At 31.4% G+C, this 68,408-nt stretch overlaps 11 protein-coding genes and 2 pseudogenes across 12 annotated transcripts in view; 12 read left to right on the top strand and 1 right to left on the bottom strand.

The window, feature by feature from the left end:
* The window catches only part of LOC145748800 (uncharacterized), a 21,849-nt gene extending 12,987 nt beyond the window's left edge, over window positions 1-8,862 (top strand). The window contains exons 21-42 of the mRNA XM_082564986.1: window positions 100-207; window positions 553-607; window positions 968-1,078; window positions 1,345-1,473; window positions 1,568-1,876; window positions 2,269-2,514; window positions 2,821-2,859; window positions 3,082-3,186; window positions 3,817-4,199; window positions 4,534-4,666; window positions 5,075-5,186; window positions 5,389-5,536; window positions 5,719-5,842; window positions 5,913-6,032; window positions 6,111-6,144; window positions 6,210-6,258; window positions 6,390-6,562; window positions 6,910-7,066; window positions 7,624-7,975; window positions 8,041-8,123; window positions 8,197-8,359; window positions 8,465-8,862. Of these exons, the coding sequence (XP_082421112.1) occupies window positions 100-207; window positions 553-607; window positions 968-1,078; window positions 1,345-1,473; window positions 1,568-1,876; window positions 2,269-2,514; window positions 2,821-2,859; window positions 3,082-3,186; window positions 3,817-4,199; window positions 4,534-4,666; window positions 5,075-5,186; window positions 5,389-5,536; window positions 5,719-5,842; window positions 5,913-6,032; window positions 6,111-6,144; window positions 6,210-6,258; window positions 6,390-6,562; window positions 6,910-7,066; window positions 7,624-7,975; window positions 8,041-8,123; window positions 8,197-8,359; window positions 8,465-8,583 (3,252 nt within the window). The 3' untranslated portion in view covers window positions 8,584-8,862. The remainder of the gene's footprint in view (window positions 1-99; window positions 208-552; window positions 608-967; window positions 1,079-1,344; window positions 1,474-1,567; window positions 1,877-2,268; window positions 2,515-2,820; window positions 2,860-3,081; window positions 3,187-3,816; window positions 4,200-4,533; window positions 4,667-5,074; window positions 5,187-5,388; window positions 5,537-5,718; window positions 5,843-5,912; window positions 6,033-6,110; window positions 6,145-6,209; window positions 6,259-6,389; window positions 6,563-6,909; window positions 7,067-7,623; window positions 7,976-8,040; window positions 8,124-8,196; window positions 8,360-8,464) is intronic.
* Window positions 8,863-12,033: 3,171 nt separating this feature from the next.
* Window positions 12,034-19,579, top strand: LOC145743333 (uncharacterized). Its single transcript, XM_082561272.1, has 8 exons — window positions 12,034-12,204; window positions 14,171-14,307; window positions 16,056-16,231; window positions 16,596-16,737; window positions 16,859-17,106; window positions 17,263-18,389; window positions 18,501-18,977; window positions 19,125-19,579. Exons 1-8 carry the CDS (start codon window positions 12,041-12,043, stop codon window positions 19,492-19,494), a joined length of 2,841 nt encoding a protein of 946 aa, XP_082417398.1. The 5' UTR covers window positions 12,034-12,040; the 3' UTR covers window positions 19,495-19,579.
* A 4,059-nt stretch (window positions 19,580-23,638) lies between these two features.
* Window positions 23,639-27,346, top strand: LOC145743341 (uncharacterized). The gene is made up of 4 exons (XM_082561283.1): window positions 23,639-25,164; window positions 25,437-25,576; window positions 26,172-26,322; window positions 26,511-27,346. Exons 1-4 carry the CDS (start codon window positions 24,588-24,590, stop codon window positions 26,696-26,698), a joined length of 1,056 nt encoding a protein of 351 aa, XP_082417409.1. The 5' UTR covers window positions 23,639-24,587; the 3' UTR covers window positions 26,699-27,346.
* Window positions 27,347-27,791: 445 nt separating this feature from the next.
* On the top strand, window positions 27,792-38,374 carry LOC145752512 (general transcription factor 3C polypeptide 3-like). Its single transcript, XM_082568814.1, has 23 exons — window positions 27,792-28,079; window positions 28,649-28,823; window positions 28,899-28,987; window positions 29,388-29,509; window positions 29,665-29,734; window positions 29,815-29,948; window positions 30,310-30,427; window positions 30,970-31,161; window positions 31,591-31,750; window positions 32,035-32,182; window positions 32,575-32,638; window positions 32,764-32,913; window positions 33,337-33,483; window positions 33,768-33,892; window positions 34,108-34,214; window positions 34,408-34,489; window positions 34,686-34,731; window positions 35,021-35,145; window positions 35,390-35,568; window positions 36,074-36,188; window positions 36,491-36,592; window positions 36,991-37,119; window positions 37,514-38,374. The coding sequence occupies exons 1-23, from the start codon at window positions 27,845-27,847 to the stop codon at window positions 38,201-38,203; spliced, it is 3,504 nt and encodes a 1,167-aa protein (XP_082424940.1). The 5' UTR covers window positions 27,792-27,844; the 3' UTR covers window positions 38,204-38,374.
* LOC145752522 (uncharacterized) lies at window positions 38,286-41,264 on the bottom strand. Its single transcript, XM_082568824.1, has 6 exons — window positions 41,104-41,264; window positions 40,429-40,937; window positions 39,766-39,903; window positions 39,501-39,694; window positions 38,855-39,084; window positions 38,286-38,715 (listed from the first exon to the last, which is right to left on the bottom strand). The coding sequence occupies exons 1-6, from the start codon at window positions 41,161-41,163 to the stop codon at window positions 38,458-38,460; spliced, it is 1,389 nt and encodes a 462-aa protein (XP_082424950.1). The 5' UTR covers window positions 41,164-41,264; the 3' UTR covers window positions 38,286-38,457.
* Window positions 41,265-42,804: 1,540 nt separating this feature from the next.
* Window positions 42,805-47,569, top strand: LOC145761703 (tether containing UBX domain for GLUT4-like). Of its 2 annotated transcripts, none has more exons than XM_082574601.1 (11): window positions 42,805-42,930; window positions 43,265-43,320; window positions 43,489-43,704; window positions 44,331-44,447; window positions 44,543-44,798; window positions 44,898-45,381; window positions 45,559-45,640; window positions 46,020-46,143; window positions 46,453-46,534; window positions 46,676-46,728; window positions 47,344-47,569. In XM_082574601.1, the coding sequence occupies exons 1-11, from the start codon at window positions 42,850-42,852 to the stop codon at window positions 47,434-47,436; spliced, it is 1,644 nt and encodes a 547-aa protein (XP_082430727.1). In that variant the 5' UTR covers window positions 42,805-42,849; the 3' UTR covers window positions 47,437-47,569. The 2 variants fall into 2 exon arrangements, with proteins under 2 accessions (XP_082430727.1, XP_082430726.1); XM_082574600.1 differs by having other exon boundaries at window positions 44,543-44,810.
* A 110-nt stretch (window positions 47,570-47,679) lies between these two features.
* LOC145763539 (uncharacterized) lies at window positions 47,680-48,984 on the top strand. Its single transcript, XM_082575009.1, has 2 exons — window positions 47,680-47,809; window positions 48,186-48,984. The coding sequence occupies exons 1-2, from the start codon at window positions 47,723-47,725 to the stop codon at window positions 48,675-48,677; spliced, it is 579 nt and encodes a 192-aa protein (XP_082431135.1). The 5' UTR covers window positions 47,680-47,722; the 3' UTR covers window positions 48,678-48,984.
* Window positions 48,985-55,532: 6,548 nt separating this feature from the next.
* LOC145752057 (thymidine kinase, cytosolic-like) lies at window positions 55,533-56,279 on the top strand. Its single transcript, XM_082568255.1, has one exon. It carries the CDS (start codon window positions 55,545-55,547, stop codon window positions 56,133-56,135), a length of 591 nt encoding a protein of 196 aa, XP_082424381.1. The 5' UTR covers window positions 55,533-55,544; the 3' UTR covers window positions 56,136-56,279.
* Window positions 56,280-56,727: 448 nt separating this feature from the next.
* LOC145763770 (thymidine kinase, cytosolic pseudogene) lies at window positions 56,728-57,330 on the top strand (annotated as a pseudogene).
* A 1,246-nt stretch (window positions 57,331-58,576) lies between these two features.
* LOC145745980 (thymidine kinase, cytosolic pseudogene) lies at window positions 58,577-59,717 on the top strand (annotated as a pseudogene).
* An 86-nt stretch (window positions 59,718-59,803) lies between these two features.
* Window positions 59,804-61,367, top strand: LOC145745992 (uncharacterized). Its single transcript, XM_082564173.1, has 2 exons — window positions 59,804-60,283; window positions 60,964-61,367. The coding sequence occupies exons 1-2, from the start codon at window positions 59,819-59,821 to the stop codon at window positions 61,180-61,182; spliced, it is 684 nt and encodes a 227-aa protein (XP_082420299.1). The 5' UTR covers window positions 59,804-59,818; the 3' UTR covers window positions 61,183-61,367.
* Window positions 61,368-62,148: 781 nt separating this feature from the next.
* LOC145764015 (ER membrane protein complex subunit 2-like) lies at window positions 62,149-63,486 on the top strand. Its single transcript, XM_082575577.1, has one exon. It carries the CDS (start codon window positions 62,190-62,192, stop codon window positions 63,096-63,098), a length of 909 nt encoding a protein of 302 aa, XP_082431703.1. The 5' UTR covers window positions 62,149-62,189; the 3' UTR covers window positions 63,099-63,486.
* Window positions 63,487-63,496: 10 nt separating this feature from the next.
* Window positions 63,497-67,776, top strand: LOC145764013 (uncharacterized). Its single transcript, XM_082575575.1, has 13 exons — window positions 63,497-63,651; window positions 63,757-63,790; window positions 63,881-63,948; window positions 64,009-64,187; window positions 64,696-64,909; window positions 65,097-65,230; window positions 65,629-65,819; window positions 66,291-66,397; window positions 66,533-66,562; window positions 66,636-66,765; window positions 66,839-66,964; window positions 67,048-67,164; window positions 67,523-67,776. Exons 1-13 carry the CDS (start codon window positions 63,615-63,617, stop codon window positions 67,638-67,640), a joined length of 1,485 nt encoding a protein of 494 aa, XP_082431701.1. The 5' UTR covers window positions 63,497-63,614; the 3' UTR covers window positions 67,641-67,776.
* The last annotated feature ends 632 nt before the right edge of the window (window positions 67,777-68,408 follow it).

Here is a 68,408-nt window from a genome sequence, read left to right as displayed (position 1 = left end):
TAATTAAAGCTCTTACACATAAATATATTTTTTCATTTAATAAACTTTAGGGTTTGTTTATTTTATTGTAATAATAAACTATTTAAATCTTTATTTTAGATTCGCCAATTTCTTAAAGATAATTCCTCCAAACAAGTGTCGACCCAAATATTTGCGGATTATTTTAAACAGGAGTTTGAAAAAGTTGCTACTTCATCTACTATCAAGGTAATTTGATAAAGTTTAAAAAATATTTATTTAATTGTAAAATAAATTAATTATTGCAAAAATTATTAAAGCTTAAATTTTGCAAAAAGAAAACCTTTAAAAATGTTGATAAAGTAGCAAAAGTTAAAGTTATATTTAAGAGTTATTTATATAATAGTAAAATGAAATAAAAGTCTCAAAGTTTTGCAAAAAAAATTTATTTAAAAAAGTTTGGAAAAAACCATGTTATGAATGGGAATCAAACCAAGGACCTCATGTCCTAGAAAGAAAAAATGTTAAAATTTTGTTTTACCAAACTCAACTACAATTAAAAAATTAATAATGATATTGTTTCATGTTTTTAAGATGTGTTTTGCTCTGACAAAGATGTACAATCCAGTTGCTGAGACCAACATTAAAGGTAAATCAAGAATGAAACATTAATTCACTTTTAATCATTCTAAAACTTTAAGTTTAACAATTTCTTTCACTTCATTTCATGTTGTTAGCTTGGTTATATTTATAATTGGTAACTAACCACAAAATAACGTATCTTTATTGGTTAAATGTTAAGTTTTTGTTGTTCTAAATAACTGCCATTAAATTGTTGTTTTTTTTAATTTGTTTATCAATAAAAACACAATAATGTGAAAACATTTGCGTTTCATTGATAGATTAGAGTTAAGTTTGAAGTAGTTTCTTTAATTATTTAGTTTTGTAAACTTTTATAACCTAATTTTTTTTTTCTTTTTTTAATGCAGTTTTTTTTTTTAATATTTAGCTCCTGAGAAGAGAAACAAACGTAAAATGTTAAAACCAGTCGCTTACATTGAGGATAAACAAGAAAATAAAATAAACGAGGAAATTACAGAAACTAAATCAAGCGAAAATGGTAAAAATAAAATCTTCTAAAACGCCAAATTGTGTAAAGTTTATTTAAAAAGAAATATTTAAAATGTTTTAATTAAAACTAATTTGATATAGTAAAACTTACAAAGTTTATTTTAACAAAGTTTTAAGAAATAAAAAAAATTTACAAATTCATATCTTTATAAATATGTTTTTAATTTTATTTTTAAAACAAATTTAATAGTTCAACAATATATAGGGGAATAATTTTTTAAAAATTTATCAATTTAATTTTCTTTTGTTAAATAGAAACTAAAATTCAACAAGTTACCAATAAAGAAACAGATTCATCAAAAGATAAAAAAAAATCAGAGAAAAATGAAACAAAAGCTGAAACTTTAATTGAGGATAAAGTCAAAGAAGAAAATATTTTGTCGGGTAAAAATAATTTTTAAATGAATAAAAGTGTTCACTCAAAAAATGTTTTTTTTTTAATTTTGTTTTTCGAATTTTTTTTTTTTTTTAATTTTAGAAACTGCGTCATCAAGTCCTGAACTAAAATCCAGTGATTCCCCTGCAAAAAGCACCAGTGTTTCTCCTGCAAAAAGCACCAGTGTTTCCCCTGCGAAAAGCACTAGTGATTCCCCATCAGTAAGCACCAGTGTTTCCCCATCTGTCAGCACCAGTGTTTCCCCATCTGTCAGCACCAGTGTTTCCCCAACAAAAAGCACCAGTGTTTCTCCAATAAATAAGAAAGGATACAAGAAAGGGGAAACAGTGTTGGCTAAATGGTCGGATTGTCGATTATATTCGGCGACAATTTTAAAGAAACTCGGACAAGGTATTTTGCGAAAATCATTTCATTTTAAAATCCTTAAAAATTATTTTTATTTTTAATTTACTTTAAAATCGGCAGCATGGTGTAGTGGTCAGAACACTTGTTACACCACACATGGGGTCGTGGGTTCAATCCCCACTGATCTCATGTTGTAGCGTCCTTGAGTAAGGGGCTATAAACGGTATGAACTCCTGCTGAGCCAGCACATAATCAGCAGCATATTTATCGGGCAATTATAATCTATATTATCCCAAACTTCCACAGGCAACTTGATACTGGGTCGAGGTAACTAATGTTATATTTAGGTAGCGCATTTAATCCTACCACATCGAGGATAAATTTATATACAAAAAAAATTTTTTTTTAAATTAAAATTTAAAAAAAATATTTCTCAGATAAATACAAAGTTCGATATTATGACGGTCTTATTAAAACGTTGAAGGACGACTTTCTTCGACCTTGGGGGTCAGTTCCATTGTTACCACAGAAACCCAAGGTTGAGTTGTCATCTAAGGTCATGACCCCCACGGCCTCACCTCGCCGGAGGTCACTGGAGGTCAAGCCAAGGTCACGTAGAATTTCAGAATTATCGATTGAAAGAGAAAGAAGGGTTTCCGAGAACTTTGAAAGTTTGAAAACTGGTATTTTGTTTTTTTAAAAAACTTTATTCTAAATTAATGTAAACTGTTACAGTTTTTGTTATTTATGTACTCTGTTTTTTTTATATTTAAATCTATGTATATTAAAATAAGGGTTTATTTTAAAAATGTAAATATAAACCTATGCAACTATTGAACAGAAGTTATGATTAAAGTATAAATAAAAAGGTTTTCAACATTGGTCATATCTAGTTATAACTTTTATTATGGTTTAAGCTGTATGTTTCTACATAAGATTTAATAAAATTATTGGTAAAAATACTTAAAAAATATTAAATTTCTTTTTAGCCGGGGAAAAAGTTTCAGCTAAGCCAAAGAAAACTTCAAGTAAGTTAAAAACTTTAATTTCAACAAAAACAATTTGATCAAATGTTGTTTAAAAAAAGAAAAGTTGTTTTAAAATTGTTTTTTATTAACTAAAAAATGAATTATTATACAAAATTAGTTTAAAGTTATATCTAAGACTTTGTTTAACTTTGCTTTTTGTTTTTTTTTACTGTTTTTTAGCTTCTTCTAAAATTTCTTTAAGTTATATTTTATTGTGTTCAGCTTCAGATGAACCCCTTGTTAATTATGAACTGGGTGAACAAGTTTTATGTAAGTGGACCGACAGAAAATATTATCCTGCCACCATTTTGAAGAAGATTAATGAAGGTAAAACTTTAGTCCACCTTTTTTTGTATATTTTTATCCTCGATGTGGGAAAGTTGAATGCACGACTTAAACATAGAGTCCCATCAATTACTCTGACCCAGTATCGAGTTGCCTGTGACAGTTTGGGATATTATAGATTATAATTGCCCGATAATTATGCTGATGATTAAGTGCTGGCTCAGCAGGAGTTCATGCCGTTTATAACGCCTTACTCAAGGGCGCTACAGCATGAGATCAGTGGGGATTGAACCCACGACCACATGTGCGGTGTAGCAAGTGTTCTTACCACTACACCACGCTGCCGGTTAACTTATATTTTCTGATAAGTTACTTGTTTTTATCTAGATTTAAATCAATTAATTTATAATTTAATTAATATTAAAGCTTAATGAACGATTCACAAATGTCTAACTCTAAAACTTTTTCTCAAGTAATAAAGTTTATAAAAAATGCTGTTTGTGGTGCATGAGTGAATATTTGTTGCAACCGTTTTAAAATAACAAATAATTAAAAATTTAGTTTAAACGGTTCAATAAATAACTATTTTTAGTTGAATAAAACTTTTTCAAATGTATTTAATTAGAAAACAAAATAATTTCAATTAATTATTTAATTAAATTGTTTTTTTAGAAACTTACAAAGTGAAATATTACGACAATCGGAAGAAAGTTGTTCGTTACACTTGGCTACAATCTTGGAAACCGAGTATTCACTCTGTCGATAAAATTAAAACTAATATTGCTCAACCACTGAGAGGAGATAATCAGGGAAACACTGGGGAATTTTCTGGCAACACTGGAAAGTTATCTGGAAGCCCTGATGCTGTAAAATTATCTGGAAACACTGAAATTCTGAAATTAGGTGGAAACACTGAAAGTTTAAAATTAGGTGGAAACACTGAAAGTGTAAAATTATTTGGAAGCACTGAAAGTATAAAATTATCTGGCAACACTGAAAATTTAAAATTGTTGAATCCAGTTGTTTCAATTCAACCTATCAACTTAAATGAAAAGGTATAAATCTATATTTAATGAATATATGTATATATATATGTATATGTTAGTTAATTTATAGGCCTATAAAACAAATAAAACTGCTGTTTATAGTGTGCTGGTAAATTATCACGAACAAATATTAATTGAGAGTTGAGACCATATTACAACAATTAAAATATGGATCATTTAGTGCGGGCCATTAACTGATTTTTACAATATAAGAAATACACTATGATATTAATACTAGTTTTAATTCTTAATGTATATCGGGAAAAAATGTTATTCAATGGTTTAAAACCTTATTATTTTTTGTACAAGTTGGTTTTGGATTAACTTTTAATTAATAATTTAGGCAAATTCTACGACATATACACAAGCAAGTGAGGAGACAAGTGAAGGGAAACTGAAGAAGGGAGATTCAGTGCTGGCAAGATGGACGGATTGTAGGAGTTATCCGGCAACAATACTCAAGTGTCTCGATGCTGGTGAGTTTGTTATTAAATATATTTGTCTTGAGTGTATTGTTTGTAGGGAAGTCATTCGGTATAATATTGAAATAATGGATTATATAAGTTTTTTGTAGTTAAATGTTCTTCCCATGGACTGCATTTTAACCATTTGTTTTTTAACCACAACCATTTGCAATCAGCCTAGTCTACCATTTAAAAGTTATTGTATCCTGTGGGTTTGAATTCCATTCTTGCCAAATGTTTTTTGAGTAATGCATTACTGGGTTAAATTCCTACTGCTTCCATGTTATAAGAACATATTGAAAAGTGTTAACAGTAATTAATCTTGCTTAGACAAAAAAAAATCAGTGGATTTATGAAATGACCACAAAAAACTGCTGCAATTAAAATTATTTACACAAGAAAATTAAATTTAATTTACAGACCAATATATTGTCCAATATTATGATGGAATGACGAGGAAGTTGAAAGAAGAAATGATCAAGAAATGGGATCCAACTTCCGCTCCTCAAGTTGGAAAATCAAACAAGAAAAGGTGGATTTAAATAATTTAAATATTTGTTGGATAAAGTTAAAAAAGAAAATTAAAGTTTGTAGTGACTAAAAGGCAATTATAATCTATAATATCCCAAACTGCAAAAGTTGACTCGAGACTGGTTTTGGGTAACTAATGTTACTTTATCAAAATATGAGTGTAATATTCAAAATAGTTTTCTTAACCGGTTATATTTTTTTAGTGTTTCCGCACAAGAAGCTACCAGCAAGGAAACCACACTGAAGTCAGCTGGAGGGAAACCCTGTTTCTCAGGGTTGAAAGTCTCACAAAATTACAAAGAATTTTACTCAAAGTTGAGCAAACCTGATCCAAGTCTCAACAAGTTTAAGGTTTTAATTTAGTTTGTCATTTTTTTTACTACTTAATTTTATTATTTATTATTTAAGTTGTTATCAATTTGCCAAAAACTTAAAAAGAGTTAAAGTTAAGTTTTAAAAAAAATGTTTTTTTGATATTTTTTTACAATGCTTGCTTGTTAATTTTTATTAATGAAATAATCTTGAATTTTTAGTGTAAAGTAGCGGGATGTGGGAAGATCTTCAGAAGAAAAATTGTCCTTCAACAACATCATAAACACTGCCACCAACAACAACCAATCAAAACTCTTCAAACAAGAAAGATTTCCGTCGAAAAAAGTAAAAAAAAAAAATTTGTTTTAAAAAATAAATTAACTGAAACCAAAAATTAAAAAAAATTTTTTTCTAGCAACCACTAAACGAAAACTTTCCACTGAATCAGCCCAGGGAATTCCCCGTTCCAAAGGGGGGAAACCCCCTCTTGATTTTTACAGGATGCATGCTGACCTTTCACAGGGGTCAAATAAAGGTCAGAATATAAAAAAAAAATTAAGTTTTGCAATTAAAAAAAGTTTTATAATTTGTTAATTTTGTTTTTGATTTTTAGAAATACCAGAAACCAGTCAAGAGCCAAGTGTTAGGTAAGTTATATAAATATTAATTAATTTCTAATAATTACTGTTTTAATAATTATAATTATTCGTAGAAAGCGGAAAAGAAGTTCAACTGAAAGTTTCAAGGAGGAAATATTAAAGGTTTTAAACTAATTAGTTTTAAAATTTACTAAAATATAAATATATAAGTTTAAAACACTTCTATTGAGTTAAACAGAAATAAAACTAATGATTTTAAACAAGTAATTAAAATAAAACCAATATTTTCACAGACAAACGACAAACTGATCAAATGTGTTTGTGGAAGCACTGACCATTTTTCCAACTTAATACAGTGTCTATCTTGTAATTATTGGCAACACTGCAACTGTGAGGGAATTTCCCATAGTGAGAACAATGAGGATTATGTTTGTAAACTATGTGTCTCACCACCCGGTGTCAGAAAGTGAGTTAAACTTTTATGTTTGTCCTCAATTGAAAGGTCGACTTTACGACTTAAACATAAAGTAACATTTGTTACTCCGATCCAGTTGCCTGTGGCAGTTTGGGATATTATAGAGACTCTCGAGTTGCCTGTGGCAGTTTGGGATATTATAGAGACTATAATTACCCGATAATTATACTGCTGATTAAGTGCTGGGTCAGCAGGAGTTCATACCGTTTATAGTGCCTTACTTAAGGGCTGTACAGCAAAGAAGCAGTGGTAATCGAACCCAGATCCTCTTGTAGTAAAGTGTTCTAACCACTACGCTGCCAATAATATTTTTTAAATCTCAAATTTGACTCCAATAGATCAGGGATATATTTGTACAACAACGACTTCCTCAAGGATGGAAAACTTCCAAGTTTAAGCAACCCAGTACTTTCTACTGACAACAGTGTGGAAGAGAACATCAAAGAAATGAGAGAGAATAAGAAAAAGGCAGCTGATATGCAAAACTTGATGAAGGTTCGTTAAAAACTTTAATTCTCTAAAAATAATTTCAATTCTTTTTTGCATTTTGATATTTAAATAAATAACTTGTCTGTTGATTATTTTATAAAATTATCCCTTTTTTAAATATTTTAACAGGTTTTTTTTAAGTGCTTTTTTTTATAAACTAGTTGATAATAGTCCACCCTACAGTCGGTATTTTATTTGTCATAATAAGGTTGCAACTTACAACTAATATATGTCAGTGATAACTAACCCATGCACCACAAGCGGCAGTTTTAATTTTGTTAGCATATAAATTGAACACATATTGTCCACGAAGCATTCTTATATATAACTATCCGGTAGTGTGGTTAAGTGGTCATGGCGTCGAACTACAAGCCAAAAAGTTTCAGGTTCGATCCGCACCAATGCCAAATTATTCGCCCTTAAGCTCGGCGTTCACAGATAGCTTAGACACGTCCGAACTGCACACCCTTACCCAATAAAAATATTTAAATAAATATCTCCATAAGGGGCTATGGAAAAAAATAAGATAAGAATATATTTCTAATTACTTAATTTTTTTATAGACAAGTCATCAGCTGATTGGGGAACTCACAAAACTAAAAGATTCACTTCATGGAATTAAAAGGAAGATCGGAATAGTTCCACTTAATAATATTCCACTTCTGCAATCTTTCAAGGAAACTAACCTTAACGGGGAGGGAAAATATCATGAGGAAAATGGTGGAATTTTAGGTGAAAATGGTGGAATTATTGGTGAAAATGGTAGAAAAGATAACAAAAATGGTGGAAAAGATAAAGAAAATGGCGGAGTAAAAAAAGAAAATGAGCATAACACGGAAAATAATGAAAAGATTAAAAAAATTGAAAATGTGAAACCAAAAAATGAAAATAATGAAGAAAAAATGGAAATTAATGGTGAGTTAATTAACTTGATAATTAAAACAAATTACCAACTTTTAATTTTTTCTTTTATTGCGAAGATGACGGTGATGAGAAGACTCCTAGTGGCAAACAAAATGAAAGTGTTTCCACCGCTAGTGGGAGCTTGTGGGTTCCGATTCAAGTACTTATTATTTTCCAAGTATTTTTAAACTTAAAATAAAAGGATTTTTCTATAAAAGAAAATGTTGTTCTAGATTAAGAAAACATATACACCAGCTGTGACGTCAACAAAGCCAACTAGTGACGTCATAAAGGATGAGGAATTGTTACGTTGTCGAAGTAGTTTGTTGACTCATATTCATGACGTGCAAGATTGTTTGTCGGATCGACTCAAAAAATTGGAAAAATACGTCACAGGTATGACGTCATAATTTGATTAAAAATACGTCATCAATATCACGTCATAATTTGATGTGTATATGACGTCACGCAAGTTTTACTTATGACGTCATAATTTTACAGTGACAGAGGAAGCGTACGAGCGATGTACCGGGGAATCCCCCGAGTGTGGAGGATTGAACGAGGTCCAGAACGAGATTGACGTCATTCATGACGTACTTGTCGCTGCACGGGATCAGTGACGTCATCATGCTTGTTTAATATCACTTGTAATAAATGACTTGTTAAGGTTTTGTGATGTCACAGTTGGTATAACTATGATAGCATGACGTCATCAGATTTATAGCCATCTGTTTTTAATTGTTGTAAATATGTTTGTTTTGTTCTTTGGATTTCATTTCAATAATTCGGGGTTATTATTGGGACAATTATTTGGGGGTCATCCAAATCGTTCGGGGGTAAAAGTTTGGGGGTTAAAATTTGATCACTAGAGGGATTTAATGTTATTGGGGGTTAGTTGTGGGATGTTTTGTAAAATCGACTAAATTATTGTTGTTGTGACGTAACAATGAATTCTAATAAAGTTGTGACGTAAAAATTATGAAGTGACGTAACAACAGTATAACAGTGACGTAATAATGTAATGTAGTTGTAAACTTTTAACTGCTTTGTAGTTGTTCCTGTTCTTTTAATAAACCATTTGTTTTCATTTATGAAGTCATAATTAAAGCTCAGCCAGCGATTTAAGCTCCAACACAAACATTAAATATTTTATCTCAAAATCCATTTTTCGATACATTTTTGTTATGATAGTGACGTGACAAACGTAAAATATATTAACAATAGATCTCTCGTGACGTCACATATTCCTTTGTTAAGAAACAAACACCGACATTCGGATTAAAGACCTCGTCTAAGAAACCCTTTAACGACGAATTTGGTTGAAATTCTTTTGTTTAAGGGCAGATAAAAACGTTTTTTGTGGTTAAAGAGTTAAATCGTTTTTTTTTGTTTAATTATTATCTAAATTCAAGTTTAAATAAATCATTTTTTGTTGAAAAATCGTAAATTTCGTTTAAATATAAAAATATTAATAAACTCCTTGCTAAAAATTTTATGACAGATTATTGAAAAATGATTTATTTTTAACGAAATTTAAAATTTTTGTTGAATTTTTTGGTTCGTTGAAATTAAAAGAAAAGTTGGTTTAGGTTATTGAATATGACGTAACAATCAAAATATCATGACAATAGAATAACAATGAAACATGATTTACAATTGAAATTTCTCTAAAAATATGATTTTTGGGTTTTAGGTGAAAAAGAGTTTTGCAAGAATCTTTGAGTTTTTAGAAGGTTAGAAAGGGTAGAACGCGTTAAAATGTTAAACACACTTAACAGTTCATTAAATCTTAATCTTAATTAGAAGGTTAATGAAAGAATATATAAATTATTTAACAGTGACTTATTAAAATCTGATTATTACTTTATTTAAATTCAGTGTCAGTTTAAAAAATAAATAAATCATAAAATAAATAAATTACCGAATTTCAGGGTTTAAAACATGTCATAATTATTAATTTATTGAAAATTATTTTATGTTGGCATGATTACTCCTAATTAGTTGAATTTTTAAGTCAAATAAACTTTAAAAACTACTTGTGGTAATAGTATTAAAATAAACATAATATATAACTTTTAAATTTAAATATTTCAGAATCTATATTTATAGAAAACACAAACGCTTCTAATATATTCTTTTAAATTTTCTGGGTTAAAAAGTTTGGCGAAATATTTTAAAAGGTTTTTGTTGGTTTTGGGCCCAAATTGGACGGATTTGCGGTTTTATTTAAACCAACTTATTAGGTTTAAAAAAAAAAATCTTTGGTTCAAAATATTCAAAATATGATTTAATTTTATTAATTATTTTCTTATTTATTGCTGTTAGTTAACAAAAAAATTATGTTTAATTTTTTATTTATTGATTGTGATGTAATAATTTTGATTAATGACGTTAACAAGACAGTTTCTTAGTGGGGGTTGATTAAAAATATTTTTTGCAACTAAAATTTTGATTAATAAAATAAATTTTATTTTTAACAGTTTTTTTAATTAAATGAAAAAAGTTTTTTTTTTATATTTAGCATTTTTATTAATTTTCTATAGGTATTTTATAAATAAATTTATGAAAAAAATAGAATCTAGTATAACAGTAAAAAAAAATTATTTTTTTTTGTTTTAAGATTAATTAAATAATTAAATTCGTTTAAAAATTTGACACATTTTTGTTATTGATTATTTGTTTAGTTTTTAACTAACACATTTTTATCAATAATGTTAATTCAATTAATCTATTTAGGTAATTGAATCCTTTAAATTAATAAATTAATTATTGAATTAAAATATGGGATTTTAACATAATAAGAAAAAAAATAGAAAAGGAAAAAAATTGGATTAATTTTTAATAAATTAATAAAAATATTTATATTTATTACGTAATAATTAAAAAAATTAAAAAAAAATTGTAAATAATTTTTTAGTATTTTCTAAAACTTGAATATTGAGAGAGTGCGCTTAAAAAAGGAAAAACATAAAACGAGAGAGAGAGAGAAGAGAAAATAGCAAGTTAAGGCGTGGGTTTTGGGCCAATTTTGTTTTTTTTTCGGGAATTTTAAAAAGGTTAGTTGGAATTTTAAGTAGTAAAGAAACGCAAGGTTTTTATGTTAAGCTTAGTGAGATTTACTAGTAACAAAGTAAATTTTAAAATCGCCTTTTTAATAGTAAAAGTAGACAAAGATGTGACTATTAATAATTAATATTACTTTGCAATGTCAAAAAAATAACATTTTTTTTAACCTTAGTATTTCGGTAGACCAAAGATTATTATAAAAATAGCAAAAATTTTAATAAAAATAGAAAAAATTTAACATTAAATCAACAATATAAGGCTTTGTAAATTTTTTTTTAGTTTTTTTAAATTTAAGCTCAATAAAAATAAAATAAAAATAGAATAAACGACGATTTTATTTTATGATATTAATATTTAAATGGAAATAAAACCAAACAATAAACGTAACAATATTTTTATCGATTTTTTACCAGTATTAAAATCGCTTCAATAGATCATTTTGAACTAAAACAAACAACAAGTAATAATTTATATAAAAACGTCATCAAGATAATAACGTGCTTGCTAATATATTACGTCATTATTACGTATTTTAAGTTGGGGTTAGTTTTAATTGAACCGGCAGAGGTTGTAGAACACTTTCTACTCTACATGAGGTCGTGGGTTCAGTCTTCACTGCTCTTATGCTGTTAAGAAAGGCTCTATATACGGAGTAAACTCCTGCTGAGTCAGCACTTAATCAGCAAAATAACTACCGAGCAATTATAATCTATAATATCCCAAACTGCCACAGGCAACTTAAGACTGGGTCAGGGTTAACTGATGTTACTCTATGCTTAGGTCGTAAAGTTGACCTTCCCACATCGAGGATAAAGATATATACAAAAAAAAGTTATTGTGACGTCACTAAGCCAGACGCGCAAACAATTGTTATCTATGATGACGTAGAGCAGTTACCTTTTCTAAAGTGACGTCATTTCTTTGATGACGTATAAAACCTAACAATTTTTTTTTCTTTTAGATTGCGTAACTTTAACTTTTTGTGTGTGACGTCAGAGAAACGATGACGTAATGGGGAAGGTACTAAGCGAAAAGAAGAGCAACATCCGGACCTTGTTGTTGATCTTCGTGGGGGGAGTGTACATCGCGGTTGGAGCAGCCGTGTTTAGTTTGATAGAAAAGAGGGAGGAGGTCACGAGAAGGGAACAGCTGCTGGAAGATGAAATTCATTTTAAGTAAAAAAATTTGATATTTGTAAAAAAATATTTTTTAAAACTTCTCGCTCTGATTTAGATTTAAAAAATAAGGAAATACAACGCTTTTAAAATTGCAGAAATGCATTTAGTAAAGTTTTTTTAACTACATTTTAATAATTTTTTAGATTTTGTTTGGCTAATTTCGATTTTGTTAAGAAAAAATAAGATTTTTAAAAAATAAGATTTTGTTTGGCAAATTTTGGAACCGTTTATGCGAGCTTTCTGTGTGTTAAGGTTTTTAAATAAGATATCTTTTAAATAGGGCTACTTCTAAATTAAGTTTAGTTGATTAATTCTTAAAGTTTTATTTACAAAACTTAAAATTATTTTATTTATTGTTTTTATAAAGTAAAACTCAGTTTAATGTCGAAATTTTTATTTTTTATTCAATTTTTTTATTTTAAATTTTTGTAAATGTCACAAATGTTTATTAAACGTTTTGTTTTTCGCTTTTCTTTGTTCTAATTGATGACGTCACTAAAAAACAATGTCACAAAACAAACCTTAATCCATGACATCACAATCAAACATAACAAATACTTACTTGTGACGTCATAGAGCATTGTGTGCAACAGAAAGGGAATTGTTCGGTTTCAAAAACGTTCAATCAATTCTAATCGAATTTGATTCGTTTTTTTTTAAAACGATTTCTTCAGATTTTTACGTTAATTTCGAAGCTTCATTAAAACTAGAACGAATAGGATTGATGACGTCACAAATACTTATTGTTTTAATAACCAGGTCGTTGGTACGTTAGTCTATTGTGTTAAATTGCACCCTTTGACTGCGAAACACGTAACAAATACGCCAGCGTCGCGGTCTAAGGGTTAAAAACCTAAAGTAATTATAAAATATGAAATTAATTAGAATTTTAGGAATTTAATTAGGTTTTAAAAATTAAAAAAAATGGTTAAAAGAAAAGAATATAAAAGATTTAAAATAGTTTTTAGACAAATTGACCTTTTTTTATGATATAGACCGTTTTAAGAAATCGTTTTTATTAAGTTAATAAAATCAATAAAAAAAACTCATTTAAAAAAAATTTTAATTTAAAAAAAAATTTTAAAGTTTTATTTTTGGATGAAATATTAACGAGATGACGTCACTTGTATTTATGTAATTTTGTGCAGTGGAGCGTAAGAATCAAAAAAGTTTATTTTTGCGCCAAAATTAATAATTAAAAATCACATTAACATGATCGATGGAGTATTTATTGACTTTTACACCTACCGCAGGGCAATTTAAAATATAAAATTTATCAAAAAAAATCAAAAAAAATTAAACATTTTTTATTAAATATTATTATTATAAACCAATTTTTTTCTGTAATTTTATTCTATATATTAAATTTTAAAGCAAGTATTAAGAAGAACGGGATATATTAATCAAAAACATTTTTTCTAATATTTTTGTCAATATATTTACAAATAAATTTGATTAATTTTTTATTTTAAAAACAACATTTTTTTTATTGGTTGAATTTATTTTTTCTCTTTACATTTTGTTTTTAAATTTGTAGTTAATATTTTTGTAATAATTAAATTAATTTTTACTGAAAATTTTCCTTTTAATTTTTTTTGCAGAATAAATTGTAATATATTTTATTATTTTTTTTTTTTATTTTGGTTTTTCGCGCATTGATAAAAGTAAATAATAAATACGATATACAATTAATATTACAACAATGCGACGGAAAAAATAACAAAATCTATTTAATGATTTAAAAGATGCCAAAAGTATTAATGTTTACATAAAGATTTTAAGTATGTTATGGCATGGTCAACAAACCCAAAATCTTAATTAAAAAAGACAAAAAAATGTAATTTTAGATAAATGCAATACTTTTAATTATATAAAAATACAATTTTAAATAAAATCAAAAATTTATTTAAAAATTTAATTTTATGTCATTTTTTTTCCTTTAATAATTTTTTTATTTTTCCAGACACATGTACAACATCAGTGATGAAGTGTTCCGGAATTTGACAACTTTGGTTATGGAGCTCGAACCCCATAAATCGGGGGTCCAGTGGGGTTTTGTTGGGGCACTTTACTTTGCTATAACCGTCGTTACAACAATCGGTCAGTTTTTATATTTTTTAATTTTAGTTTTTTATCTTTGGTATAGCTTGTAATAAAATACAAAACTTTTTGGTACAAGAAATACTAATTTGGTATAATAATATTTTTTTGTGGTATTTTGCACATAAGACTGTGGGTTCGATCCCCACTGCTCTCACGCTGTAGCGCCCTTGAGTAAGGTGTTATAAACGGTATGAACTCCTTCTGAGCCAACACTTGATCAGTAGATTATAATTACAGGACATTTATAATCAATAACATCCTAAACTGCTAAAGTCAACTTGACACTATGTTAGAGTAACTGATATTTCTTTATGTTTAGGTCGCGAAGTCGACCTTTCCACTTTGAGAATATATAAATAGAATGAAATTAGTTTAAATAAAAAAGGAAAAAAACTTTTTTATTGATTTTTTGGTGACTTTCGCTCGTTTGCCAAATAATGATTTATTTTTAGGTTTAGTTTAATTAAAGTGATTTCTCAATCTTATTAAAATTCCGTTTTATTTGGGGTCAAAATAGACGAAAAGTTTATATTTGGCAACTCTTAAATTATTTATATTTGGAAGCACTTTGATTTATCCTCAATCATTTATTTCAATTTATTTTTCGTTTTCAGAATGTTTTGGTTAAAAATTAAATTCCTATTTTTTCATTAAATTTATTTGGTGGGAACTCGCGACATTTTCTTTGTATTACATCACAGTCGCCTCATTCATTATTCATTAACGGCTTTTATCACATCATAAAGACCTTTGTTTCGTCACAATCACATTTTATAGTAAATTTTTTTCCAAGTTTTTTATTACGTAAATAACATTTTAAACGTTTCCAAATTGTGTTTTAATATTACTTTTTTTTAAATAATTAAACATACAAAAATGTTTAGTTTTTTAGATAAAAAAATCTTATTTTAATATTAATTTTTAAATCACACCGGCAGCCTGGTGCAGTAGTCAGAACACTTGCTACACCACACATGAGGTCCGGGGTTCAATCTCCATTGATCTCATGCTGTAGCACCCTTGAGTAAGGCGCTATAAACAGTATGAACTCCTGCTGAGCCAATACTTAATCAGCAGCTTAATTACTGGGCAATTATAATCAATAATATCCCAAACTGCCACAGGCAACTCGAGACTGGGTCGGGGTAATTGATGTTACTCTATGTTTAGGTCAAGCATTCGACTTTCCCACATCGAGGATAAAATATACACAAAAAAAAAATTTAAAACCTAGTTGAATATTTTATTTTTTTGGATAAAATCAATTTTTTACTAAGGGTTAGTTAATTTAAAAATCAAATTTTTTTTGATTGGTTCATTTGTTCTACCACATGCTTTTAACAACAACCATCTGTATAATTCGTTTTGTTCTATTTTAGGTTAAACATTGTTATATTTTTAGCAAAATTTCTTTTTTTAGGAGCAAAACAAATAAAAATAATATTTTTTAAATTATTTTTTTGGGCTATTCGTTAATTTTACTTCTAAATAATTAATGTTTTTATTTTTTATTTTAACACAATTTTTATACTTAATTTATTCTATAAATAATTAAAAGAGAATGTCCCATTGTGTTATGACAATGACATTGTTTCATTGTTTGTTTGATGGCAGAGATCAATAACAGAAAAAAATCTTTTTTTTTTAATTTAAAACTTTTTAAAAACATTAAAAAAAAAATTATTAAAATTTTTTTTTTAATTTTTTTGAATTACTAACTATGTTTTTTTTATGACGTCATAAAGGTTACGGACACTCGGTCCCGCGGACAGCATCGGGCAAGATCTTCTGTATGTTCTACGCAATGGTGGGGATTCCCCTGTACCTGGTGTTGGTTCAAGCAATGGGTGAGAGGATAAATCATGCTGCGAAATATTTCCTCAAGGTCATCGGTCATAAACTCGGCTTCAAGTTTAAAGAGGTAAGTGTGACTTCATTATTTGTTGTGTGACGTCATTTTTCGGTGTCTGACGTTATTTATCTGTTGGTGACGTTTTCTAAGTGTGACGTAAATTTTGGTGTGTGGTGTCATTTTTTGTTGTGTGACGTCATTTTTCGGTGTTTGACGTCATTTTTCTGTTGGTGACGCTTTCTTAGTGTGACGTCATTTTTGGTGTGTGATCTTATTATTTGTGACGTTGTTTTAATTTGTGACGTCATTTTAATTTGTGTAATTATTTTGATGTGTGTCCTATTTTAGTGTGTTACATTATATAAGGTGTGTGTTCATATTTAAGTAAGTGTGTGACACAATAAACATTTTCAAACAATCATTCTTCCTCTAGGTGTCGCACAAGTGCTTGATCCCGTTTGGAATTCTGAGTTGTTGTCTTACTATTATAGTTGGTGCCTCCTCATTTGCATATTTCGAACAATGGAAATATCTCGATGCTGTTTATTATTGCGTCATGACCCTCTCTACGATCGGTACGTTGTGACGTCATAACATCTTATTTTGTTACAACTTAGCATTAGTTGAAACACTTAATTAAGTAACCTAAGTAATATAATTGACTAGTGACGTCACTAACATTTTATTATGACGTAGGCTTCGGTGACTACGTGGCGCTACAAACGAACAACGCGCTGGAGACTGACCATCAGTACGTTGCATTCAGTCTTGTCTACATTATGATCGGTTTGGCCGTTATAGGGGCGTTCCTCAACCTTGTTATACTGAGGATGATGGTAACGTTACCGGACACCCCTGAGGGCTCCCAGAACGGTGAGGATAAAGCGTCGAGTGATTATTCCAGGGAGTCGTGGCCCAACGAGGGGACATCGTCGCCAAAATGGGTCAGTTTGGGTTGTTTTGTATTTTTCTGACGTTACAATTTCACAATATTTTGATGACGTAATAATTTTTTATTATTCTAATAACGTCGATAATTTTATTATTTTAATGACGTCATTATTTTAGAATTTATTTTTAAATTTATTTTTATCATAAAGAAAACATTTCTCCGCTGGGGGGAGGAAAAGAGTTGTCCTTCTGACGACGATTTAAGTGAAACCAGTCAACCGTCGCCAAAATATTACCTACCCAAACGTCGTCGTTCTTCTTTGAAACGACGCCATATTTGCCATAATGACGTCACAATGAACGGGCATTGTTGTGGTGAACAACACTTTATGACGCATTCCTGTTGTTTCAAGCCTAACAATAATATGACGTCATGTGGTCACCATGCAAACAATCTTAAACTCGAAAGTGACGTTATACCAAAATCGAGCAATCAGATCAAAGCACCGGTGATTGAAGTTAACCAGTGCGGGGAAGCGCCTAAAGCCACGTTGTCTATTCCATTGTCTACGTCACTATTAGCAAACCCGTGGGACTCGCATCGGTTGCGGTATTTGTCCGGGGACTCGGGGTACTCGGGGGGGTTAGGGGCGAGTCGAAGTCGACTTTCTAACTCGCCCGTGTGGTCAAATGGTTACCCTATCGCCGAGTCGATGACGTCGTCAGGAGATGTGACGTCACCGCATGCTGAAACGGTTGTGACGTCACCACAATGTGTAGTGAAAATGACGTTACCTCATGTCGAAAACGTCGGATCTACGCAAGATGTTTTTTATGTGACGTCACCACAATCCAATGAAATAGACAAAGAAACTTCGAATTTCATACCTCTGACGTCACAACAAAATAATGAGTTTATGACGTCACCAAAACTTGATTATAGAAATCATTCCAATATATTAACAAAATCAGTTTTCAGCAAATCGACTTATGACGTTACTGCAACGTCACCGATCACGAAGCGTCGAACGCGATCCACGTCACCACTCGCTCTTCAAAGAGGAGACGGCCCTCTAGTGGTGTTTAAAAAAGACACCGCGCAAGGAGGCTCGGTTACCATGGTGAGGGAGAAAAACATCGATGACGTAACCACATTTCATGATGTCACAAAACCGGAAGTGACGAAGGAGGCTCGAAAAACGCGACCACGAAGTCCCCTCATACGTCAGAGGGTTTATCCCCCGTTTCGACCCTGCATCCCTGTGACGTCATCGGAAGAGAAAAGTTTGTCGCATCAGGATAGCGCCGAAACTGCGGTCACTGCGTTAACTCTCAGGTATTGTGACGTTATAATCAATGTTGTTATTTAATAATTAATTAATAGCTTTATGCTTGTTTGTATATTATAGTTGTTTTAGAACTGAATATTTTTATTATTACGTCATAGTTGTAGCGACGGTGAAGTGGATGACATCACAAACAAGAAACAATTGTTTTCACCAGAAATGACGAACAATCCCGAAACTTCGTTCTCTTTAGACAAAAATGTTCTCGAATTCGATTTTAATCGAAAAATTCTAGAACTTTATTCTCGAAGTGAGGAAGTGACGTCACAGAACAATAAAGAAGTTCGAGATAGTTTAGACATCCCGGGTTCACGCGATTCGCGACTTCGATCTTGCTCGGAACCAACTTTCGACACACGTGACCTATGTCGTCATAGGTTGACGTCATCCGACGATTCAAATGATGACGTAATCGGCAGAAACATACGTCATTGTTGCGACAACAACAATTCGTTAGGTAAGACTCGTAAGCGAAAAAGATTAAAATCTGTTCGATCGAGGATGTCGGGATTAAAATCGAGTTTTCATCAACCGCGAGGTGGGGGCAAAGAGCAAGCTATGAGTCCGTTGAATCCGAGGTAAATATTTTGTTTTTTTTTAATTTTTTTTAGACTTTAATTAAAAAAATAATAATTAGTATTCAATTTACTGCCGATGACGTAACGTAGTGTACCAATGTGACGTCACAAACACAGCAAAATATAAACTTTATAATTTTTTGTTAGAAATTGGATAAATCTTTCCTGGTTTTCTTTGTTTCAATCGAAGCGTATGACGTCATCCGACGGGGCCAAGGTCAAATTTTCACCCATCACCCCTCGAGCATCGGTCCAATACAATTCGTCGAGTGACGAAGGTGTGACGTCACGACCTATGACGCGTCATAAATCAGCAAAACCCGATCGAGCTGCTAAAGGTTGTTCGTATCCAAACCAACAAACTACTTCGCGCGATATGACGTCATCTCATGACGTCACGTGTTGTTGTCGTACGTTAAATCATGACGTCATGAACCATGCTCACGCGGCGCCACCGGTTGTGAAACCTTGTGTTTGCCACAATTGCAAAAGGCAAAAAATAAGGTCGACAATTTAAAAGATTATGACGTCATTATAGAGAGCTACGACGTCACTTCTACAGACAGGGATACTCTTGTCGTAAAAGTCGTTTCGAGAAGTGTTTGAGGAAAAGTTTTGCAAAAGTTTTTATCTTATTTGCACTAAATTGTGGTTTTTATTAAATTTTTTATTTTTTTGTCGTTTTGTATTTTTGTTTTGTCTTTTATTTATTTCGATTAAAATAAAAAAATAATAAAAAGTTCCTTCACACCTCTTTACTGTGACGTCACAGTTAATATATTGTTACGTACACGCGACTTCATTGTTCAATCGAGTAATGGAATCGAACAAAGGAAATTTGGAATCCGAAGCGCGAAGTTCTTTTGTGTTTAAGTTGTAACATTCCGCGAACATGAAATTCATCCGCTGACCATTTCGAGGAACATTAGGCAGTGGCGCGGGGTAAAATAACAAACGACATTTGTGACGTCATGAGATAAATTGTTACGTCATGATATTGTTTGTGACGTCATGATACTATTTGTGACGTCATGTTATAAAAGAGTTTTTATAGATGCATATTTAAGCCTAGCAATTAGTTAATTAATTAGATTTTGTTAATTCCCCTTGACGAGAAAATTTTTTTTTCGACGATGTATGAGGTCACGTGATCAGGTGTTGGGTTTCATTCAGAAAGTTGTTTTATTGAAGTATTTAAATGAACCGTAAAGTGTTAAGGATTTAAAATAATTAAGTTGTTAATATATTTAATATTATTCAAGTTAGGGTTGGTAGTTTAAAGGTTCTTGTTACTTTAAGGATAAGACAATCGAGTTAGTGACGTCATAGTCGTTTTTGTTCGTGGAAAAGTTACGTCATTTATTTCTTAAATTTTTTCTGAATTTGATAATTTTTACCTTGTGTTAAATAGGTTTTAATAAAATATTTAAATCGATCGATAATGTGACAATTTATCGTCACATTATGTGTATTGTGACGTCATTAATTGCTAAAATAACAAACTGTTCCGCTTCGAATATTTGAAATTTTGACTCAAAATCTATAATTTAAACCTAACCCTTAAAACACATAAGATGATAATTTCATTAATATGTTAAATAAGTTGATTTAATTTTCGTCGTGAAAGGGTTAAATGGGTGATAATGCGTTAAATTGAAATTAAGGGCCAACCACCTGGCTTAAACATATAATCTTATTTCTCAAGTTTTTAAACTTTTTTTTAAGTCTTATTATTCCTAAAATCAAAGCTTCAATCCTAGTGTTAAGTATAGACTAATAAAAAGTCTTAAAAATTGAAATAATTTGATTTATAAGATTTTATTAATTTTCTAATATTTGCCTTGACTAAAAGCACTTAAGATTGTTAACAATGGTTGTTTATTTCGTCATAGAAAGCCTCTTCAGTACAACAATGAACATTGTGACATAGAAAGCGATAAAATCATTTTATTTGTCGTGTCTTGAGTCAGAATATTTGAGTTGAAACGGAAGTTAAAAGTTTGCCAAAATTTGTTAGAATTAGAAACAAAAATTTTAACGTGAATTTAATTAGGAAAGTTGTTAATTAAAAACGTTTTTAAAATTAAAAATTCCAAATTATTTCATAAAATTAAATTTTAATTCAAATTTATCAGTAAAAAAGTGGTTTAACACAATTATGAGCGAACAATGATTTGCAAACAATCCCCATTGTTCAACATTGTTTGGTTAACCTGACTATGACGTCATAAGTGGTAGTTTATGGTAGGTGAGGGTAGAATTAAGCCTAAGTTGTGAAAACAGATTAAAGTTTAATTCTTGATATATTGAGCTTAATAGTTAAGTTTAAATATTATATATTATTAAGTTAAGTTTAAAAGCTGAATATTGTTTACTCTGGGGTTAAGGTTAAGATTTAAATAAACAAAAGTTTTTGTTAAAATCTTGAACAATTGATTTCAGGATTTATTAAAAAAAATTAGATCCGCCTTCGCGCGATTTTAAATCGATTCAAGCGTTCGTTTAGGTTAGAATAACAATTAGCTGTTTATGACGTAATATTTAGTTGAACATTTAGTTGTTTATGACGTAATAATCAGAAAAGCATTTAGTTTTTATGCCGTAATATCAAGTTGAACATTTAGTTGTTTATGACGTAATATAGGGTTAAACTTTTATATTTTTGTGACGTTATAATTAGTTGTTAAATTAATTAACTTCAAACAAGTTTAAAACAACAAACGATTGATTGTTGACGTAACAATCCTAATAACGATCACTGTAAATTCTATTATTACGTCACAATATAATATTTTGTTCCCATGGTAGGCTGTTTTAGAGGTCAAATCAGTTGACCTGGACGCATTATGACGTCACAGAAACGCCACTTTGGCACACTATAATGAATTCCATTAGTGAGTTTATGACGTCACAATAGTAAGTCGATGATGTTTCGATAAATTTTGTTTAAAACATGGATTTGAGATAAGAGTTCCGGTCGAGTAATCTAAAAATATTTAAAGTTCACCAAAATGTTAAAAAAGTTGAAATTCAAGTTTAAGTTTATTTGTTTTAGGTTTGATTTTTTGCAAGTTAATTATAGGTTGTTGTTTTTTTGTATATATCTTCAACCTCGATGTGGGAAAGTCGAATGCGCAACTTAAACATAGAGTAACATCAGTTATTAGTTACTCATTAGTTACTCCGACCTAGTCTTGAGTTGCCTGTGGCAGTTTGGAATATTGTAGATTATCATTCCCCAATACGTTAATTGCTGATTAAGTGCTGGCTCAGCAGGAGTTTATACCGTTTATAGCACCTTACTTAAGGGCGCTACAGCAGGAGAGCACTGGGGATTAAACCCATGACCTCATGTGTGGTGTAACAAGTGTTTTTACCACTACACCACGCTGTCGGTTTTTATGATATTAAAAGTCTAAAAAATAGGTAAAATGTTAGAAAGAAATATGGGAATAAAATGTTGAAAAATAATTTGCATTTTGTAAATGTTTTGTCTGGTTTTAACTCCATGAAAAATAATTTAATTATCAGCTTTTTATAATTTGCAAGTTGCCCAAAAATGTTTTACTAAAATTTGATTTTTAAAAGTTATTTTCAAAGTAAAAAATTATCGTATTTTAATTGTTTAAAACAGTTACAATGTTTAAAAATAATTTGTTTTTTTGTTTATTTGCATTTTGTTAATGTTTTAACTCTTAAAAAAATAGTTTTTATAATTTAGAAAATAATTTTTTTTATAATTTGCAAACTTAACTAAAAAAATTTGATGAAAAATTTGATTTTTAAAAACTTATTTTTAAAGCAATGAAGTGAAAACTTTTGCTAAAAACCGGAATTTAAAAACAATTTTTTGCAAGTTTGGTATTTTCAGGTAAGGAGAAACCGAAATATTTTGCTTAAAAATATTTTGTTCAATTTAGTTTGTTATTATAAGACTGCAAAAATAGAAGATCTGTTATTAGATAAGAATAAGCATTTAGGGATATATTTAGTTCAATAAAACGATAAATTGAATGTTTAAATTGTTGTAAATGTCAGTTAAATTAGTTTTTAATTTTAGAAATATGTTAAAATTGATAATTATAAATTTATTTAATTTTTAAAATGTTAATTTTTATGTTAAATTTTATCTGACATAAATTTCATGTTTTTATAATCACGATTTAACATAACAATCACCTTTTTGTGACGTCATAATATTTTGATACAGAATTAAAAATTTTAATCGATTTTGTGATTTACAAAATATAAGAAACGAAAATATTGACATACCTTGTTTAAAAGAGCGTGACGTCACATGACAATGGGTAATTGTGATCAGGTAGCGCGGAATAATATTAGTTTAGGCGGAGGAATATATAGAAAAGCGTTAAGCCCATTTATAATGTAATAATAGCCATTGATTAAAATTAGAATGAATAAAAACAAGATATTTATATTGATGACGTCACTTATTATGGTTAGTTTAATTCTGTAGGTGGTAAAAACTAGAATAATTTGTTGTTGTTGTTTTGGTTTGACAAACTTAACAATTTAAAAATATTTTGTTTGTATTTTTGCCTAATTAAAGAAGCTTTTTGCAAATTTATTATTTTTTTAATTGTTTTCTTAATTATTTCAGTATAAATTACGAAACTATGTTATTGTAAGTTTGAAAAACCTAATTTAAATTCAATTTTCGATTAAAGTCAACTTAAAAAATTAGGTTTTTAAGTTATTTATAAAAAAGTTAATTTGTTAACTCTGTTATTACAATAACAAACTTACACGATTAAACTATGTTCATATGACGTCACAGATAAGCTTTCAACCGGCAGTTGTGACATCACAGAGCCATTGTCGTGGAGATAATGGTGAGAGTGGTTAAGTGTTTTCACTTTAAAAGTTAATTAGGAAAGGTTTAAGTTTAATAGGTTTTAAGGTGTTTTAATTAAGAATAATTTTAATTATTTATCAAAGTGTTATAATAGAGAGTTTTGCAATTTATAAGTAATGTTTATAGCAGGTTAGTATGGTTGACACTGGATCATAAAATGGCTTTAGAACCCTCTAAAAAATGTCTGTGGTACTTACAATTTAATTTTCAAAAATACTGGAAAATAATTAACATTAAAAACAAGGTTACCATATTTTTTGGTGAGGTAGAAAGTACCAAGTAGCGTAGTGAATGTATACAAGCTAGTACTTTCTACGTCATCACAAACAGGGCTTCCCTTTTCTTTTTTACTAGAAAGAAATTTAAATATTTATAAAGTTAGAAAGTTTTAACTTAACAAAATTTCAAAATATTCATAACAATTACTCAAATACACAACCTATTGTGACGTCACAATATCAAGTGACGTTTAAGTGGAAATTATGTTATAAAGGACTATTTTCAAGTGCGAAGTAATATTCAAGTTCCAGATTTTTCCACTTTTTCTATAATACCACCTTTATGACGTCAAAAAGTGAAAGCGAACTCGAAAAGTAACAAACCGTGTCGAAAAACAATTGTTACGTCATAATCCTTTCACGCGATCTCGTCGAATATTTAAAAAATATTTGTTAAAATATTTTTAAATTATAATTATTTTTTTAATCAAGGTTTTAGATTTTTGTTACGTAACAATGACGTCACTAAGTAGAAACAAAGGACCACGTGGTTTAATGGCACGTGCTCTACTATCACCTCAGGGGGAAACCCCACTAAAGTTCTCGGGAAGATTCGAACCCAGGACTCCGAGTATCGAAGAAATATCAGAAACCGATTTAACGAGCGAGGATAGAGTGACGTCATCAAACCTTAAAGTGACGTCACAAACCTTAGACTTTATGGCGTCGACCAACCTGAACTCGATGACGTCATCAACACAGAACGCGTTGACAACTTTAAACATAAACTCCATGACGTCATCAATTATATTAAACAACCCGAGCATTGTGGTAAATGACGTCACAATCGAATCACCGCGAAAGAGCGATCTGAAGACGATTAAGGAAGAGGAATCGAGAAGTTTCTTCGACTCCACTCAACAACTTCGAAGCGGGTTCTTCCGGACGATAAAACGACAATATCCGGCACTCGGTGACGTCACGAGTGGATTTGGTGACGTCACGCATGGTGGTGACGTAAGCACGGATAGTGGAAGAGGAGAAAGCGACGAAAGTTTGCATCAGGATAACGACTCTGTGTTCGAAAGTCCAGGTACGTGTGTGTGACGTCATCAAGGCGTAATTAATTTGTGACGTCATAAATACTTGATTAATTTGACGTCAGAAATTTTTATTACGTCACAAAATTGCTAAAACTATTTAAAATATAATAAACGTGACGTCATAATCATGTGACGGTATAAACACGTGGAAATGTTACGTCATGAACACGTGGTTAATTTTTGACGTCAGACATTCTTATTACGTCACAAAATGGCTTAAATTGTTTTAAAATATTTTTGACTTTTATTACACTATCTACAGAACACAAGTCGACACTGGATGGCGATGAAGAGCTTCCATTTATGACGAGCATGGCGAAGAGGAGGTTGAGGGAGTTGAGGAAAGTTGATCCAAATAAAGTCGATGTCGCTACCGGGTTGCAATGGATAAGACTTGAACTTGTGAGTTTGTGGAGTCAAAATGTAATCACTTTGTAGTGGTTTGAACACTTGGCCTCACTACACGAGTTATTGGGTTCGATTCCCACTTTCTCCATTATTAAGTAGAAATGGGATATATGTTTGATCTCTACTGCACATGAGGCCTAAGTTCGATTCCCACTGCTCTTATGCTAAACGGCCCTTGAGTAAGGCGCTTCACTATAATAAATTATATTTCAAACTGTCCAAGACTAATTCAGGGTTACAAAACCGGCAACCTAATGTAGTTAAAACACTTAGCTTTCTTATACAAGTTCTAGGTTCAATTCCCACTGATCTCATGTTGTAGCGCACTTGAGTAAGGCACTATATACGGTATGAACTCCTACTGAGCCGGCACTTAATCAGCAGCATAATTATCGGGCAATTGTAATCTATAATATCTCAAACTATCAAAGTCAACTTGAAACTGGGTCAGGGTAACTGATGTTACTCTATGTTTAGGTCGCGCATTCGACTTTCCCACATCGAGGATAAAGATGTATATAAAAAACAATTTTATTTTAATATTTTTATCGATTTAAATTATGACGTAACAATAATGTTATTGTTCCAGCACGAGATGAGGGAGCAAGACAAATCGTTGTTCCTCCAGTTAATCAAACTTCATTCGACGATCAAGGATGTGAGAGCGGAGTTTAATTGTTCCGAGATGGAATCGAACGATTGTTCTTATGACGACATAAACGATGCGGCCTCACTTTGGTGTAAGTTTTAGGGTTGTTGTTTTAAAATTAAATCGTTCTAGAATGTGATTATAGTGACCACTTGTTATGACGTCACAATCCACCCGGATGTTTTCGCTACATCGTTGTTAATTGTGACGTAGTTGATTCTACCGAATTGCCGTAAAACTATTTCAAGTTTTTAATGATTTATTATTGTGACGTCACAGGGCCACGATACAGCACCGCGACTTCGGTTCCCGAATTTTCGTCGTCAGACGGAGCTCAGCTGTTATCGCGTTACAGGCGTCCCGGATTACGGAGGGGGTTTTCCCTCAACTACCCACGAACCCCGACCAACTACGAACAAGTTGGGTCTTGTCGATCACTTAGTGGGAGACCAACGACGGCTTGCTAGTTGTGTGGATATCTGGGGGAGGGGGCTCTTAGGGTCAAACATAATATTCAGGGGTCTGCATTACTCAAAGATTACAATTAGTTTTCCTTAGCATGTTATGTGGGTTTTCCTGGATTAGAATAATAATTTCTTAAATTTGATCGATGTTAAAACTGGTTTGGATAACTTTAAATTTGTTTTAGAGCAGTTTTTAATTTGTTAAAACCTTTAGTTCAATTTTTATTGTTTATATGTTTTGTTATTATAGTATGTAAGTATTGTGTAAATGTTACTTACTGCTGGAAAACGTACAATTTTTTTATATCAAGAGTCAGTTATCATCCTCAGGGCAACTAAGTATAAACAGACAATGTCAACTGGAAACTGGGTCAGGGAATGAAAGGTTACCTGATGGTCAGGCTGTAAAGTCGGCCATCTACTTTTAAAATAAACTTTTAAACACAATTAATTAATTTTTTAGTTTTTTGAAAATACTTTGTTGTTTGTAAGCTCACCTGTCTTCGTCTCAGGTCGAAATTAATTTGATTTTGTGCCTTTAGTTATTTATTTAGTTTTTAACGTTGTTTCATCACTTATATTTACTGTGTTTGAAAACTAGTTCTTATTTTGTGCAATTTTTTGACAAAAATACAATTTTGTACCACTTTATGTTAGTTTATTTGCTTAAAATGCAACAAGAAGTTACATTTATGTTTTTTATGATTGATCAAAAATAACATCAACTTCTACCAGTCGTTAGTTGGCGTTACAGACTTTTTAGGGAATCCCCCTTTGCGATATAAGTTACACATGCTGTTTCATGAAAATGTTAAATGCCTGAAAAAATAAAGTTTTCGAACTAATTTACTGTCAGAATCAACTTTTAAAGGTTTAAAGTTTTGCCTAGGTGCAATTGTGGATCTTATGTAGAAGCATATTACATTAAACAAGAGATTGTTACTTCATTTAGTCAATCTGGTCAATAGATGCAAATATTTTGTAAAATTAAACAAACTGACAAACGTTACCCTAACTTTCTAAATAGGAGGATTGTCTTTATAATTAAATCCTTAAATATTAGCTAACAGTTGTGTTTTTATTCCTGTAGTTCTACATGATATGGTTTTAATTAGTTAAAATCAAAAATTGAAAGCAAAATTGGATAAAATGTGGCAAAACAACAACCAGGAAGCAAGTGACGTCACGCCGATGAGTGACGTCACGCCAATGAGTGACGTCACGTCCATGAGTGATGTCACAAGTATGTCGAATGTCACTTACACTTCACAAATGCTATCAATGTCAAGTTCGTTAAACTTACAACAGAATTACTTGCAACAGTTTATGGAGGGAAAAATGTCGTTAGATAATTTGGCTGCGATGAAACCTTCCAATCAACAAGGTTTGTGGCTTGACTTAATCTGATTATTTCAAGTTTTTTTTTATAAGTCTGTAGATTGTACCCTATTTAGTTTTTTGTTTTCTTTATCCTTAATGTCACTTAAACATAACAGAAAAAGTTGACATTTTTTGCTGGCATATTATCCAGTCTGGAAAGTAAGACAGTTTTCGACGAGATGTGCTGCGTGCAAGCGTAAAAATTGGTGTGACCGCACATGCATGCAGACTAAAATTTTCGGCCTATGCGTGCACACGTGATTTATGTTAGCATATTTACCTTTAATTTTGCATTTACTTTTAAAGCCAGGTGTGCAAAACACCAATTTCAGGCGTGCATTTTTTTCAACGAAAAATATCTTGTGCTTGCACGCTGCCCTAATTTCCAGACTGGCATATTGTTGTGTTTAATATATTTGGCACCATCGGTAATCGAACTCAAGACCTCTGGTTTTAAAATGTACTTGACACTTTATAAGGTGATATTAGTAATTTGTTTTGCTTAAATCAATAAACACAGTTAGCACAATTAAATATACATTTGTGGTTTAAAAAAACTTTTAAATTTTAAAGGAACTTCACACCAAGAAATGTGGACACAACCATCCACTAGTTCAACCCCTAATCGACAAATGTGGACACAACCAAGTTCAAGTTCAACCTTTGATCAAGTTTTACACGGTTCTCCAGTGTTTCCAAATCAACAAATTGTTCCAAACAGCTCTCATGGCAACCATGAACCGCTTAGGTTAAAATTCTAAAGTTCAACTTTATTTAAATAATAAAAAGTTAAAATAAAATATTACAACATGGGACTTTTTAGATCCCCCCAGTTTCGGTCCCCCACTTCTTTGATGGAGCTGAAAACTGTCACCCCATCGAGGATTCAACAATCACCCAACAAATTATTGGGTAACTTTCTGATAAAAACTTTTGATGTAGATTTTGATGTAATATGTAGCATGAAGTAATGCTTAGAACACTTGTTATACCACTATGAGGTTGTGGGTTCAATTCCCACTGTCCTCATGCTGTACCACCCTTGAGTAAGGCACTATAAACGGTATAAACTCCTGCTGAGCTAACATTTATTCGGCAGCATAATTATCAGACAATTATAATCTATAATATCTCAAACTGCCACATGCAACTTGAGACTGGGTGGGGTAACTAATGTTATTCTATGTTTAGGTAGTGAAATCGTCCTAACATTGAGGATAAATAAAAATTAAAACCATTATTTCATAAAATCAGTGTTTTTCGACATTTTAATTTTATTTATGAACTCATAACTTTATTTTTATTTTGACAGCTAAATCTCCTGATCCCCAAAACCAATTTATGATTGTAATCGGTGGAGCAAAACCAAAAGACTTGCCAATCCATGATGAAATTACTTTGGAAAATGTTCAACGACTAGAACTTGAACAACAAGTAAAAACTTTTCGATTAAATATTTTAATTAAATTATGGAAAAAAATTGGTTTAAAAATTAAATATTAAAAATGAAATCTTTTTTTATTTTTTTACAATTAAATTAAATGTTAAAATATTTAATTAATTAAAAAAATTGTAATTAATTTGTTCAGGTTGAACGAACTGAAAGAATTTTAAAAGTCGCCGACAAAGTTCAATTAAATTATGGAAACACTGAAAAAGGTATTTTGTTAATTTTTAAAATAAATTAAAATATAATTAAAAACAAAACAAAAAATGTAAAAAAAATGTTCATATTTTAGACCCACATTCTGGGGAATCCCCAAGCTCCATCCAGGAAGATGGGGGTGAAGAGGATAACTTGCAGAGCATGAAACAGATCCAAAAGGAGCTCAACATCGGAGTGGGGGAGGAACAAGGGTTCAAGATTAGAAAGGTGAAAATATATTTAGAGTCAAACTAAGATAACAAATGAACACAGATTTTAAATAATAAAGATGTATATTAAAGTACAAAAACACTTTAGTAAAAGTTCTGCTTTTGCAAAGATCTTCATATAACCACTAATTAAACAAATAATAGTTCTGCAAAATTAAAAAATATATATACAATGGAAACGGACAATATAGAAATGTCTTATACATAAACCTTTAAAATAAAATAAACTGTTTTTGTGGTGTGTGGGTAAATTACTTAAAGTAAATGTTGCTACCATATAGTGTCAAGCAATTTTATAGTAATTCACAAATTGGGTTAAATAAACCAAACTTATTTATTCTAAAATTAATTTTTTGCAGGGCCCCACAAGTAAAATCCCCCGGGACCTAAGGGGTTTAATGGGTGAAGCTAACTTGAGGTATGCCACTGGTAACCATGACGACGCTATTCAGATGTGCAATGAGGTCATCAGACAAGGTTTGTTAATTTGTAATGTAGTAACTTTAATCTTAGGATAATTTTCAAGTCTAAAGTTATATCAGTGTAGGATGTTATTGTCCTTACAAGATATTCTGATTATTCACCTGCAGAATTGTTTTTGGCAGAAGTAAGAATCTTTTATAACTTTACCCAATGAGGTTTTAAGATGGAAGCAGTGGGTATCAGACTCAGGATTTTTTTGTAAAATGGTTAAAAATAAGAAAGTTATAAACAGTAATTACTCAGCAGTGGTGTGCTAGGTAGACTTTGGTCTGCTTTAGTAGGTCTTGGGTTTTAACCCCACTCTTTTTATGCTCTTGAGTAGGTGCTATAAACAGTATAAACTCCTGCTGAACCAGCACTTCTCTAGCAACATAATTATTGGCCAATATGATTAATAATATCTCAAACTGCTAAAGTAAACTTAAGACTGGGTTAGGATAACTTACGTAACTCTATGTTTAGGATGCGCATTTAACCTTCCCACATAAGGAATAAATAGATATGAATATAATTTAAAGTTCTATTGTAACCTTTAGCTCCTTATGCTTCTGAACCATTTGAAACTTTGGCGATGATCTACGACGGGAAGGGGGAAGAGGATAAAGCTCTTCACTTCTCGTTGTTAGCGGCCCACCTCTCGCCCACTGATGCAGAACAGTGGTTGCATCTGGCACAACTCTGCCTCGAGCAGAATGACGAAAAGAAGGCTCTTAACTGCTACGCAAATGGTATGAAAAAATTTGAAAATTTTTGTAAATTACAAAATAATTTTTTTGTCTTCAAGATAACCTGTTATAAATTTTAGTTGACTTTTCAAGGCAGAGTGGTGTAGTGGTAAGAACAATAAGTACACTACATGAGGTCCTGGATTCGATCCCCACTGTCCTCATGCTGTAGTGCCCTTAAGTAAGGCGTTATAAACAGTATAAACTTCTGCTGAGCCACCACTTAATCAAGAGCTTATAATTATCAAGCATTTATAATCTATAATATCCCAAACTGCTAATGGCAACTTGAGACTGGGTCGGGGTAACTGTTGTTACTCTATGTTTAGGTTGTGAGAATAAGTAAACATATTAAAATGTTACAATTTTAAATATTATGGAAAGTTCAAAGCAAAGAGTAAAATTACAAACAAAATTTTGTTAAAATTACAGCATTTAAGAGTCGGCCAACTGATTATAAATTGTTGATGATTTGCGGTCGATTGAACGAAAAGTTTGGAAATTTCAGCAAAGCGATGGAACAATATACAACCACTGTCTCTCTCATGCCATCAAGTGTTGAAACTGTCAAGTTTGCGAAAGAAACTGCAAAGTAAAAATAATTTAAATTTTAAAAATGGTTTTTATTAATTAAAATTTAAGATTTAAAATTTAAAAACACTGGTTTTAAGTCATTTCAATTTAAAAAAAAATTGTATTATATAATATTTTAACTATTCAATTAATTATTTTTTAATTACATTAAAACTTGAGTCTTGAAAAAATGTCAGATATTTTTTTTCTAAATTTATTTTTTAAACTTTTATATTCTTGTGTTTATCTTCTTATATTGTTTTCATCAATCCCCATTGTTCTTAACAATCCCAATTGTTTCAGGCGTAGTCATGACAACAAGAATGACTTCCTGGCAAGCCAACTCCTCCACGCTGCACTCAAACATCACTCAGAGTTCTTTAAAGACGAGGATGTCAACATGTTGTGCGAGCTACTGATCCTAGCTCACAAATATCGACAAGTTTTAGAGGTTGAATGATTTTACATTTTTTATTTTAATTTTAGAATTTTTGTTTCTATATTTTTTACCTTTCTTTGACATATATATTTGTATACTTTAGTGTTTAAAAATGTTCATATATTTTAAGTCCAATTTATAGGCCTACAAAGTAAATAAAACTGCTGTTTGTGGTGTGAGAGTAAAATTTATTTTTATTGCGAGCAAATATTAGTTGAAAGTTGTGACCATATTACAACAATTAAAAATCCAACCATAGGATAAGCTATCCACTAGTTTATTTAATAAAAGGTTAATATTTGAAGAAGGGTTAACCATAAGTAGTTTAATAATGTTTTAGTTATTTTTACCAAATATATAATTTTAACTTCTGTATAATAATTTTTGTATTTTTATTGTTATAGGCTTTAAGTGAAACTTCTCGAATATTTCTAGAGTTTAAAGAAAATAAAAAAATTGAAGATCAAGGTAATTGTGATGTCATGAAAATTAATATTTTTGTCTTTTTTGAAGAAAGTTTTTCGGCTTTTAAAAATATTTTAAATTTTAATAAATTTTTACAAAACTTTAAATATTTGACAAACTTGCTTTAGATATAAACGACCTTCAAAAGGTCACGGTGTCAGTTGACCTCCCAATTGACCTTAAATGCAAGGTCGTTGTGTCATTGATTCGGTTGAATAAATCTGACCTTGTAGATGACCTTGTCAAAACTATTTCTGCTGAGTCACCAACTTATATCGGTAATTTTAATTTTAATAAAACAAATGTAAAATTGTTGTGAGAATTCTATATGTAAATATTTTTTATTTAAATATTTTTTTTTAGGTTTAAATTTGTGTTTTTTGTATATATCTTTATCCTTGATGTGGGAAGGTCGAATGCACGACTTAAACATAGAGTAATATTAATTACTCCGACCCAGTCTCGAATTGACTGTGTCAGTTTGGGATATTTTAGATTATAATTGCCCGGTAATTATACTGCTAATTAAGTGCTGGCTTAGCAAGAGTTTATAACGTTTATAGCGCTTTTCTTAATTGTGCTACAGCATGAGAGCAGTGGGGATTGAACCCACGACCTCATGTGTGGTGTAGCAAGTGTTCTAACCACTACACCACACTGTCAGTTTTTCAAATTGTTTAATTGATTTTTAATTTTTTTAGGTGACCTTCAGTTTGAGATCGTTGAAACTTTCATGGAGTTAAAGTTATTCAACAAGGCTCTTAACATACTTGACACACTTATTAACTGCCACAAGTATTCACTGGCAGCTGTTTGGATGCGACACGCCGAGTGCAGTAGAATTTGTGGTAGGTCACAACCCTTGTTTTAAGGTTAATCAATTTACAATTTTTGTCTTGAATACATTTTCTGGTTCAATTTAATTTGGTTTACAATAAAAGGTGTGTAGGTTAGAATACTTTGTTTTCCTGCAAGAGGTTTTAAGTTTGATCCTCGTTGTTGTTATGCTACTTAGCTTTACTACAAGACACTCAACAGAATAAAATTCTACAGAATAAAATTTCAACATATTTCGTAAATTTTCATGTTTTTATTTTATATTTTTTATAAATTTAAATTTTAAAACTTCCAGGTTACACAGACCAAGCACTGAATAGTTATCGGGAATGTTTAAAACGAGCACCTGGCCACTTGGAGGCGCACTTACTTTACTCACAAACTTTAAGAAGCGTCAACAAATGGCAGCTTGCAGCTAAGGTAAGGTTTTACTACTTTATCCTCAAAAAAATCAATTTTAGATAATTAATTAAAGATTTTTATACTTTTATTCATTCTTAATAAAAAAAGGTTGATTTCATGACCTTAACATAGAGTAACATTTGTTACCTCGACCCAGTCTCGAGTTGACTTTGGCAGTTTGGGATATAATAGATTATAATTGCCCGATAATTATACTGCTGATTGGTTTTCAGACTTTGGATGAAGCTGAGAATTATGAAGGAAACCCAAAAATTCGGATGAAACTTCATCACGAAAGATTTATAACTTACAAAAACTGGGCTTTGCTGAATCCCAGAAGGTAGGTACTTTCTTAAAAGTAGAAACTTTATTCAACATTTTTAAAATGTCTTATTGTCACTAAAATAATGTTTTAAGCATATGGTTTTTAGTAAAATGTTAATAGTTGGTTTAAAATTTACTAAGAAAAAAGGCATAAAAAGTAGTAATTGTTGAAAGTAGTTTTGTTTTATAAAAATTTAATTTTTTTCTAGGAAAAACAAGCTAGCAATTGCATGTGATATCGCTTTACTAATGTTTGCCAAAAAATTACAATCAGCATTCAATGTGGACAAGGTAGAGTAGGACTTTTGTTAATTTACATTTTTATTAAGTTATTGAAAAAATAAAAATCTGTCTATTCAGTATTTGTGAATAATTGTGTCTTTTTTATGTCAATTTTAAATTTGAAACACCACAAAGGTTTAGATAGGAAATAAAACTATTTTTGTAAATAATTTTTTCATGTAAATTAATTTAAAATGTTTTTTAGCTTGTTGTTATCAGAAGAAAAGATTATGTTCCTAATTCAATGCAAGGTGGTGAATATAAATTAATTTGAACTTCTGATATTTTAAGTTTTTAATAGTTGGTGCTAACCTTTATCAATTTAAAATTTATTTCTAAATTATCCTTGATGTAAAAAATTCTACTTCGCGACGTAAACATAGAGTAACATTTGTTACCCCGACCCAATCTCTAATTGACTTAGGCAATTTAGGATAATATGAATCTTACTCAAGTGCACTACAGCATAACAGTAGCGGTAATTGAACCTAGAACCTCATGTAGTAAAGCCAGCCAACTTAAACTTAATATATGTTGCAGGAGAGATGAAGTTACTACACCTGCGCGGAAAATGTTTTCGGCGATACAACCAAGATTGTAACGAGTTGTCACTCGATGGCGATGAGGAGTATTTGGGGAAAGACGAGTGGTTGGAATTCTTAAATGTAAGTGATTTATTGTTTTTAATTTCATTTTTGTTTTTTTTGAAATTCTTAAATGTTGGAACGGTTGGAATTCTTAAATGTGAGATTTTAATTTTGTATAAATTTTTTAATCGATTTTTTATCATTTATAAAAATTGTTTGAAGTTTTTATAACTTTTGATAATTTGTGCTGAAAAAAATAATTTATTTTCTAATTTTATGACTTTAATTGTAAAACTAATTTATTATTATGACATCACAACAGGAAACAATCTCCTTGTTATGTAAATGTGGTCGTTACCGTGACGCTGTGAACCTCGGAGATGCAAGTTTGTGGTTTCCGGCTTGGTACGAGTTCCCAACCACTAGGAGGCACTTGGAGCACTTAAACTTCAGTGTTGCCATGATGGGAAAACATTATCAGAAAGCTTACGATTATTTAAGGTGAAATTTTTGTTGTTTTAATGTTTTTTTATTTTCTTTATATTTTTAAGTTATTGGTAACATGGTGTAGTGTTCAGCTTTAAAACATGAGATTTTGGATTCAATCCCCACTGCCCTCATGCTTAGTAATGTTATATAAATGGTATGAAGTTGAGCCAACACTTAATCAGCAGCAAAATTATCGGGCCATTATAATCTGACCGGCAGTGTGGTGTAGTGGTAAGAACACTCGCTACACCACTTATGAGGTTGTGGGTTCAATCCCCACTGCTTTCATGCTGTAGCGCCCTTGAGTAAGGTGCTATAAACGGTATAAACTCCTGCTGAGCTAGCACTTAATCAGCGGTATAGTTATCGGGCAATTATATTCTATAATATCCAAACTTCCACAGGCAACTCGAGACTGGGTCGGGGTAACTGTTGTTACTCTATGTTTAGGTTGTAAAGTCAACCTTCCCACATCAAGAATAAATAAATTAAAAATAAATAAAAGTTTATTGTTCAGGGTTTGGATAATGGCTGATTTGGACAACAATTCTTTGTGGAATATTTTCAATCAAATTGTTACACGCTCCAACGATCAGCGTCATCATCGTTTCTGTCTTCGACTTTCAGCTAAAGTTTGTCCTCAATTTTACTTTATCCTCTATTGTTAATCTTTTAGTTGTACCGTTTATAGCGACATACTCAAGGGCGCTACAACATGAGAGCAGTGGGGATCGAACCCACGACCTCATATGTGATATAGCAAGTGTTCTTACCACTACACCATGCTGGCGGTTATATTTTTTTCTCAACCAATATTCAATATTAAAATTAGAAGGTCATAAGTTTTGGTTGTAATAAGTTGAATAATTGTTTTAACTTGTCTACTTTACACTCTAAAATTTAAACCTTAAAAATTTTTATTAATTTTTTTCAGGCTCCACAAAACCTTGCATTGTCGATCTTGTGCGGTCATAATTGTCTGGCTTCTGGAATCTACAGGAACGCTTTGTCAGAATATGTCAACTGTCATCACAAGGTTTACTTTATCATTTTAGTGTTAGAATAAAAGCAATAATTTTAGTTTTTGTCATAAAGTTTTAAAACCTGTTGTAAAAACTTGGCTTTACTACTTTAGATCTTGGGTTAGATTCCAACTGCTCTCATGCTATAACAACCTTGAGTAAGGCGCTATAAACAGTATAAACTCCTGCTGAGCCAGCACTTAATTAGCAGCATAATTATCGGTCAATTATAGTCTCTATAATATCCCAAACTACCACAGGCAACTCGAGACTGGGTTGGGGTAACTTATGTTACTCTATGTTTAGGCTGTAAAGTCGACCTTTCCACATCGAGGATAAATGTGTACAAAAACAAAATTTGTTTTAAATATATTTGTAATCTTTCGAGTATCTAATATTTACTTTATTAAAGGATCCAACCGAGCCTTTATACATGTTCTTAATTGGAATTATTTTCACCCACATCGCCTCGCAGAAGTTCAGTGATCATCGACACTCATTGGTGACACAAGGAATGGCTTTCATGCACAAATACATGATGGTAAGGTCATTAACATAAGATGTTTTTTTAATTCTACTAAACTTCATTGTAAGTTTTATCTTGACTTGTTTGGAATATTATTAATTTATAATTGCCCCAAAAATTAGGCTGCTGATTGGATTTTGGCTAGGCAAGAGTTTATATTGTTTATAGTGCCTTACTCAAGGGTGCTACAGCATGAAAGGATTGGGGATCGAACCCAGGACCTTATGTGGCGTAGCAAATGCAAACTACTACACCACACTGCCAGTTAAACTTTACTAAATTTCATTGTATAACCCAGTTTCGATTATTTTTGGCCCTGCAAGAGTTTGTACAGTTTATTGCGTCTTAGGACACCATGGCAATGCATCATATCCCAATTTTTTGGTCTTAAATTTTGATTTAAATTCAGACCCGAGGTTTGAAACAAGAAGCTTACTACAACCTCGGTCGAATGTTCCATCAATTGGGTTTGTTACATCACTCACTTCATTCCTACAACCTTGCCCTTCAACATAAACCTCCCAGAGTCACAACCCTTGCTCTGGAGTTTATTGAGGTTACAACACCTCCTCCCAAGCTCACTGAGGTTACAACTTCTGGCTTGGAGAAGGTGGCTTCGAATTTACCTGTTACAACAAAAGTAGCAACTCTTGCTCCGGAGATAAAGAAAGGAGCTACAACTTCTGCTCAAAAATTATCAGCAGAGTTGGAAGGAACAAGCCCTACTCCAAACACAGTACCAGAAGTCACTATCCTTGCTTCGGAGCAACCTCAATCAGTTGAAACCCCTGCTTCTGATGAAAATACTTCTAGTAAGAACGAACCCAAATCAATGACGACTACTACTAAAGAAGGCCCTCCGTTTGTCAAAATCCCTGCTCTAAATAAGTCAGTGACAGCTACCACCCCTACTCCTGACATTCAACCTTCTGTCACCACCACTACTTTGGACCAACAAACCCCGGTTACAACTCCTACTCTGACAGCGACATCTTGTGACTTAACTTTTGAGGTTGCTTTTAATTTGTCGCTGATTTATCGGAAAAGTGGAAATATTCAAAAAGCAAACGAGATTCTGACAACTTATATCCAAATTTAATCACTTGTGATGTCATAGATTTGTGACGTCACCTTATTTAGCATTGTCGGTTCATAACACTGTATTTAAAACAACATTTCAGTCTCGATATTTTTATTCAAATAAAATAAACTTTTAAAAATTAAAATAAAATATTTTAAACTCATTTTTAGGTTAATTTAAATAATAAATTTCAACATATATCTTGTTAAGGTTTCTTTAAAGAATATAAGTTATTGAACTTGGCAGGATTCGAACCCTAGACCCCATTAACTTCATCGCATTCGTTGCCAAAGCGGCCTCCTCTTTCTACTTGGTATGTTAGGTGGAGGTAAGGCAAATACGACGGGGTTTTCCCATCGGTAATTCCCCTTACTTTGTTTATCTTTCAACAACTTTATGTAATTTTCGTCGACTTTTATGGGACCCAAAATACTTCGATTTTTGACCGGATTTCGGGTCTTCGGACGCCGCCAATTCTCCGTAAAATTCGCGGGCTTCAAATCGTTCGCGTCCGGCCAAGGCTTATGTTTCTGTGACGTAATAATAAAGTTATGTCTACGTCATTTAACGATTTTAATTTCATAAAAGTTTTTATCAAAACTGTTGTGATGTCATAAAATAATACTAAAACTGTTATGACGTCATAAAAAGAACAAAATATGACGTCACCTGTCTTGTTGGCAGCCGATCTGTTAATTTTCTTTGAATCGCAATTTCGCCCAAAGTTGGTGACGTCAATTTTCGGGGGTTTCCCGGTTTGCCACAATGACGTAGTTTTGCTCGCCACCTGATCACGTGATCGAACATTGTAACGTTGGATTGTTCACCCATGCGTGACTTATAACGACGACCGTCTCTGACTGGACTCAAACTTTCGGTCGAAGATTTTTCTTTCGCTTCTGAAGAATTGGAAAAAATTTAAGATTTATGTTTAACGTGCTGGACATTGCAAATCTTTTAGATTAAGGTCCTGGGTTCGATTACCACTGCTCCTATGTTGAAAAGTGGCAGCGTTGTGTAGTGGTAAGAACACTTGCTACACCACACATGGGGTCTTGGGTTCAATCCCCACTGATCTCATGCTGTAGCACTCTTGAGTAAGGCGCTATAAACAGTTCGAACTCCTGCTGAGTCAGCACTTAATCAGCAGCATAATTATCGGGCAATTATAATCTATAATATCCCAAACTGCCACAGGCAACTCGAGACTGGGTCGGAGTAACAAATGTTACTCTATGTTTAGGTCGCGCATTCAACCTTCCCACATCGAGGATAAAGATATATATATACAAAAAAAACTTATCGCCAAACTAACCTTTTCTATCTCTGTCATTCTTCTTCCTTCCTCTACAATATTGCAACGGGGGAAGAATCGGTTTCACCACTATTGACGTCACTCGGTTCGTGTTAGGGATTTCCCCCAAACCTAGATAGTTCGCCATGAACACCTCCGATAGTCGTGACGTAGATGGAATCACTTGTGACGAAGGTTGATCGAGGGGAAAAAACCTAGTGGTGAATTTTAGAAAATTAAAAAGTTTTACCAAAAAATAAAAATTCTTAAATGTGACGTCACCAACCTTTGCGGTGTTTCCCCTAAATTTGTAATTTGTTTACGAAAATCGACCAACGACGCGACTGGAGGAGAGAACTCTTTACTGGCTCGAGCTTTCCGCGGATGAATATTTTCCTCAGGTATATTATTCCGCACCGAATCTCTAAAACAAATATTTAAAATTTTAATTTAAATTACAGCAGAAGTAAAGTTCAAAACATTTTAAAATTAAAATCAAATTAAAATCCATTTTTTAACAATTTTAATCACTGTTTTACCATCAAATAGGGCAAAACTAAAGGGATGGAGTAAACATAAGATAGGTGGGGGGGAAAGCACAAAATGGGGGGGTGGGGCCCACAGAAAAGTATTTTTCAGTCATTTTCAGTTAGCAGAAAAAATTGTGAATGCTTATTTAATGTCTTTTGTTATTGGAAATGTCTGCGCTTCCCTTTCCCTCTACTAACCCAACCAAATATGACTGGTACTTTAAAGTTGTTTTAATAAAACCAATACGAAGGTGGTCAAGTGGGAGGTTAATAAAAACTTGTTGGTTTAACTTTTCAATTATTGTTCTCGTTCTTTAAAATATTATGGAGAGGTGGTTTGTGACGTCACAATATTGGGCAATTTTTATTCTATTTATTGTGGCGTAAATTTGTCTAGTTTGAAACACGTATTCACTTACTTTATTGTGACGTCATTAGTAGTTGATTGTATATTATTGTTGTTTGTTTGTTCCGTCATAATTGTGCCTTCTTTATTTTCGGCTTTATTACTTTGGTATTCGAATTCATATTGTTGGTTATTTTTCTTAATTGTGACGTCATTATTAGAATTCTCATTGTTTACTGTGACGTGATTATTTGAACTACTATTATTACTTATGACGTCATTATTAGTGTTTGTGTTTTGATTATTTGGGTTTTGATCTAAATTAGAATTTGATTTGTCTTTAGATTCGGCGACTTTATCCTCAATTTTGGGTTCTGAATTAACTTTATCCTCCGTCTCAGTTTCAAGTTCGACTTTATCCTCCACGTTGGGTTTGCTTAACTTGACTCTTTGTCTTTTTTTCTTGGAATATGTTTTTTTCTCGGGGATCGTGATCGGTCTTGGTTCTTGTTTGAAGGGGGAATATTCGGAAATTCGGCGGCGATTCGGGGCGGTTGACCTCGCGAACTGATCGTAACTTGCCTGGAGTCAAAAATTAGATTATAATCTGGGGGTTAACCTTTTACCTAACTAATTAGTTAATTGATTAATTAAAAGCAATTTTTTTAACACATGACAAATGTACGTTAAAACAATTTTAAATTATTTTTTTTTTAATTTTTTTTTAAATTTGGTTTTAAATTTTCACCTTTTCTATTGTGACGTCATTCCAGGACGATTTATAATCCGGCGATTCTTCTTTTTGCATCCTATCGTGAAGTCATACCAGTTATTATAACGTCATATTAAAATATAAATCTAATTTAAAAAAAAATGCAAACCTAGCAATAATAAACCTCCAAAATATTTAAAAATAACCTAAAAAAATAAATTTAATTAATTTTTTGAGTCCATGCAGAAGTTATTACTGTGAGATTGCGAATATAGATACAGAACTCAGTTGTATTTCTATAAGTGGGAGGGAATGAAAACAGATCTTATTTCATTCAATAAACCATGGAACTCAACACTTCACCCTTTCACCTCCGAGTTGGTGGTTTTTAGTAATATTTCCATGCCGGGATTGGCTTGTGGTTGTTAAAGGGTTTTTATTCAGACAATAGCAAATTATCGACCATTCTGTATAAATGTGACGTCACAATGGGATACAATAACTCATTCTTGATCGATTTTCCTGCTCTGTTATTATTTTTGGGTTGTTTTGTCGTTTTTAAGGTGATTCGCGCCTTTTATATCAACAATAATACATCATGTATGACATCATAATGAAGTCTAATAACCTCGTCGTCTTTATTCGCGATTTCTCGATGTTGATTGACACGTGACTTGTGAGGTCACGAACTTACCAATTATGACGTAATATGATATATCTATGATTCAACAAAGCTTAATTAAAAAGGATTTTAATTTAATTTTAAAAGCTTTGAAATAACAGAAAAGGTCAAACCAACAATTTCTGAAACTATTTTAACATTTTTGCTTCTTTTTAAGTTAATTAAATTTCTTAAACTGCTTTAATTACTTTCTGACTTAAATTTTGTCAAAAATTTTTAATATAATCTTATTTTCCCCTTTCTTAATTTCAAAAATGTCACTTTTTATTACATTTCACATTTTACTTTTTGAAAACCTGTTTTTAATATATTGCACTAGAGAATTTTGAATACAGTCTTCATCACGGGTTTTTGACTTTAAAAGCGTTGAAAAAAATGTTAACAAAAGTTTAATAAAACTTGAATAAATAAAACTTTAGTAGATCCGTATTACTAACTCTTAATCGACGGTGAGACGTTTTTATTTGACGTTTCTTTGATAGTTTGGTATGTATATGATGTGTTTGGTTTTTTAGGGTTTGTGTTACGTTTTGTTTATTACGTCACGCTCTAGAATGTCAATATTTAAAAGGGTTTGAATTCTAGTTTTATTGTTTGCTGTTTTGTGTTTTATTTAAGTAAATATTGAAAAGTTTTTTTTACTTCATTTTATGTTTTGGTAATTATAATAATTATTTTTTTGGAACGTGATTGGTTATTAGTAGTTAAAACACTTGCTACACTACATAAGGTTGTGGGTTCAATCCCCACTGCTCTAATGCTTTAGCGCCCTTGAGTAAGGTGCTATAAACGGTATAAACTCCTGTTGAGCCAGCACTTAATCAGCAGCTTAATTATCTTGAGCTTATAATCTATAATATCTCAAACTGCCAAAGGCAACTCGAGACTGGGTCGGGGTAACAAATGTTACTTTATGTTTAGGTCGTGAAGTCAACCTTTCCACATCGAGAATAAATAAATATAAAACGAAAAAACTGTGAAAATAATTTGTCAAGAAACTTGAGGATAAATAATAATATTTTGCGCATGAATGATTACTGTAGTCAGCATGACAAAACAAAACGAAAACAATAAAAATTTTGGTAAAAATTTGTTGAAAAATGTCGAGGTCTGTCGTAGTTTTGTGCCCAAATGGTCGAAGAAAAACTTTTAAATTCAATCAAACTTCAACAGTGAATCAGGTATATTTCCTTAGTACAAATTTACTTTAATAACAACTCAGCAACTTACGATAGAGTAACATTAATTACTCCAACCCAGTCTCGAGTTCCCTGTGACAGTTTGGGATATTATAAATTATAATTGCCCGATATTTAAGCTGCTGATTAAGTGCTGGCTCAGCAGGAGTTTATAGCGTTTATAGCGCCTTACTCAAGAGCGTTACAGCATATAAGCAGTGGGGATTGAACCAGTGACCTCATGTGGTGTAACAAGTGTTCTTACCACTACACCACGCTGCTGGTTTATTGCTAGTCAATCAGTAAGATATGTAAATAATATTTTAATGCTTCTTAGATTTTGGAGGATTTTTGCAAGAAAGAAAAATATGAATTCACCTTATTTGATTTCAAGTTTGTTATCAATACCACTTAAAGCTAAATTTATTTTAAAGAATAAAATAACCCAAATAACATTTTTTATATATTTTTATTCTAATTTTGACATTGATTTATATTGTATATATACTAAAGAAAAGAAAAAACTAAAACCAATACATTTACCTTTTAACTAATTACCAGAAACCAGCGAACTATATTAGACCGAACCTTACAATGGAGATTTACCAATTTACCCAACAATGCTAAACTTGAGTTAGTGAAAAGAACGATAACGAACGAAGATGTAGAAGTTAGAATTGCTGTCCAACTTGCAGATGGAAAGAGATTGAACGCAAGTTTTAAAACTTCAACAACTTTGAAGGAAATTTTGTTGCATTTTGGGAACGAGATTGAAAGGTAAATTGTTGTTTTGTTTTGCTGGGAAATAATTTTTTTTCTTTTTTGTATATTATATATTTTTATCCTCGATGTGGGAAAGTCGAATGCGAGACTTAAACATAGAGTAACATCAGTTACTTTGACCCAGTCTCGAGTTGCCTGTGGCAGTTTGGGATACTCTTAATTATAATTGCTCAATAATTAAGCTGCTGATTAAGTGTTGTAGCAGCAGAAGTATAACGTTTATAGCGTCTTACTCAAGGGTGCTACAGCATGAGCTCAGTGGGGATTGAACCCACGACCTCATGTGTGGTGTATCGAGTGTTTTTACCACTACACCATGCTGCCGAAAATAATTGTAACACTTGGCTTTGCTACAAAAGGTCCAGAGTTTCATCCCTACCTCTTCCATGCTATGTCGCCCTTAAGTAAGCACTTTAAATGGTATAAACTTCTGCTTTGCCAAAAACTAATTTCCGGTTTAGTTATCGGGCAATTATAATCTCTATAATATTCCACATGCAACTCGAGACTGGGTTGGGGTAACAAATGTTACTCTATGTTTAGGTTATTAAGTCGTCCTCACCAAAATAAAGATAAACAAATATAAAAGAAAAACACGTTTAAATTTTTTTTATTTTTAGTGAAATTGATGGCAATCCAGTTTTTGTTTATTTAAGACAAGAATTTATCGGCGACGAAGTTTTGTCGAAAACTAATTTATCCTCGATTGGAATTATTAAAGGAAGTGCTTTAATGAGGTAAAATTTTTAATACCTTTTTTTTTGTAACGAAATACGAAAAAAAAAATTTTAGTGAATAAATTTCCAAATTTATTATGTTTAATATTTTTTAGATTTTTTTACAAACCTATTCCTTGTGAAAATAAAATAAAAACTCCTGAAATTCTATCTACATCAACTTTAGAACAACAAACTATAAATAAATCACAAAAAGAACAATTAAAAGAAATAAATTCAACAACTTTTATTAAAAATATGAATTCACAAACGAGTTCTTCAACTAATCAAACTGCGGAAGTAAAAGTTGATAATAAAACGAATGAGGATAAACAAAAAGAGGATAACCTAATAACTGAACAAAGTTTAAAGGTAAAGAGAAAGGTGTGTTGCAATTAAAATCAGTTAATTGAAAGAAACTTGCTTTTTTAATTTTAATTGTTTAAATAATGTAATTAATTTTTTTTTCAGAGTGAACTTCCACCCAATGTTGCCAGCAAACGTCTTAAAGTTGATGAAAATTCTAAAATAATGGGAAACACTGTACCTGTTAACTCGACCAATCAAAGCAAAGAACTATTTTTAACCAATCAGAAGTCAGAAAACTTAACCAATCAGGAGCCAGAACGTTTAACCAATCAGGAGCCAGAAAGTTCAACCAATCAGGAGCCAGAAAATTTAACCAATCAGAAACCACAAACTTTAACCAATCAGGAGCCAGAGATGTTGACCAATCAGGATTTAGAACAGCCAACCAATCAGGAGCAAGAGATGTCAACCAATCAGGAGCCAGAACAGCCAACCAATCAGGAGCAAGAAATGTCAACCAACCACGAGCCAGAAATGTCAACCAATCAGGAGCCAGAAATGTCAACCAATGAGAAACCGACAAGTTCCTCTATTTTCCAACAAGACCCCCTGTTGTTTTATGAAAATATTTCACCACGAAATTCAGGTTTGTAAATAATTTGGTCTTTAAAGTTGTACAAACAATTTTTATTTTATCCTCAAAGTGGGATATTAAGTTTATCCCCTTTTATCTCAATGTGAAACCTTACGTAGTAAAGCAAAGGATCTTCCCAATGTGCTCTAATCTAATTGATTTCAAACCATTTATATTTTACAAATGTAGAAGGAGATTCAATTCCTGATGAATTTTTTGAGGTAACTTTGGATGACGTGAGGAAGATGATGGCAGATCTTAAACATGACAGGTTTGTGTTTTAATCCTTCTAAAATGGCAAATAAAGCTTGTTACACTAAGCTGTCTAGGCAATAAAGAGAGTTTGGGTTAAGGGTGGTTGATTTTAAGTTTGTTTAAAGGTTTTATTTGCAAATATTGTGGTTGTAAATAAAGATGTTTAATAGGTTTAATTGGGAAAAAGAAAAGGGGTATAGATTAAATATAAACAAAACTGTTTTAGCTTTATGATTGATATTATAATATTTATGGCATGTTTTAAATCATAAAAAAGATTTCATCATTTTTTTTGCCACATTATTGTTATATGTATTGTTTATTAACAAATAAACCATATACATCAGCATTTTTTGTAATTTGTCGTTAAAAGTTTAAACTTGTTGTTTTAACAGGCAGAGGTTGGAGGAAAAAGAAATGATGACGGAGAACGTCCGGAAGCAAAGAAGGGAGAAGTTGATGAATAAATATCCGAAAGTAATCGTTCGATTCGTGTTTGGAAGCAGGCACATCTTACAAGTAGGTTTTTATTAAAATTAAATCTTTTTTATATGTATTTTTTTATTTATCCTTAATGTGGAAAGGTCAACTTCATGACCTAAACATAAAGTAACAACAGTTACTCCGACTCAGTCTGAAGTTGACTTTTGCAGTTGGAATATTAAAGATTATAATTGCCCGATAATTATGCTGTTAATTGGTTTTTGGCTTGACAGGAGAACTGAGATTTAAACCCACGACCTCATGTAGCTAAGTGTTCTTATTATTACACTACAACTTTATGGTGATATACATGTGGTTAAATCCATGCATTTGATTAAATTTCAGGGCAACTTTTTAACACATCAAAAACTTGATGAACTTTATAAATTTGTTGAAGACCAAACTGGAATTTCAAGCTTTTATTTGTGTGAGTTTTTAACTTTGATTGACTTTTACAAAATAATGTTTTTATTTAGTTACAATCTATGATTTAATGTTACTAGGTTTATAATTAATTTTTTTATAAAAATTGCCCAAAAAAATTATATTTTGTATTGTCATTATTCAGTTACAACTCCACCAAAAATGATTTTAAAAAACAAGGATTCAATTTTATTTGATGTAAGTTTTGCTTTAGCGAAGTAACTTTAATATATTTAATACTTTTCTTTTTATTTTTTTGATTTTAATTAATGACTTAACTTTTAAGCAAAATATATTTTTTTAGTCCAGTCTAGTCTATAGTAGACTTTACTAGTTTTTTTTTTGACCTAGTAATATTACCTTTTTATCAACAGTTAAATTATTGGACCGGCAGCGTAGTGTAGTTGTAAGAACACTTGCTACACCACACATGAAGTCGTGGGTTCAATCACCATTGATCTAATTATGTAGCACCCTTGAGTAAGGCGCTATAAACGGTATGAACGCCTGCTGAGCCAGAACTTAATCAGCAGCATAATTATCGGGCAATTATAATCTATAATATTCCAAACTGCCACAGGCAACTTGAGACTGGGTCGGATTAACAGTTGTTACTTTATGTTCAAGTCGCACATTCGACTTTTCCACATTGAGGATAAAGATATATACAAAAAAAAAAGTACATAAGGTCCAGGGTTTGATTTCCACTGCTTTTATACTGTAGCACTTTCGTGCTGACTGTACAAAAAAATCGTTCCTACAAACTGTACAAAAAAATCGTTCCTAAACAGTTTTTTAATTTTTTAATTACAGAACAAAATAGTTCGTGCTTCACGCATTTATGTTGGAGGAACAGAAAACAATATTGGTTCAATATTACAAGATATTATTGACAACAAACAATAATTAAATGAATTTATGTAAATCTGTAAACAAAGATTGAGTTTTAATAATATTACTTTTTTCAATGAGATTGTATTCTGCTGCTACAAATTAATCATTAAAATGATTTTCATGACAATAAATTGATTTATTACAATATAAATTTATTATTTAATAATATTAAATGAGGATAAAATATTTTTGCGTTAAAAGTCGCTACTTTTTCGCGCCCTTTTTTTGTTATGATAATATTTTAAGAATTTTGTTAAATTTGCGAATTAATTATATTTAATTAACAAATAAAAATAAAATGCAAACCGAACAAGAAAAATTGGATTTAGTTGACGAAATTCTGGAGGAAACAAAAGTTAATTTAGTTTCTGAAACTCAAAATAAGGTTTGTGTAAAATTTTACAAGTATTAAAATATAAAACATAAAAATTCAAAAGTTTTTATTTGTAATTGTCTAAAAGAAATATTTTTGCTAAACTAAATCATATTTACAGTAGAATTTTTTGTGTTTTTTATTTTTGTGAGATACATAGACTGTCTGACTTTTTATTTACAATCAGACAATTATAGTCAGTCAATTTTATATTTACAGATTATTCTTTAAAAATATTATTAATTTACTGCTTATTTTATTTCAAATATTGTCTAAAAAACTGTGTAGGTGTCTGGTTACCGTATATACAAAAGAAAAACAGAATTTACTTTGACAGTTTGATTTCAATAGTAATTTTAATTATTTTTTAAAGTTAATTATTTTTTAGGTTTTTGAAAAACCAAAACTCCAAGATGTTGAAAAACTTATTCTAAAAGCGGAAAGTTTGTTAAAAAATCTCGAAACTTTAAATTATGATCATAAAACAAAGATGTGGGACCACAAACAGAAAACAGAATCAAGAAAAAATGAAATAAATTCAAATTTAGAAAAATTAAATCAAATTTCAACTGAATTTGAAGAAAAATTAAAAGAACTGGTGTCAGAGAGAATTGAACTTGAGACCGTGGATGTAAAAAACTCGATTGAAATTGCGAGAAAAATTATTTCTGAAAACCCCCGAGATAAAGCCTTATATCAAGTTCTAGTGAATATATCGAGGATAAAGTGGTTGTCATGCGTCGATGATTCTATTGTTAAAGGGATTGTTGTCGGAAAAAAAGAAAAAATTTTGTTTGAGTTTGATTTAAATAAAATTTCTAACGAGAAAATTATTGAAAATATTTGGAATTTGCTTCCAGAAGGAAATAACTTCTTTTAAATTTTTTTTTTTTAAAATATTCTTGTTATATTTTTTCTTGTTTTATTCTGTTTATTAAAGGGCCAACTCTACAAACTTAGTTTAATTAAATTTGTGAACAAAATTAAATAATTATTCTTTAAAGAAAAAAATTGAAAAAAAGATAATAATTTGAAATAAAAAGTAAATAAAAAAAATACTAAATAAAAACAATTAGAATATCATAAAACTGCTTAGAAAGATGATAAAAATATTTTTATCTAATGTAATTTATTTTTATAAAAATGTAAAAAATTTCAAATTATTTGAATAAAAACAACTTTTTTTAACAATGACACTTTAAATATTTATGACGCCACACAGGTGCTTTATCGCATCACAAAACTTTTTTTCTATTTATGGCGAATTCCTAAATGCTTTGTACATCAAAATTTTTATTTAAATTTGTTTTTTTAGGAAATGTTTTTTTATTTTAAACCACAAATTAATATTCATTTAAAAAAAACAAAAAAATTCAATTTTTCACTAAAATAAAATTGCCAAACTATAAACATATTTGTTGCAACTTCCGTAAGATATTTAAACAATGCCTTATTGTTATTTCCTTTTATTAAAACAATGGGGGATTGGTAAACATAGTTGTTTATCTTTGTCTGATTTTTTTATTTTATAAATGTTGAAATATTAGTATTTTTTGACCCCGTTTATTGAGGTTTTTATAACTCTTAATAAAATATTAAATTATATTATTAAAAAAACATAAAAGTAAAAGAATATAAATGTTAAAAACACGTGACTGCCGAACCTTAAAAAATTGGTAATCTAAAATTAGATAATTTATATTCATTCAACGGTTTTTTGATGTCGTTGTAATGGTCTTTATGTGACGTCATAATTAGATCACGCCATTCTACTATAGATGATAAATAAAACATTAGTTAAAGCTAGAATAAAATTAACTTTCGTTTTTTTGAATGAATTTTAAACTTTGACCCATAGTAACCCCCACTATTATAAATAATTTACGATCTTCAGTGTAATTATAAAGGTAGGCTTAAGCTTTAGCGCCAATTTAACGGCTTTAAGTCAGTAGCAGAGGTATTACTTACTAGGTAGTAGAATATTTTGGGTTTAAACTTGTTTTTAGATTTTAAAACACTTTTCATTTTTTTTATTTTGGTTTTTCGCGCATTGATAGAAGTAAATAATAAATACGATATACAATTAATATTACAACAATGCGACGGAAAAAATGACAAAATCAATTTAATGATTTAAAACATACCAAAAGTATTAATGTTTATACAAAGATTTTAAGTATGTTATAGCATGGTCAACAAACCCAGTAGATATAGGTTAATTTAGTTGGTAACAGTATTTAGTTTAGTTAAATGCCCTGAGTAATTCAATTATGTTAATAACAGTGTATTATATATAAGTTAGGTCAAAATATAGATGGAATATTTTTTTTTTATAATACATCTTTTTTATATTTTAAAAGCTGGTAAAAAATACTTAGACAAACACACTACGCCACGTTTTTGTTAACCTAAAGTAACCTTTATGACGTCACAATCTACCGGCAAGGAAATGATTGTCAGTTCAGTCAATGGTCGTTTGTTAAAGAATACGTTGTAGGGAATTTTGTAGTTAACATTAAATCTGAGGGTAAATTATATGGAAAAAAACATATATGGAAAATTAGCTAATTAACAAAACTCAGTTTGCTATAGGAATACCTAAATTTAAATTTAATAATATAAGGTTACATTAGGTCAAAACAATATTTAAATTTAAAAAGTTTTTCTTATATTATAAAGGCAAAAATAAAAGTGATGTAAAAATGGTTTTAACTTTTAGGCTTTTTTTAGAATTGACCTCAGGAACTTTTGTTGTTAAATCTAATTTGCTACAGGCACTATTAACTACATTTTAGTAGTAGTTAAAGCTTTACCATACGGTGGAAGGTTTAACAGTTTTTAGTTTGTAACTAGAAGATAGATAGAGCTTACCAACAAGAATATTAAATATTAAATATTGAGTTTTTTTTTAAGTTAAACAATTAAAAAAACAAATATTAAAAACAAGTTTAGAAAGTTTTTGATGGCTTATATTACCGAATAATATTTGACCGAAAGGAAATATTACCGAATGAAAATTTCGAAAACTATATTATACAGAGGTTTAGGTTTAAATTCAAAGCTCTATTAGCGTCTACCGGTTTAAACAAGTAGTACTAAAATAAATGCGGATAGGGCGGAATGTACAGGTGAAGATTAGAGTAAGGTTATAAAAAATCCGCCTTTTCCGCATTTATAAACTTGGCGGACGACGCTAATAGAGCTCAAAAAATTCTTTATAAGAAATTAAAAGAAATTTTTTATGAAGAGGATCGGGGTAAACTAGGGTAATAGAAACTGTCTGTTTGTTAATTCTTTTTTTGTCGTTTTCGGGCATTTAGTTTTCGGATAAACGCATTTTCAGTAAAATGCCTCTCGGTAATATGTCAGTAATCTCTTTTAGATATTATTATTTAATTATTGTGTGACGTCATATTTATCGACGTCATGTTTCGTCGTAAATTTCTTTTTTGGTCTTACATCACAACCTTGATGACGTCATCACTCTACGTCGAAGCTTCGCCGCGACCCGTCGAATATTTAACCGAAGGTATGACGTCACAATTAAACTTTAGTTACCTTTTTTTGTTATGTTTAATGACGTCATAATAAAATGTTTTTAATTGTGTTATTAATTAAACAAATCAGTTTTAAATCAAAATAGGCAGCTATGATTAATTATAAACTTTGGTTAATTAATCGTTTATTAAAACACAATAATTAGTTTTACCAAGTTTAAAAAACTTTTATTTTTATTTATATATCTTTATCCTCAGTGTGGGAAGGTTGAATGTGCGACTTAAACATAGAGTAACATCAGTTTCTCCGACCCAGTCTCGAAATGCCTGTGGCAGTTTGGGATATTATAGATTATAATTGCCCGATAATTATGCTGCTGATTAAGTGCTGGCTTAGCAGGAGTTTATACTGTTTATAGTGCCTTACTTAAGGGCGCTACAGCATGAGAGCAGTGAGGATTGAATTCGGGACTTCATGTAGTAAAGCCAAGTGTTTTTACCACTACATCACGCTGCCAGTTTTTATTACCCTTAATTTATTTGTGGCAGTTTACAAACGGATCAAACGAAGTTCCACCGATTTCCACAAAGCTATCATGTGCTTCCAACCTGATATCATTATACTCGGGGTTTACGGAAATTACGGATGTTATTGTGGATTCGCCGGATCAGGGAAGCCGATCGATGAAACGGATAAGTAAGTTTTGCGGATTTTGTAAGCTTGGCCTTCACTTCTGCTAAATTTTTTTTGGGGGTTTTGCCTTATCTCCTTAAGAGAATAGGTTTTTGATATTTTTATCGGGTTAGGGTGCAGTTTGGGACGTCTTATCCGTAAACGCCGGGCTCAAGGGCAAATAGTGTGGCGTTGGTGCGAATCGAACCCCATATAATTCGATGGATCGAAAAATAATAAAACTTTTGTTTGTGGTGAACTACTAAATTGTTGCGGGCAAATATTAGTTGAGAGTTGCGACCATATTACAACAATTAAAATTAAGGCTGTAGAATGAGCTATCGACTTGTAAAAATAAAAAGAATATTCACAATTAATAATATATCGCCGATTAATGTAAATTTAATATATATTTTAAATCTAAAACCAACCTAAACAAAATATTCAATAAAATAAATGTTAAACAAAACAATATAAAAAATTAGTTAATATCTTTATACTTGATTAGATAGTTTAAATAACAAATTAAAACAATATAAGCACTTACACAATATACAAAAATAACACAATTCGCCCGGTAACTAAATGTTATCGGCTGGATTTGAACCCATGGACTTTGAATTGTTAAATTTTGCCAATTTTTTTAAGGCAATAAATTGACTTTAAAAGTTGTTTGAACTTATAATGTTACTAGGAATTCCATTGTTAGTTCACAATGCGTAAAACAATGATGTTTCATCGCAGAACAATATTGACTTTTTGTTATCAAATATTTGGAGATGTCGTCGCTTATCCGTTTATGACGTCATCTTAAAACAACAAATCGACGTTCGAGCGCGTTTACTATAACTATGTTCATTGTTTGTTTAATCAAGTTACCATATTGTGATTGTGACGTCATTGTCACCTGTTACTGTTCTCTGAGGAAATACTAGAACAGTTACTTCGCTGTTGTTGACGTCACAATTAAAAACTAAAAAAAACACAACCCTATTATTACATTGAAATACCTTAAAACTAACCGTGCAAAAAAGCTTTTTTTATGACGTCATACTAACCCTATTATGACGTAGGTGTTGTGCACAACACGACGCTTGTTACATCGAAGCTGGTAAAGTGAAGAAGACGAAATGGGAAAGTTTCTTCTTGGTTGGAAGTCTTTACTTCCAGAGTTATCAGATGACGTGTGAGGCTGGAGAAGTGGTTTGTGGTACGTCATTATTACGTCACTATAGTGTTACTTTTACGATGACGTCATATTGTTAATAATGACGTCATAACAAGTATATTAACAACTTTTTACAGCCAAGAACTCGCCCTACAAAAGCAAGTTGTGCAATTGTGACAAACAAGCTGCCGAGTGCTTCCACCGCTCTAGCGCCACCTACCATCCACAACTTGTCGGCTTGGATGCCCGGAAATACTGTAAGTCGTGATCTGCTATTTTAAATCTGCTTTATTTGCTGTTTATTGCTATTTTGTCCGGTAATGTAGTGAACCGGTCAAGGCGTCAAACTACGAGCCGAAAGGTTTCGGGTTCGAGCCGCCCCAATGCTTTTCGGGTTCGAGCCGCCCCAATGCCACACTATTCGCCCTTGAGCGCAGCGTTTACGGATAGCTTAAACACGTCATAACAGCACACCCTTACCCGATAAAAATATCAAAAACCTATTCCTTTAAGGGGATTTAAAAAATATATATATATTTATTGGTATTTTAAAAATTTCAATTTCAAGTAAATATAAAACTTTTATGAAACCTGTTATTCTTTTTTTAAGGTACCCCAAATGCTGACTACACTGACCTCAACTTGACCTCGTTCGAGAATAGATGTAAGTACTTATGACGTCATTAATTGTGTAATAATCGTTTTGTTTAATATGTTAAATTTATATTTTATATTTTGCAGACAAACCCGTGAAAAAGATTGAAAACACTGATAATGACGTCATAATAGAAAATCAATATCATCAAATTAAAGTTCTCAACGTTAGTGACGTCACAATAAAAGAAGAAAATGTCGATTCTAAAAACGAGTTCGATGAGTTTGACATCACAATTAACGACGACCCTAATAGTGACGTCAACAGAAGTTACGAAGATGTCACAAAAGACGAAGGTGACGTCATCAGCAAGGACACTAAAAATATTGATATTAATGACGTCACAGAGAAAACAAACGACAAACCATCAAAATCGTTGACGTCAGCAATTGATTTATCGACTTTTACGTCATCCGTTACTAATGCGATTGTGACGTCATCACAGGCAACGACGACCACATCCCACGTCAAACGAAAAGTGACGTCATCAAAGAAAGGAAAAAGGGGGAGGAAAAGTCGTCGAAAGTCAAAGAAACAAAAAGAGGATAAAACTGATGACGTAACCTCAACTATCGAACCGTTGAAAACTCAATCTACGTTGGTTACCATGCCAACAAAAACTATGCAGACTCCCGCTAAGTCTACTTTTAATAAGGACACAAAAAGTAAAAACTCTACCTCGATTGAAAGTACAAATGATGCTACTCTGTCGCTTAAGATGGCTGAAAATGTGAAAATTAAATCTAAAAATGGCAGAAACTTGACAAAAAATGGTCAAAATTCGATAAAAAATGGTCGAAATTTGACGAAAAATGGCGGAAATTTGAAAAAAAATAAACAAAATTTACCTAGTGAAACTACACAAACTACCGTCTTAGAATCTGATAAAATTGAAAAAATATCAAACAAAGAACTGGACAGAAAAAAAGAAGACGAAGAAAAAATAAATGTTGAAAAAATAATCATTCCAAAAATAATTGTCGTTCCACATCACAGTCACCTATTATTAGGAAATAAAACTGGCAACCCTGAATCGAGGACAAACGAAATTAATAATGAACATAATGGTTCTGGTTTTGGAAATAAGCTGACATTAAACGCATTATTAATCACATTTTGGAGCTTTTTTATTGCACTTAATTTAGTTTAATTTATTCTATGCAAATATATCAAAATTCAAACGATATGAAAATAATATTTCGCAATTATTTCATCATTTAATTAATTTTTAAACCATCGTTCACGTGTAATTTATTTTGCAATTTTGTTCGTTAAATAAACTACGACTTCAGACATTTACCTAAGCTTTAGAATTAATAATATTTTTTTAGTAATACTGTTATACTACTTAATTTAGGAGTTAAATTGACAGCGTGGTGTAGTGGTAAGAACACTTGTTACACCACACATGAGGTCCTTGGTTCGATCCTTACTGCTCTTATACTGTAGCTCCCTTGAATAAGACGCTATAAATGGTGTAAACTTCTGCTGAGCCAGCAATTAATTAGCAGCATAATTATCGGGCAATTATAATTAATAATATCTAAAACTCCTAAAAGGCAACTTGAGACTGGGTAAGGGTAACTAATGATACTCTATGTTTAGGCCAACAAGGTTTCCTTCCCACATCGAGGATAAATAAATATAACTAAAAAATTGAGGATAACTTTTATTTCAATGTAAATGCAAACATACATTGGAAACCCTTTAAAATTGTTCTGAAACCGTGCGTAAAAATTCAGAAAATAAAAATAATGTCGCGCGTGTCATTTAATTCGTTTACCCCGAACAGTCCAAGCAAAGATCGCGGTCAAATCCAGGTTATTTTTGGGCCGATGTTCTCGGGAAAATCGACCGAATTATTACGGCGAATTCGACGATATGGAATCGCTAAACGGGAATGTTTGGTGATTAAATATTCTAAAGACGATCGTTTTAGTGAAGATTGTATTGCCACCCATGACAAGCAACTTATGTCTGCTGAAAAAACAACAAAACTCTTCGATCTCAAATGCTTAGATAAATATTCTGTCATTGGGGTCGACGAAGGTCAATTTTTTCCTGATGTTGTTGAGTTTTCCGAAGAAATGGCGAACCTGGGTAAAACTGTGATCGTCGCCGCGCTTGATGGCACTTTTGAGCGAAAAGCGTTCGGGCGTATCCTTGAGTTGGTCGCAATTGCCGAAAGTGTTGTCAAATTAAATGCAGTTTGTAATAATTGTTTCCGTGAAGCTGCGTACTCAAAACGAATCGGGAACGAAACCGAAGTTGAGGTGATCGGAGGTTCCGATAAATATATGGCGATGTGTCGGCAGTGTTTCCAAATATCTCCTAAAAAAGTGTAAAAAATATTTAAACGACTGTTGATGTTACTTTGTCGCCTAAGATAGCTGAAAATGTGGAATTTAAATCTAAAAACGGCAGAAATGTGACCCATCGTTCGTTCACGTTTAATTTATTTTGCAATTTGTTTCGTTAAATAAACTACGGCTTCAGACATTTACTCATAATTTTAAATTAATAATAATGGTTTAGTAATACTAGTATACTACTTTATTTATGAGTTTCATTGGCAGCATGGTGTAGTGATCAGGATATTTGTTCCATTACATGAGGTCCTGAGTTCAATCCCCACTGATGCCATGCTGTAGGGCCCTTAAGTAAGGACACTACAAACAATATAAACTCCTCCCAAACCAACACTTAATTAGCAGCATGATTATCGGGTAATTATATTTATTAATATCCCAAACTGCAAAAAGCAATTTAAGCAAATGATTTTTTATGTTTAAGCTGTGAAGTTGACCTTTCTACATCGAAAATAAATAAATATAACAAAAAATTGAGGATAAATTTTATTTAAATATAAATGCAAACATACATTGAAAACTCTTTAAAGTTGTTCTGAAACCCTGCGTAAAATTTAGAAAATTAAAAATGTCGTGCGTGTCATTTAATTCGTTTACCCCGAACGGTCCAAGCAAAGATCGCGGTCAAATCCAGGTTATTTTTGGCCCGATGTTCTCGGGAAAATCGACCGAATTATTACGTCGAATCCGAAGATATAGAATCGCTAAACGGGAATGTTTGGTGATTAAATATTCCAAAGACGATCGTTTCAGTGAAAATTGTATGGCGACCCATGACAAGCAACTAATATCTGCTGTAAAAACAACAAAACTCTATGACCTTAAATGCTTAGATAAATATTCCGTCATTGGGGTCGACGAAGGTCAATTTTTTCCTGATGTTGTTGAGTTTTCCGAAGAAATGGCGAACCTGGGTAAAACTGTGATCGTCGCCGCGCTTGATGGCACTTTTGAGCAAAAAGCGTTCGGGCGTATCCTCGAGTTGGTCGCAATTGCCGAAAGTGTTGTCAAATTAAATGCTGTTTGTAATAACTGTTTCCGTGAAGCTGCGTACACAAAACGAATCGGTAACGAAACCGAAGTTGAGGTGATCGGGGGTTCCAATAAATATATGGCGATGTGTCGGCAGTGTTTCCAAATATCTTCTAAAAAAGTCGGTTCAAAATATTAAAACAAAAGGTAAAAATATTTAAACGACTGTTGATGTTACTTTGTCGCCTAAGATAGCTGAAAATGTGGAATTTAAATCTAAAAACGGCAGAAATGTGACCAAAAATGGTCGAAATTCGATAAAAAATGACGAGAATTTAACAATTGGTAGCGAAACTACACAAACTACCGTTTTAGAATCTGATGAGAGTGAAAAATCGTTAGACAAAGAACTGGACAGAAAAAAAGAAGACGAAGAAAAAATAAACGTTGAAAAAATAATCATTCCAAAAATAATTGTCGTTCCACATCACAGTCACCTATTATTAGGGAATAAAACTGGCAACCCTGAATCAAGGATAAACGAAATTAAACAAAATCATAATGGTTCTGGTTTTGGAAATAAGCTGACATTAAACGCATTATTAATCACATTTTGGAGCTTTTTTATTGCACTTAATTTAGTTTAATTTATTCTATGCAAATATATCAGAATTCAATCGTTGTGAAAATATTATTTCGCAATTATTTCATCATTTAATTAATTTTTAAACCATCGTTCACGTGTAATTTATTTTGCAATTTTGTTCGTTAAATAAACTACGACTTCAGACATTTACCTAAGCTTTAGAATTAATAATATTTTTTTAGTAATACTGTTATACTACTTAATTTAGGAGTTAAATTGACAGCGTGGTGTAGTGGTAAGAACACTTGTTACACCACACATGAGGTCCTTGGTTCGATCCTTACTGCTCTTATACTGTAGCTCCCTTGAATAAGACGCTAAAAATGGTGTAAACTTCTGCTGAGCCAGCACTTAATCAGCAGCGTAATTATTCGGCAATTATAATCTATAATATCCAAAACTGTCACAGGCAACTCGAGACTGGGTCGGAGTAACCGATGTTACTCTATGTTTAAGTCACACGTTCGACTTTTCCACATCGAGGATAAAGATATATACAAAAAAAAGGTAGTGTCGTTAAGTTAGGCGCTGTAAACACCCATTCATGGCAACACTAATTAGCAAACTAATTATCGGGCAATTATAATTATTAATATCCAAAATTGCTAAAGTCAACTAAAGACAGGGTTGGGGTAACTAATGTTACTCTATACTTTAAAGCTGTGAAGTCGACTTTTTCACATTAAGAATAAATAAATATAGAAAAAAAATTGAGGATAACTTTTAAATGTAAATGCAAACATACATTGGAAACTCTTTAAAGTTGTTCTGAAACCCTGCGTAAAATTTAGAAAATAAAGTGGCGCAAAAATTTATGAAGGTTGTTAAGAAAAAGAAAAAAGGTTTTAAAAAAAATTTGGCGGCAAAAATAAAAATAAAAACATAAATGAGCGCGCTTTTCACGATCACCAATTCTCAAACGCATTTTATTTGCGATCGCTTCACCGTTCTAAGAACAGTTTTAAACCTTTTCACTTCAAAAAGAAACTCAAAAATGTCGTGCATGTCATTTAATTCGTTTACCCCGAACAGTCCAAGCAAAGATCGCGGTCAAATCCAGGTTATTTTTGGCCCGATGTTCTCGGGAAAATCGACCGAATTATTACGTCGAATCCGAAGATATAGAATCGCTAAACGGGAATGTTTGGTGATTAAATATTCCAAAGACGATCGTTTCAGTGAAGATTGTATGGCGACCCATGACAAACAACTAATATCTGCTGTAAAAACAACAAAACTCTATGACCTCAAATGCTTAGATAAATATTCCGTCATTGGGGTCGACGAAGGTCAATTTTTTCCTGATGTTGTTGAGTTTTCCGAAGAAATGGCGAACCTGGGTAAAACTGTGATCGTCGCCGCACTTGACGGCACTTTTGAGCGAAAAGCGTTCGGGCGTATCCTTGAGTTAGTCCCAATTGCTGAAAGTGTTGTCAAATTAAACGCTGTTTGTAATAATTGTTTCCGTGAAGCTGCGTACACAAAACGAATCGGGACTGAAACCGAAGTTGAGGTGATCGGGGGTTCCGATAAATATATGGCAATGTGCCGGCAGTGTTTCCAAATATCTCCTAAAAAAGTCGGTTCAAAATCGACTCCAAATATTGTTCGTTCCCCCCTCTCAAATATTGGAAATCAAGAAAATATTGTACTCAAAAACCATAATGTGACACGAAAAGTTTTCTAATTTTGCATGAATTCGTTTTTTCTGTGATTTTAATAAACTTGTATTCTTCATTTTTATATTTCCAGTGGTTTTAAATTTTTTAAACTTAACATCAACATTCTTTCTACTGTATATAACTAAATTATTTTAGTTAGGTTAAATTTTAGATTACTTTCTTACCTCCAATACTGATTTAATTTTATTCAATTTGTAATTTCCACTGAAAACTTTAAATGTTTATAATAAATAAATCGTGATCTTTTGTTAACTTCTTTGTTCCACAACAAATAAAGCAATAGGTTAGATTTTAATATGAAATTACTTAAATTTATTTTAGTTTATTTTTCTTTTTTTAGAAATTAAAATAAATTAAAAATGACAAATATTCGTAAACTTTCAATTTATGAGCCTGAACCATGTGAAACTATTATGACATCACAACAAGAAACTCCTCACAATCCAATCATTGGTGATTCAGTTATGAGCCTTGTCTCGGAGACAAAAGAACATTACCGAAACCTGATTAAGAGTTATAACAACTTTAAGACCTATTCAATTTCTACTGAAGGAAAAATTAAATATGGAGTAATGGGGACCGGGCTTTTAAGTGGATTTTATTTAAGATATCGATCGAAGTCAAAAAGTGTTTTATTCCCGGTTGGAATGTTGACAGTCACTGCTGCAGCATGTTACCCTCACTTTGCTTACAAGAGTGCAACAAATGTAGTGACTAATACATGGCATGGGTCGGTGTCGGTGTTTAATGGCACAAAGAAAGCTTATGGTTACATTGCTTCACGATTGGATCATAAAGAAAAACCTAAAGAAGAAGCAGAAAAGGTAGAAAATATTGTTTTTTCAAAACTGTGACGTTTAATTTGTTTTAAGGAAATATTTTTACTTAATGTGACCACTACACCACGCTGCCTTCACAACCTAAAACATAAAGTAACATCAATAACCCCAACCCAGTTTCGAGTTTGTATATATCTTTATCCTTGATGTGGGAAGATCGAATGCGCGACCTAAACATAAAGTAACATCAATAACCCCAACCCAGTTTCGAGTTTGTGTATATCTTTATCCTTGATGTGGAAAGATCGAATGCGCGACTTAAACATAGAGTAACATCAGTTACCCCAACCCAGTTTCGAGTTTGTATATATCTTTATCCTTGATGTGGGAAGATCGAATGCGCGACTTAAACATAAAGTAACATCAGTTACTCCGACCCAGTCTTGAGTTGAATTTGGCAGTGTAGGATATTATTGATTATAATTTTCCGATAATTAGCCCGCTGATAAGTGTTGACATGAAGGTGTGTTTATAGAGTAACATTTGTTACACCAATACAGTCTAAAGTTGCCTAAGGCATTTTGATATTTTATTGATTATAATTTCTGCAGCATAGAAGCAATGGTGTTCGAACCCAGAACATCCTATAGTGAATCTAAATGTTTTAACTACTACACCATGCCACAAATATTAAAGTTTTATTTATTGGTTTTGTGATTTTGCAGACTTATGTTTTGGGTGAAAGTGGAAATCTAGAGGTCATTGAACATCCAACATCAAAGGTTGATGACCCTAAGGAGGTCACAAAGGTTGATGACCTCGAGAAACCTGAGGTCACGGTTCTTAAATTTCTTCCAGACAATAAAAAAGTTGAAACGGAAGATTTGGGAAAAGATTTTGGGCAAGGAAAAAAAGAGGATAAAGAGCTTTACACAACAAGATAAAAATACTCGGGCAACATTTTTACCAACTTTTTTTGCAACAAACTCTTTATATTTATGTTGTTTTTGTTTTAAATTAAGAAATTTGAGTGTTATATGAATGTAGTAAGCGATAATATAATCAAAAACATGCGAAAACTTAGCCTATGTTTATGTTAAAACTGGCTTGTTTTGTTAACTTTGTTTAGGTGAACAAATAAGATAAAACTTTGTTGTTATTAATTTATTTTATTGTAAATATTAATAAATTATAATTTTAAAATCAAATAAATAAGTTTAAAGCTATAACAATCAGGATTTTTCGATTGTTTAATTAAAGACTTTTTAAAAGCAGAATTAATTAAATAAATTAGATTTTATTTTCTAAAATACTTTTATCCCGGACAAATTTCATGTATTTTTAAAGTAGTTTACAAAAAAGTGTTTTACAGTAAGTTTTGTCTTAACAATCATAAATATTTATTTGTTAAAGAATTTTAAAACGTTAGTTTTGTGTAGTTATTAAAAAAAGTAGCCTTGTGTTATAAAATATTAAACCAAAAATGTTATTTTATTGTAACTTTGAGGATAAACTTAAAAATATTAAAAAGCTGTTTTCACGTTGTCAGAAGTCGAGCACAACTCTTGTTGATTAGTAGAATGTTTAAAAGAAACGTGGATTTGGATTTCGATGATGTCTGATTGTCGTCGATTCGATTTAGATTAAGACTATAGTTTTACAATTTGTTGAATGTTTTTAAACTAAATTTATTTTGCAGAATATTTTTAAATAAATAAACAAATTTTTATTAATAAATACAACGATAAAACCGCGCTAAACTTTCGAAAATCAGAAAATGAGTTTTATTTTTGATTTCATATCCATAGCATTACGAAGTGCAGAAAAAATATCAGTCCTTGTGTAATTTATATTTTTTATTTAACTATTTTTGTTATTTATTTTCTTACTGTGTTTAAATTAATAGATTTGTAATTTAAATTAAAAAATTTTAAAATTTTGTTAAAAATTAATGAGCATGGATTATAGTTGGAGTGAGGCTTGTGACACATTACGTGACCTTAGAGATAAGGCAACACGAGACAGCGAACGCATCGTTGAACTCGGGGAGAAATTAGTGACTGTTTATCCTCACAAAGTTACGAACGAGCTCTGGTTGATCTGTGAGCAGGTTTTTATCGCTTCACTAGATGTTTGTCGATTTGATCTTGCAGATATTTGTCTGGAATTACTCGAGGACAAATTTCCGAAAAGTTTACGCGTCCGAAAACTTTCTGCAATGAAATTAGAAGCTGCAGGTGACTTCAGGTCAGCACTGGATGCTTATGATGCAATAATCAAAGAAGATAACACCAACGCTGCTGTCTATAAACGTCGAATTGCGCTTTTTAAATCTGTCGGAAAAGTTGAAGAAGCGATTAAATATTTATCGGAATATTTAGAGTCTTTTATGGCTGATGAGGAAGCGTGGATGGAACTCGCAGATCTTTATGTCCAGAAGATGGATTACAACAAAGCAGCATTTTGTGTGGAGGAGTTGATCTTATCGAATTCCTTCAATCATTTGTATTATCAACGTTATGCTGAGATCAAATACACGCAGGGAGGGAAGGAGAATCAAGAAATTGCTCGCCAATACTTTGCACAAGCTGTTTCACTCAGTAGTAACACAAATATTAGAGCTTTGTATGGTTTATTACTTGCTTCTGGAAGTTTAAATGGGACCAAACAATCAAGTAAAGAAATAAGTCATAAGCAGTACGCAAAATGGGCCGGAAAAATGATTTCGGCAAAATATAAGAATATCTGGAACAATTTTGGCAACGCTGATAGGCTGACACCTAGTGGTGATATTCCACAATTAACGGCAAGTGTCGAGCAATTATTACAACAACTCAAACTTGAAGATGCGACAATGTAAAAAAATTTCAAAAAAACTTTTTTTTTGAGTTTTGAAGATGTGCAATTATTATATATGTTGGTACATTATATAGATAAAATAGAAATGTAATTGAAGTTATGACATTTAAGTTGTTGTTTTAATTTAAAACATTTAATATTCTTTAACTGCACTAGTGTTCTAGAATCCAAAAAAGAATTTATTTTTTTGTTACAAATCGAATTAAAATTAATTTAAAAATAATTGTAAATTGATATTTTAAATAGCAGTATCTTTCTTTGTGTTTTGACTAGCCAATATTTATTATCGTTTAGAAATGAGTTTAAAAAATGTTTTATTCATTATTTGATTTAATATTTAAAAGTGAATTGTAATTACAATTTGTTGTTAAATTTATTTTTATTTTGTTCACCAGGTTTTAAAATAATTTTGATTTAAAAATTTTTATTTTGAGTGTTTCCAATTAATTATTGGAATTGTATTTTTGTGGGAATAAATTGACAACCCTTTGACTTTAAGTGACCTTTTGACTTTGAAATGGCCGATGAGGACGAAGACTCGTGGCTTTATGGAGGTGAGATTTATTTTGGAACTGAGATTTAACAAAAATTTTTTATTTTTTTAACGAAATTAAAATTTCTATTGTTTTTTTTAATCTAAATATTTATTTTTTTTTTAGATGTTAAAAAAGAAGTAGAAGAAATACCTGAAAAGTAAAAATTTATTTCTGTGGATTTTGTTCGACAATTTTAATTAATTAGTGATTAATTAGCGACAAACTATATTTTTTTATATTTTAACAGACCTCCAATTATTAAAAGTGAAATTATTGAAGAAATTGAAGAAAAACCTCAAGAAAAGGAAATTAACGGTAAAATATATTTGTTAAAATCTTAAAAACTAATTTAAAAAAATTTTTTGTTTCCTTCAGGAACAGAAACTGAAGACACGACAACTGATAAACTGAAAGAAGAGGACAATGCAACTAACAATGAGGAGAACAATGACACAAACAATGAGGACAACAATGGGGATAACAATGACAATAATGAGACAAACAATGAAAAGAACAATGAGGAGGACAGTGATGATTCTGACGATGATGTTCAGGTTTTAAATTTTAATTTATTTGGATGTATTTTTTTAAAAAAACAATTGGTTTCACTACATGAAATCCTAAGTTCGATCCTCACTGCTTTCAAGCTGCATGGTGTAGTGGTAAGAACACTTGCGACACCACACATGAGGTCGTGGGTGTAACCCCCACTGATCTCATGCTGTAGCGTCCTTGAGTAAGGCGCTATAAACGGTGCGAACTCCTGCTAAGCCAGCACTTAATCAGCAGCATAAATATCGGGCAATTACAATCTATAATATCCCAAACTGTCAAAGGAAACTGGAGACTGGGTCGGGGTGACAAATGTTACTTTATGTTCAGGTCATAGAGTTGACCTTTTTACAAGTTGACCTTTTTACAAAAAAAAAGAACTTATTTTATTTATATATGGTTTATAATTGCAACCAGTAGTCAGTTAATTTAGTTTTTTATTCTTTTTTTTTTTAAAACTTTGTTGTTTTTTGACCCTTAAACTTACCCTCCTCTATTTTTACCCTCCAGGTGACGATCGGACAGATAACCACTGGAGCAGAACCAACATCACCCGGGTTCCAGTTGGGTCGAAGTTTTTACCGCAACCCCGTTCAGGTTGTTGGGGCTCCAAAAACTGCAGTAACTAAGGGGCTAGATATTGCAGCCCCTGGCAACATTAACGGTTCACCAGTTATTGACGTCGCGCTTGAAAGCTTGGAGGATAAACCTTGGAGAAAACCAGGTTTTATAAAGATTTAATTTTAATTGCTAATTAATTTGTTAATTGTGGAATTAAAGTTTTTTTTTTTTTTTTTTAAATAAAACTAAAACATTACTAACCATTTTAATTTTTCCTTTGTAAAACCCAATAAAAACATAACCTAATTAAAAAAAAATTTGTAAAACTTTACAATTTTATTTCTTATCAGGAGCTGATATCTCTGATTACTTTAACTATGGTTTCAACGAGTTAACGTGGAAGTTTTATTGCGACAAACAACGAAGATTAAGAAGTGGATTGGATGCTCCCACGACAATAAGTCTCCCTTCACCTGTACAGAATGTAAGTTAAACTAAGTTTTTTGTTTTTATTTATTTATTCTTGATGTAAACAGTTGACCTCATGACCTAAACATACAGTCACAACTGTTACTCCGATCCAGTCTCGAGTTGACTTTGGCAGTTTGGGATATTATAGATTATAATTTCCCTTAAAATTATGCTGCTTATTAGGTGTTGGCTCAGCAAGAGTTCATAACGTTTATAGCACCTTATTTAAGGGCACCAAAGCATAAGAGCAGTGGGGATCAAACTCAGAACCTCAGTAGTAAAGCCAAGTGTTCTGACCACTACACCATGTTGTCAGTTTAATTGGGCATTTTTATTTAAATTTATTTGTTCACATTTTTATATCTTGTCGGAATAATTTTCAACTTTGTAAAAATTTTAAATATTTTTAAGAAAACACAAACAGTTTTAAACTCAATCCTGGGCAAATATGAACAACCGACCACAAAGTTTGAAACGACCGTTCGTTCGATCTCCACGCTTCAGTTTTCTCGGAGAAACGAGAACGGGATCTTAGGGAGCCCTCCGCTGGTTGTGTCGACCCCGATCCCACAAATACCTACCGCTGGGGCGCAGCAGAATTCGTAAGCTTTGTTTTTCAATTTGTTGGTTGATTTGATTTGTGGGATTTAAATCTGTAATATAAATGAAGTTTTGATTAATTTTTTTTGAATACAAAACCCATGAATCATAATGTAGTGGTTACCACAGTTAATATTCCCACATAAGGTCTAAGGTTTGATCCTCACTGCCTTCATGCTACTTTTAAGTAAGGCGCTATAAACAGTATAAACTCCTGCTGAGCCAGCACTTAATCAGCAGCTTAATTATTGGGCAATTATAATCTCTATAATATCTCAAACTTTTAAAGTCAACTTAAGACTGGGTCAGGGTAACAAATGTTACCCAATATTGTGGTTATGAAGTCGACCTGCCCTTAATGAGGATAATTAATTCCAAAAGATGTTGTAATTAAATACATTTAATTAGTCAAAACTCTACTTTTTTTAAATTAAACCTTTTACGACAAACAATAACTTAAAACTTTTTTTCAGAACCCCTCTTTACTCGCTCCCCCCACCCTCTAGTGTTGGAAGTGTTGTGGGACGGCCCCATATCCCCATTCAGTTTGACCCCACAAAACCCCCTCCCAATATCATGGGTGAGTTTTATTTAAAAATGAAAAAAAGGATTAAGTTAAATACTTTAAAAAAAAAACACTTTGTTAAGTTCTGTAAAGATAAAATATTTTATTTTTTTTGTTGTTAAACTTTTTAATATTTTAAATGTTTTTTAGGATTGCCACCTATGGGATTTCCCCCACCAGGTAATTATACTAATTAATTAATTAATTAAACTAAAATACATAATTAAATTCTTGTTATCTTTTCCATCTCAAGGAACGACAATTCTTCCACTCCAACCTCCTGGAACCGAATTTGTTTCCATCCCCCAAGCAGGGAGACCCCCTTTCCTTCAACCCCCTTTTAATAATATTCCACCCATGTTTGAGGAACAAGAAAATAAAAGGTGGAAAAAAAAATTAAAAATAAAATTTTTTGATAAATTTTTTCACATTTAAAAAATATTTCTCTTTTTTTAGACAATCAGAGGAGAGAAGTGAAGAAGAAGGTAGATACCATGACCGCAGCAGAAGAGACAGGAGGGATTATGACCGAGATTATGACCGTGACCGCTACTCAAGTCGGAGGTCAGACTATAGAGAAAGGTACAACTGCTGCTCCGGGAAAAAAAAATATATAAAAATTCTACAAATTACATTTTTTTTTTATTTAAAATTTTTTTTTTCAGGAGTAGGGATCGTGACCGCGATAGAGGTCGTGATCGAGACAGGGATCGTGACCGAGATAGGGATGGAAGGTCACGGAGGAGGGAAGAAAGTCCGTCTCGACACAAAGCTACAAGAAGGTAAAAAATTAAAAAAAATTATTTTATAATACGGTTCTAAGCTGCAACATGCAAACAATAAGAATCAAACCAAGAACTTTGGTCGACTGTTCATGTTATTTTAACATCTCTTTAAGGTTATAGGGGTTTGTATTTTAATTAGCAACAGTGTGCTTTTGTAAGATGTTTGAGCCAAGTCCTAATGCTGGGCTCAAGGGTGGCTTTTGTGTGACTTAAACCCAAAACTTTTTGACTCAGAATCTGATACCATAACCGGTATATCAAACTATCTGTGGTCAAGATATTTTGAGATGTGCAGCAGTGGGAACCAAACCCTGGACCCTTAAGTGTCTTAAATTCAATTTTTTAACTTTTGTAGAAAATATGAAGATGAGGACAAACATAAACACAAGAAAGCAAAGAAACACAAACGGGGGAGCAAGGACAAAGAAATTGACAACTCACAAGAGGGCGATATAATCGAGGATAAAGCATGACTGGAATATTCTGCCACCATGTGATTAATAAACTGAACAGGGTTTCCATATTAGTGTTTCCCTTAAATTACTGCCAATTGTTGTGCGAAAAATATAATTTTTATAAAAAAAGCTATCTAACCTGTTTGTAGATAGTACTTTGAAAATAAAATTGGTTCATTATTAAGTTGTGGTTATGTATTAGCAAGGTTAACTATTTTTTCTGTATATAGTTATCCTTCATATAAGAAGGTCGACTTTGTAGCTTAAACATAGAGAAACATTTGTTACCCCAACCCAGTGTTGAGTCGACTTTGGTAGTTGATAATATTATTGATTTTAATTTCCCGATAATTAAGCTGCTGATTGTTTTTTAAATAAATTACGTTTCTGCAAATGTATAAGTCGGAAAAAAAAATAAATCATGCGACTTTCTAAGTTACATTTTAGTACTAGTGGATAGCCCGCCCGACGGATGGGATTTTATTTGTTGTGTTATAGATACAACTCTGGTTGCCTAAAAATGAGGAAATAATAAATAAAGGAACGAAAAATAACGTAACAAAAAAGGGAAAGTGTGGAATCTTAAATAATAACGCGAAAAATAGTATTGACTGTTTATTTGGGGTTGGTGAAAATGCTCTCTAATTCCTAAAGTATTATTATGCTAAATACAAAAAAACAGACAATAAAATTGTCTTGTTTCATATTTTTAATATTCCGCTTTTTTTTTATCTTACTTTAATTTCCGGTTCCTTTATTTTCCATTCCTCGGCATTCTCGTAACAG

The sequence above is a fragment of the Corella eumyota genome, chromosome 1 (assembly GCF_963082875.1).
Source record: "Corella eumyota chromosome 1, kaCorEumy4.1, whole genome shotgun sequence".
NCBI classification, from domain to species: domain Eukaryota; kingdom Metazoa; phylum Chordata; class Ascidiacea; order Phlebobranchia; family Corellidae; genus Corella; species Corella eumyota.
This window is presented reverse-complemented; position numbering and strand designations above follow the sequence as displayed.

Bases quoted from the DNA above. Each gene is read 5' to 3' on its own strand.
- LOC145743333 (XM_082561272.1), top strand. From the start codon at position 12,041: ATGGGGAAGGTACTAAGCGAAAAGAAGAGCAACATCCGGACCTTGTTG. The intron at 14,308-16,055 runs GTCAGTTTTTAT...GACGTCATAAAG, and splicing joins AACCGTCGTTACAACAATCG to GTTACGGACACTCGGTCCCG. The intron at 18,390-18,500 runs GTATTGTGACGT...ATTACGTCATAG, and splicing joins GTCACTGCGTTAACTCTCAG to TTGTAGCGACGGTGAAGTGG.
- LOC145743341 (XM_082561283.1), top strand. From the start codon at position 24,588: ATGACGTCACTAAGTAGAAACAAAGGACCACGTGGTTTAATGGCACGT. The intron at 25,165-25,436 runs GTACGTGTGTGT...CACTATCTACAG, and splicing joins CTCTGTGTTCGAAAGTCCAG to AACACAAGTCGACACTGGAT. The intron at 26,323-26,510 runs GTAAGTTTTAGG...GTGACGTCACAG, and splicing joins CGATGCGGCCTCACTTTGGT to GGCCACGATACAGCACCGCG.
- LOC145752512 (XM_082568814.1), top strand. From the start codon at position 27,845: ATGTGGCAAAACAACAACCAGGAAGCAAGTGACGTCACGCCGATGAGT. The intron at 29,510-29,664 runs GTAAAAACTTTT...TAATTTGTTCAG, and splicing joins GACTAGAACTTGAACAACAA to GTTGAACGAACTGAAAGAAT. The intron at 32,639-32,763 runs GTAATTGTGATG...AACTTGCTTTAG, and splicing joins TAAAAAAATTGAAGATCAAG to ATATAAACGACCTTCAAAAG.
- LOC145752522 (XM_082568824.1), bottom strand. From the start codon at position 41,163: ATGCAAAAAGAAGAATCGCCGGATTATAAATCGTCCTGGAATGACGTC. The intron at 39,085-39,500 runs GTTAGTTTGGCG...CCAATTCTTCAG, and splicing joins GAATGACAGAGATAGAAAAG to AAGCGAAAGAAAAATCTTCG. The intron at 38,716-38,854 runs GTGACGTCATAT...ATTACGTCACAG, and splicing joins ATCGGCTGCCAACAAGACAG to AAACATAAGCCTTGGCCGGA.
- LOC145761703 (XM_082574600.1), top strand. From the start codon at position 42,850: ATGTCGAGGTCTGTCGTAGTTTTGTGCCCAAATGGTCGAAGAAAAACT. The intron at 44,811-44,897 runs GTGTGTTGCAAT...TTTTTTTTTCAG, and splicing joins GTTTAAAGGTAAAGAGAAAG to AGTGAACTTCCACCCAATGT. The intron at 46,729-47,343 runs GTAAGTTTTGCT...TTTTAATTACAG, and splicing joins AGGATTCAATTTTATTTGAT to AACAAAATAGTTCGTGCTTC.
- LOC145763539 (XM_082575009.1), top strand. From the start codon at position 47,723: ATGCAAACCGAACAAGAAAAATTGGATTTAGTTGACGAAATTCTGGAG. The intron at 47,810-48,185 runs GTTTGTGTAAAA...ATTATTTTTTAG, and splicing joins TTTCTGAAACTCAAAATAAG to GTTTTTGAAAAACCAAAACT.
- LOC145752057 (XM_082568255.1), top strand. From the start codon at position 55,545: ATGTCGCGCGTGTCATTTAATTCGTTTACCCCGAACAGTCCAAGCAAA.
- LOC145745992 (XM_082564173.1), top strand. From the start codon at position 59,819: ATGACAAATATTCGTAAACTTTCAATTTATGAGCCTGAACCATGTGAA. The intron at 60,284-60,963 runs GTAGAAAATATT...GTGATTTTGCAG, and splicing joins CTAAAGAAGAAGCAGAAAAG to ACTTATGTTTTGGGTGAAAG.
- LOC145764015 (XM_082575577.1), top strand. From the start codon at position 62,190: ATGAGCATGGATTATAGTTGGAGTGAGGCTTGTGACACATTACGTGAC.
- LOC145764013 (XM_082575575.1), top strand. From the start codon at position 63,615: ATGGCCGATGAGGACGAAGACTCGTGGCTTTATGGAG. The intron at 63,949-64,008 runs GTAAAATATATT...TGTTTCCTTCAG, and splicing joins TCAAGAAAAGGAAATTAACG to GAACAGAAACTGAAGACACG. The intron at 65,820-66,290 runs GTAAGCTTTGTT...ACTTTTTTTCAG, and splicing joins GCTGGGGCGCAGCAGAATTC to AACCCCTCTTTACTCGCTCC.